Source organism: Rousettus aegyptiacus, unplaced genomic scaffold (assembly GCF_014176215.1).
Source record: "Rousettus aegyptiacus isolate mRouAeg1 unplaced genomic scaffold, mRouAeg1.p scaffold_m13_p_9, whole genome shotgun sequence".
NCBI lineage: Eukaryota > Metazoa > Chordata > Mammalia > Chiroptera > Pteropodidae > Rousettus > Rousettus aegyptiacus.
Window position 1 is genome coordinate 88,116,067 of NW_023416312.1, and position 72,089 is coordinate 88,188,155.

Consider the following 72,089-nt stretch of genomic DNA (forward strand, 5'->3'; position numbering starts at 1 on the left):
GGCCTATCTCATATTATAAATCCCAAGCAATGTGCTATAGTTTTCCTCAGGTAGGGAGTCATGGACCTTATGCCCAGTTACATCATATATTTATGCCCAGGAAGAGGCAGGCAGCAGAGAGAATATGAATCCATGGCCCCAGGATTTGGTATATGCTGGGGTAGAGGAACAGAGAAGATACTCAAAGTCACCCCAGAGGAACTCTCTCTGGAATTGTAATTTCCTATTTACAAGATATCCATAATCAGGAATTGTCCTAGCTCCCCAGCATACATCTTCTTCCTCTCAGGCCTCTTACAGGTAGGTCCTGAGAAATGTTCCCTTTCTCCCAAGATGCAAGATGGGTAGCACAGAGTGGTCTCAATGATGTGTAACTTCCACCCCAAACTAGATTCCCTGCTCAGGAGGGCAATGGAGAAGAGTGCTGAGCGTGAAAGGGAAGCTTTCCATTCTGATGAAGAAACCTTCCAGAGGGATGCTTTGTGGCTCGTGGCGGTGCCAAATTGATGATGCACAATGTTAAGGGGTAGCTGTGAGTTCCATAAGAACAAAGGTTGGTCTGTTCATTCCCATACACCTAGTCCGATGCTTGGCACATAGTAAGAAGGCTCTGAAAGGCTGGTTATAAGAGCATATGCAGTTTTTGAAAATTAATTAACCAAACACTTATGGTTTGTGCATATGTCTGTATGTAGGTTATATGTCAATGACATCTTCCCCAAATATGGGTCTGTCAAGCCCCAATATATATAAACTGCAATGTTGGGTGACATTGGAGATTCTTTTCCTTTACAAAAGATCAAAAAATAAAACCTGAAGTAGGATACTGCAATCAAGTATAGATCCCTTGAGGGTCACCTTGGTTAAGGTACCTGCAGCCAAACCTTAGTCAATCTTTGGACTCCTCCAAAGACCTCTCCAAGTTTCTTTCAGCCCACCTCATCTTCCCTTGCTGAAATGCTTTTTATTTCCACTAAATGCTGTTAAGTATCCTCTCTTGCCTTGCATTGCAGCGTATCGATTTCCAGGAAATATGCGTGGACTCCCTAACTTCACTCTAAGCTCCCCAAAGGCAGGACACTGGTTTATATATTTCTTTTTTTATTGTTAGGGGCAACGTTATTTATTTGTTTGTTTGTTTGTTTAGTATGGTGTCATTGGTTAACAAACCCAGTAAGTTTTAGGTGTATAATTTAACAGTAAGGCATATATTGCATGGTGTGTTCACTGCCTATAGTTAGATTTCTTTCTGTCACCATATATTTGACACCTTTTAACCCATCTACCTCCCCCTTCCTCACTCTAGTAACGACTAGTCTATTGTCAATGTCCAAGAGATTTTTTTGTTTGTTCTGCTCGTTTGTTGCTTTTAGGTTTATATCACACATATAAGTGACATTATGTGATTTTCAATTTTTTAAGTCTGGCTTACTTTGCCTAGCATGATTATCTCAATATCCATTCATGCTGATGCAAATGGCAGTATTTCACCTCTTCTTATGGCTGAGTAATATTCATTGTACATATGTACCACAGCTTCTTTAGCCAATCATCTATCATAGGACACATCGGATGCTTCCACGTCCTGGCCACCATGAATAATGCTGCTATGAATATTGGTGTGCAAATATCTTTTCAGATATGGGTATTCAAATCTTTGGGGTAAATATCCAATAGATAGATTGCTGGATCATACGGTAAATCAATTCTTAGTTTTTTGAGGACTATCCATATTGTTTTCCATAGTGTTTGTACCAATTTGCAGTCCCACCAGCAGTGTGAGAGGGTTCCTTTTTCTCTGCATTCTCTCCAACACTTGTTATTACTTGTCCTGTTGATTATAGCTATTCTAACACGTGTGAGATGGGATCTCATTGTGGTTTTCATTTGCATTTCTCTAATAGCTAGCGATGTCGGCATCTTTTCATATATTTGTTGGCCATTTGTATGTCTTCTTGAGAAAAGCGTCTGTTCAAATTCTCTGCCATTTTTAAGATGGATTGTTTGGGGTTTTTTTGTTCTTGTCATTAAGTTGTATGAGTTCTTTGTATATTTTACATATAAGGCCTTTATCGGAGGCATTGCTTGCAAATATATTTTCCCATTTGATGGTTGTCTCTTCACCTTGTTGGTGGTTTCTTTTGCTGAGCAGAAGCTTTTTAGTTTGATATAGTCCCATTCATTTATTTTGCTTTTACTTCCTTTGCCTTTGAGGTCAAATTCATAAAACCTCTTTAAGTCCAAGGTCCATGAGTTTAGTTCCTATGACTTTTTCTATGCATTTTATTGTTTCAAATCTTATATTCAAGTCTTAATCTATTTTGAGTTAATTTTGGTGTGAAGTGATAGACAGAAGTCTAGTTTCATTCTTTTGCAGATAGCTTTCCAGGTTTCCCAGCATCATTTATTGAAGAGGCTTTCTTTTCTCCACTGTATATTTTTGGCTTTTTTGTTGAAAATTATTTGCCTCCATAAATATGGGTTTACTTCTGGATTCTCAATTCTGTTCCACTGGTCAGTGTGTCTGTTTTGCTGCCAATATCATTCCATTTTGATTATTGTCACTGTGTAGTACAATTTGAAGTCAGGCACAGCGATGCCTCCAGCCTTGTTTTTTTTTTCCTCAGGGTGGCTTTGGCGTTTTAGGGTCTTTTGTGCTTCCATACAAATCTAATGATTTTTTGTTCTATTTCTTTAAAAAATGCCGATGGGATTTGGATGGGGATTACATTAAATCTGTATAATGCTTTAGGAAATATGATCATTTTAACTATGTTGATTCTTCCAATCCAACAATATGAAATATCTTTCCATTTCTTTGTATCTTCTTCAATTTCTTTTAATAGGGTCTTGTAGTTTTCATTATATAGGTCCTTCACTTGTTTCATTAGATTTATTCCTTAGTATTTTATTCTTTTGTTGCAATTGCAAAAGGAATTATTTTTTCCACTTCTTTTTCTGACACTTCATTATTAGAGTATAACAAAGCTATGGATTTTTGAACATTGATTTTGTATCCAGAAATTTTACTGTATCTGATTATTGTTTCTAGTAGTGTTCTTGTGGAGTCTTTAGAGTTTTCTATATAGAGAATTATGTTATCTGCAAATAGTGACAGTTGGACCTCTTTGTTTCCTATTTGGATGCCTTTGATATTTTTCTCTTGCCTGATTGTACTCATTCAGACCTTCAATGTTATATTGAATAAGAGTGGTGATAATGGACAGCCTTGTCTTGTTCCTGATCTTAGAGGGAAGGTTGTTAGTTTTTCACCATTAATATAATGTTGGCTGAGGGTATGTCATAGATGGCATTTAAAATGTTAAGGTACCTTCTATACCAATTTTGATAAGTGTTTTGATCATAAATGGATGCCATATCTGTCAAAAGCTTTTCTGTATCTATTGATATGATCATATGATTCTTATTTTTTAATTTTTTTATGTGATATGTCACATTAATTGATTTGTGTTTGTCGAACCATCTTTGTGCTCCTGGGATGAAGCCCACTTGATCGTGGTGTATAATCTTTTTAATATGTTGCTGTATTCAGTTCATTAGTATCTTATTTAAGATTTTTGCATCTGTTTTCATGAGAGATATTGGTCTGTAGTATTATTTTTTGTGTTATCTTTATCAGGTTTTGGTATCAGGGTAATATTGGCCTTATAAAATGAGTTGGGAAGTATTGCTTCCTCTTTCATTTTTTGGAAGAGTTTGAGGAGAATAGATATTAAATATTCTTTGAATGTTTGGTAGAATTCACTGGTGAAGGCATCTGGTCCTGGCCTTTTACTTTTTTGTAGGTGTTTGTTTCTGTTTCCATAATGCTGATCAGTATATTTAGATTTTCCATTTCTTCTTAATTCAGTCTAGGAAGGTAGTGCTTTTCTAGATACTGGTCCATATCTTCTAGGTTATTAAATTTGGTGTTATATACTTTTTCATAGTATTCTTGTATGATGCTTTGTATTTCTGTGATATCAGTTGTAATTTCCCCTCTTTTGTCACTGATTTTGTTTAATTGTGTCCTTTCTCTTTTTTCTTTAGTGAGTCTAGCCAGAGTTTGTCAATTTTATTGACCTTCTCAAAGAACCAGCCCTTTGTCACATTTATTTTTCTATTGTATTGTATTGTTTGTTTGTTTTTTTTCAATTTCATTTAATTCTGCTTTAATTTTGATTATTTCTTTCCTTCTGCGGACTTTAGGTTTCATTTGTTCTTCCTTTTCTAGTTTTTTAAGATGAAGCATTAGGTAGTTTATTTGTGCTTGTTCTAGTTTTTAGAGATAGACCTGTAATGATAAAAAGTTTCCTCTTGTTACTGCTTTGCCATGTCCTAAAAGTTTTGATATGTTGTGCTGTCATTATCATTCATTTTTATATCTTTTTTAACTTCTCTTTTTTTCTTCTCTGACAGAGTTATTCTACAGTAGCATGTTGTTTAATCTCCATGTATTTGAAGTTCTTTCCATTTTCTTTTTACATTGGATCTCTAGCTTCAAAGCCTTATGATCAAAAAATAAGGTTGGTATGATTTCAACCCTCTTATATTTGTTGAGGCTATCTCTTTGTCCTAGTATGTGGTAGATTCTTGAGAATGTTCCATGTGTACTAGAGAAGAATGTATAAGCAACTGTTTGGGGATGAAGTACTCTGTAAATGTCAATTATGTCTAATTGTTTTAATGGATCATTTATGGATGTTCTTTCTTTATTGATTTTATGTTTGGATGATCTGTTCATATCCAACAGTGAGGTATTTTGGTCTCTCACTATGATAATGTTTTGGTCTGTTTCTCCTTTTAGTTCTGTTAGTAATTGCTTTATATATTTCAGGGCTCCCTGGTTGGGAACATAGATATTAATAAGTGTTATGTCTTCTTGGTGTATCAATCCCTTTATCATTATGAAGTGCCCCTCAGTATCTTTCTTTACATTTTTTATTTTGAAGTCTATTTCATCTGATATTAGTACTGCTTCACTCACTTTTCTCTGAATGCCATATGCTCAAAATATCATTTTATACCCTTTCACTTTGAGTCTGTATATTTCTTTGGAGCTGAGATGTGTCCCCTGGAGGCAGCATATGGTTGAGTTTTATTTTTTTATCCATTCTGCAACTCTGTATCTTTTTATTGGTGAGTTCAGTTCAATTACATTTCGGGTGATTATTGAAATATAAGGTCTTCTTATAGCCATTTTACTTTTTGCTTTCTGGTAGCTCTGTGTTTCCATTGCTTCTTTGTCCTTCTGTTTCTGTTTTTTTTTTTTAATTTTAGTTGGGTTTTGTGGGTTTTCTCTCTGGTCTTTCTTGCTTTATGTTATATACAACAGTTCTGAATTTTTGGTGTTGGTTACCATTCTGAATATGTAGAGTATAGTTATATACTATACATACAGTAGTCCAGTTTCTTCTATGTGTGCCTTATCTCCATTCCTTTTGGAAAATTTGGATCTTTGATTACTCCCTTTTTCTGTCATTGTTGTCTCAATTTTTCCCTATGTATGCTGAACATTCATTACTATCTTGGAGTAGCAAATCTCTTCTTATTGTTTAAGCTTATAATGCCCAGTTCTTAGTAAGGGTTGCATTCCTCTGCTTCTATCTGTCTCCCAGTCCCCTTACTCTTAGTTATGTATTTATTTTTGTCATTTTGTTTTAGATCAGTTGACCCTTTTCAGTATTTACTGTCGTGCAGGCCTCGTAGTGGAGAATTTCCTCAATTTTTGTTTGTCTGGAAAGGTCCTTATTTCTCCATATCTAAAGGAGAATTTTGCCACATACGTTATTCTTGATTGGTAGCTCCTTTCATTGAATGTTTTGAATATTTGATTTCACTCCTTTCTAGCTTGTAAGGTTTGTGTTAAGATTGTCGGCGATAATCTTATAGGTTTTCTTTTAGGTTACTGTCTATTTTCCCGGCTGTCCTGAGAATTTTTTCTTTGTCATTAATTCTTGATAATTTTAATACAATGTCTCTTGGAGAAAGCCTTTTTGGGATAAGATAATTGGGTGTTCTGTTGACTTCTTGAATCCAAGCCTCAGTTCATTCTTGTGGTAGCTCTTATGCACAGATCCCATGCTCAGATGTGCTTGTGTGCAGGTTGCTGTGTTTTCTTGAGTTTTAACTGTTCAGCTTATTGTTGTTTCAAAGGGAGAAATCTGCGACATGTCTTACTCTGCCGTGTTTCTGACTTCACTCTAGTTCTGGAGGCTAGATGTCCAAGATCAAACTGCTATCAGAGTTGGTTTCTGGTGTGAGCTCTTTTCCTGGATTTTGCACCTGCTTTGTTGCTGTGTTCTCTTTACATATTTCTTTGCAAATTTCTATAGCATAGAATAGCACAGGGATTAGCTCAAATACCCAATTTATAGCTGCAGACAAAATAAACTTTTATTCTCAAGCTCTTCTTAATTAGAATGGATCTGATTTTCTTTACTCTTTAGTTTCTAGTCCCACTCAACACATTCTTTGCTTTCTCGTGTAACTAGTGAGTCAATAGTTTTCCAGATTTTACATTGGTATTACATGGTTTCTACCTTGAATTGGGACCTGTGAATTAAATAATTACCCAGGTTTGGTAAGGCTGTCTCCTGAAAGAATTAGTAGATTCTGGACATTTTTAAAATATAACATTTATAACTTAACCATTCATGAGTAGATCTTAAAAGCCTATGACATGTAGTAATTTGTAATTTTGCTGAGGCATAAATTTGAATTGTACATACTTCAAGGTTGATGTGATTGAACCTTTGGCTTAGTAAGAGTATGATGCTTCTTTGGAGAAACATAGAAGTTATGTGGAGGAAATTATATGCTAATTATATAACTGTGGGATTTGTGAATTGGAGGAAAACTGGAGATAAAGATTTTTAGATGTCTTTCCTAAATGTCAAGCGTTCATTGTACTTTCATTTCCCTATTACAATAGTCAGAGATTAAGTCTTCAGATATTAGTTTCTCATGAGTGTTCATTTGATTAAAACTGTCCTAAATGCAAAAATACAGTGGAATCCTTATTGAGTGGTGGGAAGAGATTCAGAAGAAAATGAGTCATTATGAGAAACCGAGCATTGAGAATCTTGGTTTTTAATCCCAATTCTGCACTGAAATCTCTTTTGTAGATGAACTGACCAGCTTTGTGACTTTAGACAGATTGCTCTTGCTCTCCTTCTTTATTCTCATTTCCTTGTCTATAAAGTGAGGAGGGTAGAGCAGATTATCTCCTAGGTACTTCCAGGTACATCATTATAGGAATTTATGACCCAAACTATATTTCTGTTTTCATTTTAAGTTCTGTTTTCAGTGATGACCTCCAAAAGAGATTGATAAGTGTCATTACTGAGTATGCACTGGGCTAAAACCATCAGAACTGAATCTACATTCACAAGTAGCTTTTCACCCCAGAAAAGTGTGTATAGCTCCTAGGACACAATCAAGCTAAATTAAATAAACAAGTAAATGAACAAACACACAACTCATACATTTTTATCAATTTAGAATCTTTTTAAAACTCTCTGAACTTTCTTTTGATTTTGAAAGAGAAACGTTTTGAGAGGATTTAAGGTAGTGTAGAAGGTAGAGGCTGTGCATACCTCATCTAGCAACCACACAAAAATTATAACAAAACTACAAAGCGACCAGTATGCGGAGTCTCCAGGAGACTGGCTGAACAGAAACCCTACAACTAGGTCACCTCAAAAAACAGGTCACTTCAAACTGGTAGGAACGGTAGAGACACAAAATGGCTTGGTCCCACAACCATGTGTAGCAATGAAGAATCAAGAGGCTTATCTTGGCTGCAGAGCCACCTGAAGAGAAAGAGGTTCTGGCCACACACGGGTTCCCAGCCCAGGGCTCCAGTGCTGGGGAAAGTAGTCCTCACTACCTCTGGCTCTGAAAACCAGTGGAGGTAACAGCTGAGTGAGACAGAAAGCTGCAGGAAGTGGAGACGTTTCTCTTAAAGCACCCATTCCTGGCCCTACTCGCTAATGACTCACTCACTCTGAGCTCCAGTACTGGGGCAGCTGCTTGAGGGGCACCAGGAACACATGGGTAGACATTAAGCTCTCAGGCTTCAGGGTAAGGTTTGGAGGGATAGTTTGCTCCTGGAAAGAGGTGTAGGCAGAAGCCATTGTTTCTTTGTTGAGCCCTCTCACCTGTCAGCCTGAGGACACAAGAGCCATCAACCTGGATAACACAAATCACTTCTCCCAGGAGATTCCCTGAGACTTCACCTCTCCCAAATTGTGAGCCCACTCAAGCCACTTCCAGTGATTTATTCCACTGTATAAACGGTCTGTCTTGGCTCCTGCGGTAAACTTTCATAAAAGCTCTCAAAGGCTCACAAAACCCAAAGAAACAGCATCTGGCCTCAGCATGCCCTGTACCTGTTGCTAAGTATCCCCAAACCCTACACCAGTGGCAGTTGACCTTGGTTTCTGTCTTGGCCTCTTGAGGCACAGAGAAGCCCAGTATGGATGACAACCACATGTGGATTGCTTGTTGACTCTTACCAGGTGGCCCTGGAGGTACACAGGCTGCAGATGAATTTGGCCTGCAGCTGGACCACTCCAAAGTCTGTGCCAAGGAGCCCCATAGCACACCTACTACACAAAGCCACTTTGCTAACACCAGGAGACTTAAGAGCCCTATTTAACACATAGAAACAGACACAGGGAGACAGTCAAAGTGAGGAGACAAAAAAGCATATCCTACATGAAATAACAGAACAAAGCTCCAGAAAAACAACTAAATGAAGAGGAGACAATCTACCAGATGCAGAGTTCATAACACTAGTTATAAGGATGTCCAAGAAACTTATGAAAAAAGTAGATGAACTCAGTGAAAACTTTAACAAAGATATTAAAAAAAAGCATAAAAATGAGGCTGAAAAACATAATACGGAGTCAGTCAGAAATGAAGAATACAATATCTGAGGTGAAGAATACATTAGAGGGAATCAACAGAGTGGAGGAAATGGAGGATCAAATCAGCAATATAGATGATGTGGTAGCAGAGGATACCCAATCAGAACATTAACAGGAAAAAAGAATCCCCCCAAATGATGATAGTTTAAGAAGCTTCTGGGACAACATTAAGCATCACAATAGTTGCATCATGGGGGTGCTAGAAATAGAAGAGAGAGAACAAGGTATTGAAAACCTATTTAAAAAAATAATGATGGAAAACTGTCATAATCTGGTGGGGAAAATAGACATACAACTTCAGAAAGTTCACAGAGTCCCAAGAAAGAGGAATCCAAAGAAGCCCACACAAAGACACATCATCATTAAAATGCCAAAATTTTAATACAAAGAGAGAATCTTAAAAGTAGCAAGAGAAGAGCAATTAGTTACCCACAAGGTAACTCATGTAAAACTGGCAGCCAATTTCTCAATAGAAACTTTGCAGGCCAGAAGGATTTAGCACAAAATATTCAAAGTGATGAAAATCCAGGACCTACAACAAAGATTAGTTTACCCAGCAAAGTTATCATTAGGAATCGAAGGACAAACAAAGAGCTTCCCAGACAAGAAAAAGCTAAAGAGTTCATCGCCACCAAAACAGTATTACAGGAAATATTGGAGGAACTTCTTTAAGAAGAAAAAAATATATAGAAAAAGTCTAATAAGAATGGCAATAACTACATATCTATCAATGAGTACTTCAAATGAAAAAGAATTAAATGGTTTATTCAAAAGATGAGGTGGCTGAATGGATAAGGAAACAAGACCCTTACATATGCTCCCTACAAGAGAATCACTTCAGATTAGGACATATACAGACTCAAAGTAATGGGATGGAAAATTATATTTCATAATGTCCATAGGGGATCATGTGCTTAGTGGAATAAGTCAGATAGAGCAAGACAAATGATATGTGATTACAAGTATATGTGGAATCTAAAGCACAAAAAGAACAAACAAAAAAAAACAGAAACAAATTCATAGATACAGAGAACATTTTGAGGATTATCAGATGGGAGGGGTTTGGAGAGAGTCAGTGAAAAAGTGGAAAGGGATTAAGAAGTACAAATTGATAGTTACATAATAGTCATGGAGAGAAAAAGTATAGCACAAGGAATGTAGCTAATAATATTATAATAACTATGTATGGTGTCAGAGGAGCACTAGACTTATTGAAGTGATCACTTTGTGAATTATATAGATGTCTAATCACTATGTTGTATACCTGAAACAAATTTAGCATTGTATGCCAACTATAACTGAAAATTTTTTTTAATTATTAATTAAAAAAAGAGAAATGTTTTTTCACTCTCTGATATTTCTTCTGAATTTTAATGTTTAGTTTATGGAACTAAAAAAGTGGACCAAGAATCTGCCCTTTTTTCCAGGAAGTTCAGCAAATGGAGTGCAGTGATCCAGAAAGGTTGCTGTTTCCAGAGTTGGATGTGAAAGGAAAAAACTGTGTCCAACTTAGAGTCTCAAACTAGGCAAAACTGGAAGAGAGAATAGAATCATCTCTTTCTAGGTGCGGTGGAAATTGAAGCTTAAACAAGAGAACTGACTTCTATTCAACTTTTATTTCAAAAAATTATTGAGTATCTATTATGTGCCAAGTGCTTGGAATACAGCAGTGAACAAGGCAGACAAAAGTCCAACATTATGGAGCTGACATTACAGTGATTGAGAGAGACTAACATTAATAAGTCACACAAATAAATATGACAAGTTTTAGAAAGGAGAGGTACATTGTGCCATAGGAGTTGAGAATGAAGTGCTTGACCTCATCAGGCAAGTCAACAAATGCCTTCCTGAGGGAGTCATTCTATTATGAGAGCTGAACAATGAATAGGAGCTAAACAGATGACAAAGGGACAGCATGTTTGAAAGCTCTGTGGTAAGAAATGAAAGTAGGCCACCGTAGCTAGAGAGGAGAGAATACAGGTAAGAGTAGTATAAGATAAGGCTGCTGCTGTGGGCAGGAGACAGGCTGTTCAGAGTCTTTGTCCTAAGAGTGACAGGAAGTCATTGGAGGGTTTTAAACATGGGAAGGACTTGGTCAGATTTGTATTTTTAAAAGATCACTCTAACTACAATGCAGTTGAGGAGGATGTGTGATGAGAGAAAAGGCTGGGGAGGTAGTTTGGGTCCAACTGTGAAAGGGCTTGAAAAACAAGCTAAAAAATTGAATTTAGTTCTGTGGACAGTGAAGACTCATCTAAAGCTGAAGCCAACAAACTGAGTCCACTCTAGAGGAAAGTTGTAAGAGAGTCCTGTGTGAATTCAAACAGATATTATTAATGTTCAGTAAACACCATGAAGGTGTAAATGAGAAATAGATGCCCTGGTTTTCACTCCCTATTCTTAAGTGGGCAACCGATACAGATAATCACTTAAGGTTCTTGACCTTCATCTAACAATAAATGCTATGCTATTTCCCCAAACATTTAAGTCACTGGAGAATATACCAAAAATGTAATTCTTTCGCATAACTCTGGTGCAAGAAGTATTTATGGAGCCCCTGTTATGAACCTAGTGGCTAAGTTCATAGTATTAATTATTTATCACTGTTTAACAAATTACTTCAAAATTTAGCAACTTAAATCTAAACTCATTTATTGTCTCACAGTTTCTACATGTTAGAAATTCAGGCATGACTTAGCTAGGTACTCTGCTTAAGGCTCTCTCACTGGTTGCACTCAAGGTGTCAGCCAGACCTGGCATCTCATTTGAAAATTTGACTGGGAAAGGATATGCTTCCAAGCTCATGTGGTTGTTGGCAGAATTCAGTTCCTAAACGGCTGTTGATTTTAGGGTCTCACTTCCTTGCTGGCTTTTGTCTGTAGGTCACCCTCAATTCCTGGCCCTGTGTGCACTTCCATCATGGCAGCTTGCTTCATCAAAGAGTGGTAGCCAATGAAGTAAGAAAGACTCATGATGCTTGCTCTTGGGAACTTTACAACCTCCTTGGGGAGGTGAGATCTTTATAGGGGAAACAATTGACAGCAATGTATACGACAGGCTAATTAAATGCCCATATTTATGAAAGTAGGCATAGAATTTTGATGGGGAGGGTTAATGACACAGGAGTGGGAAGGCATTCTAGATAGATATAATATGTGCAGAGATATGGAAGCAGGATAGTGTGATATATTCAGACAACAGAGAGAACTTGCAGTCTGGGTGAGTAAAGGGTTAATTCTGAGGTGTAATAGAAATCAGAAGAGCTAAATGACAGATTCCAATTATGCCTTAGAGATTTGAGAGAGAATAAGTCATTTGAGGGAAGAACCGTCACTTCTCTAATGGATATTCTTGTCAATGGCCAAGGGGGTACCATGTAACTGGGCCTTAAAGACACACAGGTTGATGAGTATGTACTTTGATAAGAATTGTGACTTTTAGCATTTACAGTGTAATTTTATTTATGTGATCATTGCTACTTTCGGGATGTTTCTTTGAACACTTCTCTTTCATAACAACGAAAATGAGCCGTAGCTCTTTTTTTATTACTTTATATTTCTTTTGTTCCCAAATATAAGTTAGAAGACATTTTTTTCTTGTTGTCACATATGATTTTTTGAGGTCAGAAAAATATCTTTCTCACATGTCTTCCCTTAACCTCGAGCAGACACATTCCACTTTCAATACAAAAGCTTGTAAACTAATAAAATAAAAATAATTACTAAACAGTTGAAAATGATGGAGTTGTGCATTTTATTTATAGTTCTCTATGTGGATTAAAAGTGGTCTGAAAAATTATTTGCTTTGTTCCATCCCTTACCACAGTGCCATGTAGCATCTGATAAATGTGCCCAACAGATGACTGACTGACTGCAATGCCAATGATTTTTAAATGTGACAAGGAATCTAACTTAACCTGGTACAATTTTACCCAGTTCCTTGTGCAAAATGAGAAATAAGTCCAGATGCAGATTGCATTTGTGTCATTTAAAGCTGCTCTGGGGGAATCTCCACCTCTTAGATAGAGTCTCTGTAAAACAACATCAAAGTTTATCAAAGATGGGATGTACTGCTCTTTGTTTTTCTATTAGGGTGGAATTATACTAAGCCCAGCAGCAGACATTTTGTGTTACCATGGCAGCTCATATTTCCTGCAGGGTTATGACCCATAATGACTACAGTGGGAAGCCAGGAAAAATAGAGACTCTTTGAAGATTAGTAAATAAATGCATTACTTATGCAAACCGTCTCCGAGATGGCCCCACAGCACGGAGGAGAAACGAAGAAGCTCTTCAGATTGAGGAAAGGGTTATACATAAATACCTGCATTGGAAGAAAAAAAATCACCTTTCATTTGGTTATCTCTTTAAAAATATGTTTGGTCTGATAATGAAAGTAATATAAACTGAACTTCATATTGAGAAAATAGTATTATTGTGCATGAAATACAAGCACCCATTGATGTTTTCCTTTCATTCTCAACAACTAATTTTTCCTCCATCAACTCTTCAGATATAATATGGCTCTTGGAATAATAAGGAACTGCACTGGGGAGAGTGTTTCCAGTGGTGTGGTTTGATTTGTGTTGACCCATTAATGGCCTCTTACCTGGTTTGCCTTGTATTAAGGGCATGAATCTTGGCCAGGCAATGTTTACTTCTTTTTTATTACTTATTTCCTCTACAGTGCTTTTTTTAAGGCTATCTTCTGCACATTCTGTCCAGCCAGAAGATCTTTTTCAGAACTTTACACCATATAGTTGATGTTTTTTAATTGTAGGAATATTATTTTATTCCACACATTACCTCTGTCCCCTTCTTCATAAATTCTGATATACCCTTCCCCCAGCAAAAAAAAATGAGACTCACTGGGAAGACTGACTAGTCTAGGATCAGAAAATAGTCTCCTTAGAGACCCAGTCTTCAAATTTGGTTTTAATGGCGTTGGTGGGTCTAGAATGAATCTATTGATTGAGTAAGCCAATATTTTAAGTACTTGAAATTCCTTCACCAAAAATGCTAAATAAATTGTTAAATGTTACCACTCTAAGAGGTAGAATTCTAACATTAATCACGCATATGAGGTGGATATCCCTCTTTGGGAAAAAAAAAACCCTCAACCATCAACACAAAACAAAATCTCTGTTGCACTTCAGCAATAAAAGTATGAGGTTTCACTTGGAACAGTCTATTACTTGTATGAATAATTTTGTTTACACCAGTTCCTCCTCCATACTATCCTTGTTGGTTTCTAGATAAGGGAAGGAAGTTGAGACTAGACAGGACCATAGTGGGGCAGGGATGTCCTGGAAAATGGGAGAGGTCAACTTATATTGTATCACTATGCTAATTTGCTAAAGGATGATAAGCCTTGAGTTGGCTAGCTTAGCTGCAGCTGATTATGCTGTAGATATCATTATGGGCTATCCATCTGGTAGCTTCTGAAGTAGCCTCCTACTCCTTATATGTAAGGCAGAGAAATAAACACCTCTATTCATCAAGTGAGGGGCCAACAGACCATAACTCTGTTCCTACTTTTAGAGACAGTAAATAAGCATCATAAGTCATGGTGAAAATATTTATGAAAGCTTCCAAATTTAAGACTCGGATTTTATGATAAACTTTTGGAGAGTAATTTTTAGAATTCACTTAGTATTTTCTCCTCTCTTGCCTTCTGGCTTCCCATAAAATAATTCCACACAACTTTATAGACCATGACCTAAGCAGGAGGAGAGAGTATTTATCTCTATCCCTTTGCAAATTCTCTGAGTTGACGAGGTTTAATTGCTCAGCAGCTATGCAGTGGTCAAACACAGGGTTTATAAAGCACTGGGGATTGGCACTAGGGAGAGGTCATAAGGAGAGAGTTATGCCAGTGAGAGTGATGCTGTTGCCTCCACTGTGCCTCTGCTTAGTCTCTCCAGTTCCAGGGAACTTTCCCAGACTCTCTAGTGCAGCTTAAAATCAGAAGTGAAATAGCTGAATTGGGGTTATCCTAGCCTGCAAAAGGAAAAGGAGGAAGGGAAGCCCACCTTTTGAATATCCCACTGTGTTAGCCTATGGTGCCTGGTGTTGGTCTCTCTTACTCCTGTCTGTAACTATGGCATCATATAGACCTGGGAGTAAGGCTTCAACATCATTACTCTCTCAGAATTGAAATATTAGTTAGAGAAGATATCAGGGAAATGAGCAATACCCTGAGCAGCCCACAAATTATAGAGAAAAATCTTTCAAAATAATATATGGATGGACTTGAGAGCAGCCTTCTTTCTCTGGGCCAGAAGTGCTCATAATGGAAAATAGAGTTTAACAATGTTTGTAGCATTCAAGAATTATTTGGCAGGCAATCTCCATGACAAGCCTGCTGGTGTAATCTGATGGCAATTCTAGTGGGAGGGGATTTATGAAAAGAAAAGCAGGGTTGTTGAGAGAAATCAGGACTCAGAAAGTGTAAGAAGATGAGCAAGGTGACAGGATGATTGATGCAGCATGTGGAGCTGCATAGGAACCCCCAAGAGAGGATTCCATTAACTGACCAATAGTGAGTCAGCCAACAATGACTTGAAATCAAGTAGCAGCTGTGAGGAGATCATTTGCCGACTGGCCACCAGGGCCCAGGGAAGAGCCTTTGGAAGTAATTCAGAACAGGGTGCAGTCACTGGGTCTGGGCTGCAGTGGCTAGGGCAGAGACAGGTTTGCTTTGCATAAAATCAAATGTTACTCTTTGACTACATATGTAAAAATTCTGATAGCAGGAATTTTGGAAACTACAGAATATTATAGACAAACTAAAAATAACTCATACTTCTGCCTGGAGGTAACCACTATTCACATTTGAAGTACATACTTTTGTACTTTCCATTCTAAACCCATATGTATATTTTTTAAAATAAATTTTGGATCAGTATGTTTTATAATCTGCTTTAATTTTCCACATAATAACATATTGTGATTTTTCTCTTTACCTCTCTGTAGCCTACTGATTTCTAGAGGCTCAGTCTAAGCTTTACTCATTCATAGCAAATTTCTCTGAACCCTAAAAAAGGTGCAGTCTCTATTTTTTGGGTTCCCATATCACCCTGTTCTAGACATTTCACCACATTCATCCCATTTGATCATTTTTTGTCTCTTCTATGAGAGTACAAATCTATCGTGGTCACTGCTATATCCCTAAGCATCTGGCTGATAATAGGCGCAAACTGAAACAGTGTTTGTTAAATATGTGAATGAAAGCATTTTTGACCTGTTACTCAGTGGATCTATAACTTAGGGCCAACGCGAATGGATTGAGAAATCCCAAGCTTGAGACCTAGGCTGTGGGTTGGAAGAAGCAGCAGCAAGAGCCAAAGTGTTTGACTAATGGATGCTTTCTCTGTGCCATTCTGGTTTCACCTACAAGGTTGTGCACCCACAATTCGCCCCATATAAATATGGTTTAAATTCTAAAAACTCCTTATTTTGTAATCAAGTCACTTTGTTCCTCACTGGCTAATGAACCTGTGATCTGGAGAAGAAGCTCCATAAGCATGATGTTGGGGTGAGGGAAAGGCTACCATGATATAAGGAGTGCCTCAACTTCTCCCTCCTATCCCTTTAGGTGGTGGGATTGATGGGAATAGTAGCAGAGAGTGTAAGAAGAGCAAAAACACCTGGAGAGTCTGGATAAATTTATTTGATGGTCTTTGCTCCAGCAATGAGGCATTGCCAAAAAAAATATTAATTGGATCTTTAAGTCTCAAAATAAAGAGTTGCTAGCCTGAGAAAAATGTCTGGATGATAAGAAGACCTCAGCAGCTCAGGCACTTTATGGAACCCTAGCAAACTGCATAGAAGAGGATTTTAACATATTTTAGGAAAGCAAGGCTGCCTGACTCTCTCAGTGCAAAGCTGCTCTACATTTATGTCAATAATACAGTCACCAGCTAGTTTCTTCTCATCTTTTGATAAAACTGGAGAATAGTAGATTGTTTTGATAATAATTTTATTAAGTAGAGGGTTTTTTTTTTAAGATCCAATAGAGTCTTACAAAGTTAATTTCTGTTATTGATATTATTTTGGCAACAACGAAGTTAAGAGAAAATGATTGTTTTGATTTCCGATGAAGAGAAAGGATAGTACTGTGAAACTCTTAAGTGTTCCATCATCTGATAAGATTCTTCCATGGCATTTAAAGGCCAGCAATCTTTGCAGAAGAAGCAAAGCACATTTAGCCACCAAGCAGTGTATGTTTCTTGTACATTTTTATACCTAATCTTCTTTCTTGTTTTCATGTTTCTCATCAAGTGTAAAACTGCACTGAAATGTTTTGTAAATTTAAAAAAAACCACCACATATAAAGAAATAATGTAAATAGGGGAAAATGTTAACAATTAATGAACCTTAACAGAAATGTATGGGAATATTAAAAAAAATCCATTTACGGGAGAGGAAAAATGGCACAGATGATAGAGGCTTTGTTCATCCTTCTTGTGACCAAATCAAAGTTGTGACAAAAGCATGGAGCAAACAGCAAGAAAAGTCACTTGGGATCCAGAGTAACAGAAGCCCTACAACTGGGGAGAGAAATAAGAAATCACCTTGCAACCATAGAAGGTAGGAGGAAGTGAAGACATGAGGTTGCCTGGTCCCGAGCAGCTGAGAGGGGCAGAGGCTGCAGCCAGTAGCTGCAGACACCTCTTAAAGGGACCGTGTTCAGGAGTTGACTTTCATGGTGACAGACCTGCTTGCTCTGAGCACCAGTGCCAGGTCAGCTGTGCAGGGACCATCAGGGACTTACAGGGGGACAGTGAGTGGTCAGAGCGAGGGCTAGAGGCGAGGCTCTCTCCCAGGCAGAAGTGCTGGTAGTATCCATTGTTCTTCTGTTGAGCTCTCCCCCTTCTCAGTGTGGAGACTCAGTACCACCATAGCCGAGACGTCATCAAATAGTAACAGAGGTTGCTCTGCTCAGAGAATTCCCTGAAACTCCACCTCCCCAAACTCGCAGCCCCACCCAAGCTATGTCTAAGTGTGTCCTTGGAGAGTCCTGTGCAACTTTCTGAGCAATGCAAAGATCCACACTGGTGGCAGCTGACCTCAGTTTCTGGTGTGGCTTTTTGAGGCAACCATAAGCACAGAATCTGTGGATTGCTTGCTAAATCTTAACAGGTGGCCCGGAGGGGCACAGGCTGAGGCTAAACTTGGCCTGTAGCTGAACCCCTCTCAGGACTGGGCCACTGGAAACCTACTACACAAAGCCATGCTAATAAGACTGAGAGACTTAGGAGCTTTGTCTAGTACATAGAAACAAACACAGAAAGGCAGCCAAAATGGGAAGACAAAGAAGCAGAAACCATATAAGAGAACAGAGAAGAGATCCAGGAATAATGGAGTTAAGCAATCTAACAGATACAGAGTTCAAAACACTAGTTATAAAGATGTTCAATGAAATTAATGGAACTGTAGATGAACTCAGTGATAAGTTTAACAGAGACAAAAAACACAAAAATTAAAATGGAAATTATAAAAGGGAACCAGTCAAAAATTAAGAACACAATATCTGAGATGAAGGGTATAGTAGAAAGAATCAACAGTGGATAAAGAAGAGCAAACCACCTATATAGAGAATGGGGAAGCCAAAGACACTCGATAAGAACAGCAAAAAAAAAAAAGGAGCCAAGACTATAATAATAATTTAAGGAGTCTCTGTGACATGATTAAATGTAAAAATATCCATGTCATAGGTGTACCTGAAGGGAAAAAAAAGAAGTTGAAGAGCTTTTTGAATAATGATAGAAAAATTCCCTCATCTGGTGAATGAAATAAACGTACAACCCCAGGAAGCTCAGAGAGTCCCAAGAAAGAGGAACCCAAAGAGGCTCACATGAAGACACATCATCATTAAAATGCCAAAGGTTAAATACAAAGATAGAATCTTTAAAGCATCAAGAGAAAAGCAGTTAGTTACCTACAAGAGAGCATCAATAAGACTTACAGGTGAGTTCTCAAAAGAAAGCATTCAGGACAGAAGGACTTGGCATAAGATATTCAATGCAATGAAATCCTAGGATCTAAAATCAAGATTAGTTTACCCAGAAAGGCTATCATTTAGAGTTGAAGGACAGATAAAGAGCTTCCCAATGAAAAATAGCTAAATAATTTATCAACACCAAGCCAGTATTACAAGAAATGTTGGAAAGACTTCTTTAAGAAGAAAAAAACATGTGTCAAAAATAGGAATAAAGAATAGTAATAATTACATTCCTATCAACAAGTACCTCAAATGGAAAAGAATTAAGTCCTCAAACCAAAAGATAGGGTGGCTGAATGGGTAAGAAAACAAGATTCCTACATATGCTGCCGATCGGAGACTTACTTCAGATTAAAAGACACACACAGACTAAAAGGAAGGGGATAGAAAAAGATATTGCCTTGAGGGACCTAGAGAGTATTGCGCGGAATGAAATGGATTGGATAGAGAAAGACAAATATCACATGATTTCACATATATGTGGAATCTAAAGAAGAAAATAACAAAGACTAAAAGAATGGAAATAACCTCGTAGATACAGAGAATATTTAGAGGTCTACTAGATGAGGGGGTGGGGGTTGGGGAACAGCAAAAAAGGGCAAAGGGATTAAGAAGTATAAATGGATAGTTACAAAATAGACATGGAGATATAAAGTGTAGCATAAGGGAAATAAATGATGTTGGAATAAATATGTAAGGGGGAAGAGGAGTAGTAGACGGAGTAGAGTGATCACTTTGAGAGTTATATAGATCTCTAATCATTATGTTGTACAACTGAAACTAACATATTACTGTATGGAAGTATAATTGAAAAAAACTCAGAATTGCTCCATAGTGTAGTGGATGGCACATTTGCTTTACACGCAGAAGGTCCTGGGTTCGCGCCCCAGGTGGAGCCACAAGCCATACCCCTGGTGCGGCAGGCCCCGGGTGTGCCCGCCCCCCCAGGGTGTGCCAGGCCCCCCAAGTGTTCCAGGGGTGCCAGGCCCCAGGGGCACCAGGTCTCAGGTGCGCCAAGCCCTGGGTGCTCGCCACGAGTGTGTGGGAAGAGATGTCCCACCCTCAGAGATCCAGTTCTTAAAAAGGGGGAGGGATACAGCAACATTCATAGGTAAGCGGTAGAAGTGGGGGAGGGGAATTTAAAAAGGGAAAAAAAGAGAAAAAAAACTTATTAAATGTACAATGTAATACAAGCAACTAATTGTCTATTATATTTCAATAAAGCGAGAAAAAAATCTGTTTAGAATTCTCTCTATGAAGACTAACCTCCTTATGGTCTATTAAACATTACTGAATCTATTACACATTCTACCATGTGTAAGTAATGTGCTAGGAACACAGTAACAGATAAAGGAACTCACAGTTCTTCTCCAAAGACTTCACAGACTTAAATGCCAAAATTCTTCTCCTGGACTTTTATGGTCTTTTGCCTCTGAAAGAGATATGATGCAGTCTTCTCTGGCCATTCTTTCCTCTTTCTCTTCTTCAAGACACAACCTCTGTTCCAGTTCTATTACAAACATACCACATGTAGCCCCACCTTCTTGTAATCACACTTGTCCTCTGAAGGCTCAGCTCAAAGTCTATCTTCCACATGTCCTCTCAGCTCTACTTGCAAAAAACATATCCAAAGTCAGGTCACCTCTATTGCTACCACTCTGAATCAAGCCATCATCACCTCTTCTAGGATTGTTTGTAAGAATCTGCAACCTCTCTGCTTCTGTTCCTGTACACCAAGGTCTGTGAAGTCATTTCATGTCACTCCTCTGTTCAGAACACTCAATCAACTTACCATCTTGCAGAGTCTAAGCCAAAGTCTTTACCATGACCTACAAAGCTCCACATGATCTGGCCCCTCTGTTACTTTTCTGTCCTTATTTTTCACCACTCTTTCCCTCACTCACTCTGCCCTACTCTAGAAGATCCCAACCCTAGTAGATCTAACATCCTCTTTTGACAATAAATATTTTAATGTACCTTTTATTATCCTGAAATAAAATATAAATAATATAAATTGCCTATATGCATACCTTTAAAAGACTAATATAATGCCCCCCAAAATATCATAAAAGAAACACAAGGAAATAATGTGTAATAAAATAGTACATATTTTAATATTTAAACACTGAGACATAGCTATACTTGAAAATATAATGAAGTAGTAAGAAGTTTTGTATTTATAATGAAAATTCATAATGAAAATGACAGCTCCAATACTAACTGATAAAAGTGTGTTGTAGAGGCTATTCTAATATACAGAACTGCATTGCTGTCAGCGATATAATTTTTTTTCCTGAAATTATGAATATTTCTTGATAAAGTTCCAAATAAAATAAAATATGGTCTTTCCTGCCACCAACATCCCTTTTCCAAGTTGAGTCCTCCAAATATTGGAATAATTAAAAAACAAAAAGACAACCAACTGTTCGGGAGAAGATATTCGCTAATTATACATCTGTTAAGGGGTTAATATCCAAAATTTATAAAGAACTTACACAACTCAACAACAAAAGAAAACAAACAATCCAATTAAAAAATGGGCAGAAGACTTGAACAGATACTTATCCAAAGAGGAAATACAAATGGCTAACAAGCACATGAAAAGATGCTCGAGGTTGCTAATCATCAGAGAAATGCAAATTAAAACCATAATGAGATATCATCTTACACCAGTCAGAATGGCTATCGTCAATAAATCAAAAAACAGCAAGTGTTGGTGAGTATTGCGGAGAAAAGGGAACCCTCAGACATTGTTGGTGGGGTTGCAAATTGGTACAGCTGCTGTGGAAAACAGTCTGGAAGTTTCTCAAAAAAATTAAAAATAGATATACCTTTTACTCAGGAATTGTACTTCTGGATATTTATCCAAAGAAAATCAAAACGATAATTTATAAAGATCTGTGCACTCCAATATTCATGGCAGTACAATTTACAATAGCTAAGATATGAAAGCAACCTAAATGCCCATCAACAGATGACTGGATAAGAAATTATTGTTCATATAAACAATGGAATATTACTCAGCTATTAAAAAAATGAGATCCTACCATTTGCAATGACATGGATGGACCTAGAGGTTATGCTGAGTGACACAAGTCAGACAGAGAAAGATAAATATGATATGTTTTCACTTATATGCAGAATCTAAGGAACAAAAAGAACACACTAGTCAAAAACAGACACAAATATGGTAGACAATTTGGTAACGGACAGAAGAGAGGGGGATTGGGGGGCTAGGAGAATGGGATGAAGGGTTAAAAAAGTACAAATTAGTAGTTTATAGTTGGGCATGGGGATGGGGAGCATGGCAGAGGGAATGCAGTTAGCATTAATATGATGGCTAGGTGGAGGGCCAGAGGAGGGAGGGAGCAATTAGGGGGATCATTTTATGAACATTATAGATATCTAACTAATGTGCTGTATATTGAAACTAATTTAAATAAATAAATTTATATTAAAAAAGGCCTCTCACACTTTCAAAATGACCTCTGTGGGGGCACTGACACCCCACTGAGAATGATTGCTTAGCCTATTGCCCCTTCTCTGTGACTATGCAAAGCTTGTCCCCACCACAGGGCCTTTGCACTTGCTGTTCTCTGCCCGGAAGGCTCTTCCCCCAGATATTTGAATGACGCCCTCCCTCTTATCCCAGGTCTCTGCTCAAGTTATACTACTTTAGAGAGCCCTTCCCTGACCATTCTATCTACAATAGTAGCCTTGCCCCACAGACCACTATCTTTGCACTCTTCTTAAATTTTCTTTGTAATACTGTAACTATTACTATTTGACATTACTTTAGATAGCTATTTGATTACATATTTATTACCTGGCTCTCGCACTAGAATCTAGCAACTAGAAGGAAACCTCCAAGATGTAAGTGACTTCTATCTTTTACATGACTCTATTTCCAGAGTCTCGTAACTAGTGCCTAGCTTATAGTAGGCACTCAATAAATATTTGTAGAAAATATGTCTATTGACTCCTCCTCTTGTACACTCCAATGTGCTGTGTGTGGCCTCAGTGAGGTTGGTGACTGTTGTCTTCTCTGTGGCTTTTCTTATTATAAGCAGGTACCAAAGTATCCAAAGGTAGCCCACTTGCTAACCAGCCAGCCAATCACTTGTCTGTGGCATTCTTATATTTATCTTTCTCTTTTGTTCCCATCCAGGGTAAACATTTTTAAATCAGCATTTGAATTATACAGAAAATGAAGCTACTGCGCTGCTCAGAAATGGTGTATTTTCCTGGATAGGCTAAAACATTGTCTCTACTAGTCTTGGTTACTGCTTTGATTTATTTAGTAGCCCAACAAACCAAACAAGGTAGTATACTAGGTATGTAATCCCTGGTGTAGGAGACGGGGTGTCAGCCAGGTGAGAGGATTAGGTCCCAAGGACAGGGGCTTGATGAGGTGAAAGGAGGGCTCCCCAGAGTGGCAAATAATAGAGGAGCCAGAGTGTGAATGCAAACTACATACACAAGAGTGCTCCAAGAAGCAAGGGAAACATAACTTGTCTGTTGGGCAAATGATGAGAGGAAATTAGAAAGAAAGATGAAGGGTCAAGAGTTAGGTCGACAAAGGAATAGAATGGTTGTCAAAGACCAACTTACTGAAACTTCTTCCTGGAAGATTTTGCCTTCAGGCAGTCACCTAGCTTTATCCCTCACTTATTCCAGATTTCTATTTAAATGTCATCTCTCCCATCAACCAGATCATCCCTGAGCACCTTAAATAAAATAAGACTCCTTCACCATAACCCTATATTCCTCTTAACCTACCTCTTCTTTTTTATAACATTGTTACAACCTGATGTCATATATTTATAGTGCTATTTGTTTATTTTCTGCCTGCCACCCCTCCTCCAACTAGGACGTCGAAACAGAGGTCCTCACACAATACTCACTTATTAAATATTTGTCGAATGAATGAAAGAATGTACCGAGGCATGACTGACCAGGGTACTATTTGATCTGGGTACTCTCAATAGACTCCTGCTTGGTATCCTGTGTGGAAAGTAGGATAACCTAATTCCTCTATCCCAGTGAACTGTAAGAGGGTCCAGAGAATAACAGGACAATAAACATGCTTGAGAAAAGATGACCTCTTACTTTAATCATAAAGGTCATTAGTAGAAATATTAATTTCAATTGATTACTTTTCTTAAACATATTCTTTTGTTTTCTTCCTCTCTTCTCTCTTTCATGCTATGGTAGGTTGAAAAACCACAGAAGAAACAGTCACACAAAGTGGTCCCTTGCTCCCAAATATTTGTGTGACTTAGATCAGCTGTTGGGTGATCAGAAATTCTGCTGGGTTGAAGAGAGTCTAGACCAAATTTTTCTGGACATATAGTGTCTGTTTATTAGGCATTCATTCAGATACCAGGAGAGTTTATTAATGAATCCAGGTTTTCTCTCTGATTCCAGGATGGACTAACAATTAGGCTTCCCAATCACTAAGTAATTATTGTAAGAGCTACCCCATTTATTGAATAATTGCTGTATACCATGTACTGTGCTATGTTCTAAAAATAATGCTATGAAGTAAATATTATTATCTTCCCCATCTTACAGAGGGGAAAACTGAGGCTCAGACAGGTTATTTCATTTGTCCAAGATCACAGAGTTGGTGGTAAGTTGCAGACACCATGATTTTTCACTACACCTTGCAGTAAGTGGGAGGGCTAGGAGTTAATTAAGAGATAGTCCTACCACCACACCCTCTCTGCCAGACCAGGTCTAGAGTGGAGACTGAGATTCGACCTGACACCTCTGAAGAGATACTCTGCATGGCCAAATCAACAAAATGTCAGCAAATTTTGTACACATTCAACTTTAGCCAGGGATGTCCACAGGCTCAAAAACAAATACCACTGACCCCCCACTCCACTATTATCTTTCCAACCTCTCTGCTTTGGTATAACAAGGAAACAAAGAGCTAAGAGGACTGGTTTCTCTGCGTGAGTACTTTCTGAATAACTATAGTCTGCTCCTAAGTTTTTCTATGAAATGGGTTTTAGTTGTTTTTAAATGTAACTTTCTGCTGCACATTAATCATGTTTATGTATAAGTATCAACTGTTCCCCACTCAGCTAAAGCTACTAAAGATCAGGAACCAAATATTAATTACCTTGTACTCTCCTCAGTAACCTTTGGTCTTCAAGCCAGACTAATCTCCAATGCCACATGGAGTTTTATACATCCCACTGGACACTCTCCAGTCTCTATGGGAAGAACAGTTTCACTCTTCATTAGGTCTTTATTTGGGCAGTGTCCAGTTTGCTTACTAGCTGTGATTAGGAAACTGTTCCAGATTTCCAAAGCAGAGCTGTATTTATGTTCTCACCATAGGCCTGAGACCAGTCTTGCCTGAACAGGCTCCAATCTAATAGCACTGGAACAGACACAAGGGGCAGCTGACATCTGCTGCCCTTACACACACATACCCCTCCCTCAATTCTGGGCTTCTTTTTCACCCACTTGAAAATTACTAACATCATTGACATTCTGAAGTTCATCCTCATTCACTCCTATTGACATCAAGTGCTAAACTCAGCTTGTTAATTTGAGAAGCTGCCAATCCCAACCCAAATGACTCTGCTCTAGCTCACTTCACACAGTTTGAATATAGTCCCTGTGGAAAATTGAGCATCAAAATTCTGCTCCCTCAAAGGAATTAAAAAGGACTTAAATAAATGGAAATAATACTATGTTCACGGATTGGAAAACTTAATATTGTTAAGATGGCAATACTATCTAAAGTGATCTACAGATTCAGATTCAATTCAATTCTTATCCAAATCTCAACAATCTTCCCTGAGGAAATGAAAATGCTAATCTAAAAATTCATGTGGAATTACCAGGAACCTTGAAGAGACAAAACAATTATGAAAAATAACTAAATTGGAGGACTTCCTAATTTTAAAACATGCTACAAAGGTATAGTAATCAAGCTTGTATGAGATTGGCATTTCATAGACATATAAATCAATGGAATAAAACCGAGGGTCCAAAAATAAACCCGCACATAAATGGTCAACTTATTTTTCTTACAAGGGTACCAGGGCTCTTCAGTGGGGGAAAGAATTGTTTCTACAACAAGCGATACCGGGACAAATGGATATCCATTTGCAAAAGAATGAAGTTGCACACCTATCTCATACCATATACAAAAGTCAAATCAAAACAAATCAAAGATACAAATGTAGATATTAAAACTATAAAACTCTTTGAAGAAAATATAGGAGTAAATCTTCATGACCTTGAATTTAACAATGGATTCCTAGATGTGACACTAAAAGCATAAGCAACAAAAGAAAAAAATAGATACATTGGACTGCATCAAAATGAAAAGCTGATGTGTATCAAAGGGCACAATCAAGAAGGTGAAAAGATAGCCTACAGAATGGGAAAAATATTTGCAAACCTTGTATTTGATAAGTTTAGTATCCAGAATATATGAAGAACAATCTAATATTTAAAAAGGCAAATGAATTGCATGGATATTTATCCAAAAAAGGTGTACAAATGACCAAGAAGCACACAAAATGATATTCGATGTCATTAATCACTAAGCAAATGCAAATAAAAACCACAATGATACCACTTTACAACCACTACGGTGGCTATTGCTATTTGTTTGTTTGTTTGTTTGTTTTAAGGAAAATAACAAATGTTGGCAAGACCCTAAAGTAATCTAAACCTTTGTACATTCATGGTGGGGATTTAAGATGGTATAGCCACTGTAAAAATCAGTTTGGTGGTTCCTCAAAAAGTTAAACACAGAATTACTATATAACGTTGCAATTCCACTCCTAGGTATATACCTCAAAGTATTGAAAATGTATACTCAAACAAATACCTGTATACAAATGTTCATAACAACATTATTCACAATAGCCAAGAGGTGAAAACAACTTAAATGTTCATCAACTGATAAACAGATAAACAAGATGTCTTGTATCCATGTAATGGAATATTATTCAACCAATAAAAGGAATGAAGTTTTGATACATGCCACAACACAGATGGACCTAGAAAACATTACAATAAAAGGAAGAAGCTAGACACAAAAGGTCACATGGTGTATGATTCTATTTAAATGGCATATCCAGAATAGGGAAATCCATAGAGACAGAAAGCCGATTAATGTTTGCCAGGGGCTGGGAGCAGGCAGGGGAAGGGACATGGAATATGAGTGCTTAATGCATATAGGGTTTCCTTTTGAGAGGATGGAATGTTTTAGGACTAAATGTAGGTGATGATTGCACAACATTGTAAATGTACTAAATGCCATTGAATCATATGCTTTAAAATGGTTAATTCTATGTGATGTCAATTTTAACTTAATAAAAAAAATTCTTCTCCCATCTTATGTGGCACTGTCACCATGAGGGCCTTTCTCCAAGTACTGAAGAGTCTTGTAGTCCAGCAGGAATCACACACAGTAGCTCTGCTTCCTGGACTTTCATATTTTCTAAATAGACTCAACATATTCTCTATGATCTCAGTTTCTAGCTGGCGCAAATCTTTCATTGAGGGATGAAATTCAATCACCACTGCTTGTGTGTAAATGATGATGCTGAATCACAAAAATGGGGATATGTCACACTCATGGTGCACACGTATACCCTCCAGACTCATGCATTTCATGTACCTCCAAGGACACAGCAAATCCCCCAACCCATTCTTTTCAGAACAGCTTTCGAGACTTGAGTTTGCCTTTATCAGAAGAGTCACTTTCAAGTTTATGGGCTTAGGTGTGTTCTCCTTTGGAAGCAAGGAAGAGCACATTCTATCCTAAACCATAAGGTATTCGCTGAGCCTTTTTACATCAATGGAATCAGAAATTTTTAAACAATCCTAATATGTTGAAGGTGAGAAATCAGATCTCATCTTCAGTGAAGTATGTTTATTACATAGTAAACAGCACTCAAGGAGATGGCAGCTAATATAGTAGTTGTAGGAACATGTGTACCATTAAAATTGTAATTAAGCCAACTCCCTGAGCACCAATAATGAAACCCAATGAAGTCATTTGTGGGAGGATTGGGTTACAATTTCACATGTCAAAAGGGATCTGTGGCAGCATCTGTAATGACAACCATAGCACCAGTGTTGGCCATGGCTCTTGGAGCAGGAAGAGCAAGGAAACTCAGGGACAGTGGAACTTGTTTCTGCTTAGGATTTGGCAATAGACACAGTAGCATAGATACAAATGATAGGAAATTCTCAGAGAAAGGGAAAGAAAATATGTTTGGAGATCCCAAAAGTAATTTCCAAGGAACACAAAAACAAATGGCAATGTTCAATGTATTTTACCGTAACCAAACTTTTGTTGAATGTTTACAATGTGCAAGCACTCTTCTGAGAAATGATCTGGTGTATGGTAGGTGTTGGTATTATCTCAGATTTACAGATAAGGAAACTGAGGCTCTGAAAAAGACTAAGTTATCTGCCAATGGTTACAGAGTTTATAAATTATAGACCCAGGAATCAAATTTAGGAGTGCTGACCCCAGGGCAGATAGGTGGAGACATATCAGCTGCTAAAGTCTTCTTATCCTTAAGATGTTGGTTACACTGGCTGAAACTCCCATTTCCTCTCCCCAAGACATCTGAAAGTTTCTATGGGGTTAAAAATTGTAGTGTAACCTCTGTATGTGGATTTCTCCCACTCTCAGTTCCTGTTCTTCAAATTATGGTCATTTGAAGTTTTTTTGACTGCCTCCCAGTATTAACCAAAACTTAGAATTAAAACCCTTTCTTTGATTTCAAAAACAAAACTATACCTCAAATATTAACAACAACAAAAGCTATGACTCACACAGCCTGTATTGTACAACATACTTTATTGAAGATTCGGAGAAGTGGAAGAAGTTGTTGGAGCATAGCAAACACCTCAAAACTGAAAAGGCTCTTCAAAGTCCTTGTCTACTCCTTCAAGTAGCTCAGCTGGCCTCTCTCAGTTCTCTCTTCTCTCTCTCTCTCAAAAAGAAAATAACCAAATTATTTATGTTTTCTAATGCAAAGCAATTCAGTTTTCTCTAGCCCTTAACCCTGAAGTTTAGCATTGGGCTTTCTTTTCTTTTCTTTCTTTCTTTTTTTTTTTGAATAAGCAAGGGTCCGAAGCTTAGAAATGACCTCCTAAAATGACCTAATTAAGTTTTCCAGACAAGTTAGCATCTACCTCCCTGTTTTTATGGGATGAATAATGATATTTTTTCTCATTATACATGTAAAATACTTTACGCAAATATTATCCATACTGAGCACACAGTAAAATAATAGCTGTTGTTATAATAATTTTAATATTTTGGACTGATTTTGGCATAAATTAATAAATGCATTATACATTTATATTAGTATGAGTCAAAAGAGATTATCTCTATAACAGCCCTTAGAGATCTAGGATTTCTCTAAACGTGTTGCTTAGAACACTGTTTTCACAGGCTTTTTATAGGTCATCCAAGAAATAAAGTTTTCTTCCTTAATTATACTAGAGTCATGCTGCATACTATATCCCACTGTTGGAATTGTGAAATTCACATAAACCCATTGAAGACTCTGAGAAGTCCTGAAGTAATCTATTTAACTTTGTTGAGCCTTGTATTCTCCAGCTATATTTGACCGCAAGATACTTTGTACTCACCAAACAGGTTTTGAAATTAGCATGTCATGAAATTTACTTTGGGATATGTTAATCTGACTCTAACCTAGCTAGCTATTGGTTTACAAATGATTAAAGTGAGATGCAAAGATGGGAAGAACCTGAACCAAAAGTCCCCAGAAGGCTAGTGGTTTCTGAGTCTGGGGCAGCAAGTGGAATGGAGCTTGTGAAGAGTGTCTCAGAAAAGATCTAAGTACACCCGCAGTCTTCTCATACTATTCACTTAATTTAGTTTCATAAAACCTGAAGGCCTTTGTTCAAAGATTCTACCAGAAGAGTTATGTCTACATTCCCTGTCTACCTTTCTTTATCTCCTCCAATCCACATTGAGGCTTCAAATACCATCGTTTAACTGAAGCTGCTCTTACTAAAGTCACTAATGGCCTTCCTGTTAGCAAATCTAGAGGTCATTTCTTTGTCCTCATCTTAAACAACTCCTTGGCAGCATGAGGCATAGTTGACCATTCTATTTCTTGAAATACTCTCCTTTCCTGGTTTCACATAACAGTATTCTGGTTTTCTCCCCCTCGCCAGGTTAATTGTTGTTGCTCTTTACTGTCATTGTTGTTTGTTTCTGACATTTTTTGTTTTCTTTTTTATCAGTTATATTAAGATATAATTGACATATAACACTGCATTAGTTTAAGGTGTACAACATAATGATCTGATGTATGCATAAATTGCAAAATGTTTACCAAAATAAGTTTAGTCAACATACGTCACCTCACATAACTAAAGAATTTTTTTAATTAATTAATTTATTTATTTTTATGGAGACATTGGTTAATGAAATCCAGTAAATTTCAGTTATACATTTCAACAGTAAGGCACATATATATTTATAATGTGTGTTGACCTCCCATAGTTAGATTTCTTTCTGTCACCACATATTTGACCTCCTTTACCCTATCTCCCGCTCCTCCCCTTCGCCCTACCTCTGGTAACCTCCAGTCTTTTGGCCATGTCCACAAGTCTCGGTTTGTTTGTCCTGTTCATTTGTTGCTTTTAGGTTTATATCCCATATATAAGTGATATTGCATGGTTTTCAACTTTATCCATCTGGTTTATTTCATTTAGCATGATTATCTCAAGGTCTATCCATGGCTGTTGCAAATGGCAGTATTTCATCTCTTCTTATAGCTGAGTAATATTCCATTGTATATATGTACCACAGCTTCTTTAGCCAATCATCTATCGTACGACACTTCGGTTGCTTCCATGTTCTGGCCACTATGAATGATGCTGCTATGAACATTAGTGTGCAAATATCTTTTCAGACATGGATTTTCAAGTCTTTGGGGTACCCAGTAGAGGGATTGCTAGATCATATGGTAGATCAATTCTTAGATTTTTGAGGAACCTCCATACAGTTTTCCATGGTGACTGTACCAATTTGCAGTCCCACCAACAGTGTATAAGGGTTCCTTTTTCTCTGCATCCTCTCCAACATTTCTTATTACTTGTCTTATTGATAAAAACTATTCTAAGAGGTGTGAGATGGTATCTCATTGTGGTTTTGATTTGCATTTCCCTAATAGCCAGTGATGTTGAGCATCTTTTCACATATTTGTTGGCTATTTGTGTGTCCTCTGGGGAGAAGTGTCCAAGTCCTCTGCCCATTTTTTTTTTACTAGATCGTTTGGAATTTTTTTGTTGTTGTTATTCAGTTGTATGGGTTCTTTGTATATTTTAGATATTAGGCCCTTATCGAAGGCATTGCTTGCAAATATATTTTCCCATTTGGATGGCTGTCTCTTTATTTTGTTGATGGTCTTTTTTGCTGTGCAGAAGCTTTTTAGTTTGATGTAGTCTCATTCATTTATTTTAACTTTCACTTCCCTTGCTTTTGTGGACAAATTAATAAAATCTTCTTTAAGTCCAAGGTCCTTGAGTTTTGTTCCTATGTTTTCTTCTATACATTTTATTGATTCTGGTCTTTTATTTGGTCCTTAATCCATTTTGAGTTCATTTTGATGTGTGGTGATAAATGACAGTCTAATTTCATACTTTTGCAGGTGGCTTTCCAGTTTTCCCAGCATCATTTATTGAAGAGGCTTTCTTTTCTCCACTGTATGATTTTGGCTTTTATGTCAGAAATTATTTGCCCATATAAATATGAGTTTACTTCTAGACTCTTGATTCTATTTCACTGGTCCGTGTATATGTTTTGCTGCCAATATCGTGCCATTTTGATTTTGTCACTTTGTAGTATAATTTGAAGTTGGGCAGAGTGATGCCTCCAGGCTCATTCTTTTTTTCTCAGGATGGCTTTGGCAATTTGGGGCCTTTTGTGTTTTCATACAAAATTGATGAGTTTTGTTATATTTCTTTAAACAATGCTGGTGAGATTTTGATGGGGATTGCATTAAATTTGTATAATGCTTTAGGTAATAAGGTCATTTTTACCTTTGTTGATTCTTCCAATCCAAGAACATGGAATATCTTTCTATTTCTTTGTATCTTCTTCAATTTCTTTTAATAGGGTCTTATAGTTTTCATTATATAGGTCCTTCATTTGTTTCATTAGATTTATTCCTAGATATTTTATTCTTTTTGTTGCAATTGAAACAGGAATTATTTTTTCACTTCTTTTTCTGACACTTCATTATTAGAATATAGCAATGCTATGGATTTTTGAACATTAATTTTGTATCCAGAAACTTTACTGTACTTGCTTATGGTTTATAGTAGTGTTCTTGCGGAGTTTGTAGGTTTTTCTATATAGAGAATCATATCATCAGCAAATAGTGACAGTTTGACTTCTTTGTTTCCTATTTGGATGCCTTTTATATCTTTCTATTTCCTGATTGCACCTTCAGTGTTTTATTGACTAACAGTGTTGGTAGTGGACAGCCTTGTCTTGTTCCTCATCTTAGAGGAAAGTTTTTTAGTTTTTCACCATTAAGTATAATGTTGGCTGAGGGTTTGTCACATATAGTGTTTAGTGACTTTTCTGTGTAAAATCTGTAAAGTCTGTATTCTTTGTCATGTGTGGACACTGAAGTCTCTTTTTGTCAGCTAATGATTAAAGATATATTTCTTTTTTTATTATGTTTTTAAACTTTTCTTTAATTTTTCAATTACAGTTGACATACAATATTATATTAGCTTCAGGTGTGCAACATACTGATTAAACATTTACATAACTTACAAAGTGATCACCACATTAAATCTAGTGCCCATTTGACACCATAATAGTTATTACAATATTATTGATTATACTCCCTATGCTTAATTTATATTCACATGACTATTTTGTAATTACAAATTTGTTTCTTAATTTCTTCTATTTTTTCACCCATCACCCACCTTACCTCCTATCTTGCAACTGTCAAAATAGCCTCTGTATCTACATTTGTTTCTGTTTTTTTTTTAATTTTATTTTTTTTAATTTCACATGTATGTGAAATCACATGGAATCTGTCTTTCTCTGTCTGACTTATTTCACTTAGCACAATACCCTCTAGGTCCATCCATGTTGATGTAGGTGGCAAGATTTTATTCTTTTTTAATGGCATTGTATAACTTCTTCCTTATCCATTCATCCATTGATGGACACCCAGGTTGCCTCCATATCTTGGCTACTGTAAATAAAGCTGCCATGAACATATGAATTCTCATGTCCCTTCAAAGTGTGTTTTGGGCTTCTTCAGATAAATACCCAGAAGTGGGATATCTGGGTCATTCTTTGCATCTTGTTATAGGCTTTGTTTTAAAGTCTACTTTGTCTAGTATAAATATTGCTACCCCAGCTTTTTTCATTTGTTTCCATTTTCATGAAATATGTTTTTCCATCTCTGCTTTCCAATTGGGTGTGTCTTTGGCTCTGAAGCGAGTCTCTTGTAGCAGTATATGTAGGAGTCTGTTTTCTTATCCATTCAGCCGCCTTGTCTTTTGATTGGAGCATTTAGCCCATTTACATTTAAAGTAATTGTTGATAGATATACAAAAATATTACTATTTTATTATTCATATATTTTCTTTTTTCTTCTTAAAAAAGTCCCTCTTTTAACACTGGTTTGGTGTTGATGAATTCCTTTAGCTTTTTCTTGTCCAGGAAGCTCTTTATCTGTCTTTTGATTCTAAACCATAGCTTTGCTGTGTAGAGTAATGTTGGTTATAAATTCTTGCTTGTCATAATTTTGAATATTTCATGCCAATCCATTATGGCCTGGAAAGTTTCTATTGAGAAATCAGTTGACAATCTTATGGGAGCTTCCTTTTAGGTAACTAATCGCTTTTCTTTTGCTACTTTTAAGATTATCTTTTCATCTTTAACCTTTGGCATTTTAACAATGATGTTTCTTGATGTGGACCTCTTTGGGTTTATCTTGTTTGATACTCTCTGCACTTTCTGGGCTTATAAGTCTAAGGTTTTTATCACTATTTATTCAACCTAGCTGTCAATTCCCTGCTGTCTCTCTCTTCTCCTTCTGGTATCCCTATGATGCAAATGTTGGTATGCTTGATATTGTCCCAGAGGCCCCTTAAACTAGCCTCATTTTTTTTTGGATTCTTTTTTATCATTGCTGTTCTGATTGTTTTCTGCTATGGTATCTTCTAAATCACTGATTTAATCTCTTGCTTTCTCTAGTCTACTGTTGATTCCTTCTAAGGTAGTCTCCATTTAATTTATGGTATTCTTCATTTCTGACTGGTTCTTTTTTATGTTTTCTAGCTCCATTTTTATGTTTCCTATCTCTTTGTTAGAATTCTTACTGAGTTCATCTACTCTTTTCCTAAGTTCATTGAGCATCCTTATAACTAACCATTGTTTTAAAATTTGCATTTTGTAGATTGTTTGTCTCCATTTTGTTTAGTTCTTTTTCTGGAGCTTTGTTCTGTTATTTAATTTGGGAAATATTTCTTTGTCTCCCAATTTTTCCTGGCTTCCTGTGTTTGTTTTTATGTATTACGTAGAGCTGCAATGTCTCCCAGTTTTAGTAGAATGACATTGTGTAGTAGATGTCTTGTGGGTCCTGGTGGTGTAGTCTCCCTGGTCACCTGAGCCATCTGATCCAGGTGTGCCCCTTTTTGTGGGTTGTGTGTGCCCTTCTATTGCAGTAGAGTCTTGGTTTCTGTTTGTACATCAATGAGAAGAATCGGTCCTTGGGCTGATTGGTTGTGAGGTCTGTCAAGTGAGGGGCTAACCCTATGGAGGAAGATGATGCACTTTAGCAAGTCTCTGGTGCCTTCCCTTGCTGCCTTTTGGGTATATCCTCCTCAGATATGGTCCGGGGCGGTGCTCCAGCTCTGTCTGAAACCCATCACAGTGTGTGACAGCCCCCAGTCCTCCTGAGAGGGGCCCCACCACAAGCCAAGATCAGCCCAGCCTGTGTTCTTCCCAGTGCCACCTGGCATGAACCACCAAGCAATACAAAGATGATCACCACCTATGCTGTGCTTGGAGGTTCCTCAAGAGGCCGAACCATGAACTGAGGCCAGCTGCTACCAGTGCCAGACTTGGGGCTGCTCAGCAAGAGGTATGAGGTGCACCGAGGCCAGATGCTGCTTGTCTGGGGCTTGTGAACCTTTTTAGGAAAGTCTGCAGCATGAGCCAAGGCAGGTTATTTATATGAAAATAAAACATTGGAAACAGTTTGGGTGGGCCCTTTAATTTGGGTGGGGCAGCGTCTCAGGGAATCACGGAGTGGAGGGTTAGCACCAACAGAATTAGCCAGATCAATGGAGAGTCAGAAATGGCATCCACAGTCTGGGTGAGGGGAGAGCTCAACAAAGGAACAATGGGTTCTGCCAGCACTATTTGAGAGAAAGCTATCCATCCAGCCTTCACCCTGAAGCCAGACAATTAAGTTGTTCCTCATATGTCTCTGTTGTCTTTGAAGCTACTGCTCCAGTGCTAGAGCTTCAGAGTGAGTGAGTCTGTCAACAAATAAGTTCATGTGTGAGCCCTTTAAGAGGAATGCCTGAGACTCCAGTCATCGTCCATTTTACTCAGCCATGATCTCTGCCAGTTTTCACAGCCAGAAGTTATAGGGATTTTTATTCCTAGCTCTGGAACCCTGGGCTGGGGAGCCTGTTGTGGGGTTGGAACCCTTCATTCCTCAGGGGTCACTTCTGCGCCATGATATCCCTCCTGATTTTTAACTGCCACATGTGGGCATGGAGCCAGCCTTTTTTGCATCTCCACTCCTCCTACCAGTCTCCACGTGGTTTCTTCTGTAAATCCTTAGTTATCGGACTTCCATTCAGCTAGATTTCAGGTGATTCTCAGTGATGATCTGTAGTTTTGTTGCAATTTTGCTGTGGCCATGGAGGAGGCCAGGACAGCATTTATCTACTCCACCATCTTGACTAGAGACTTCACCAGTCTCCCAGTCTTTGTTAGGAGCCTATGAGTACATGTTAGGGCACTGCTTCAACACTCCAGCAGGCAGTTGACAACTGTGCTTTAATCTTCATGTCCTGCTTGCATATGGCTTTAAGGTCATCCAGAGGTGAGAGCAGAGGTGAGAGATTAGGACCTTCTCAGGTGTGTCTGAGTATCTGTATGACCTTGTGCATGTGCATAGATAAATACGCACACGCGCGCGCGCACACACACACACACACACACATATCTTTCTAGATTCCGAGGAATACATGCTTTATGGTCATCTCACTTCCAAGCTTTTTCTTTTAAGCTTTTTGGTTAGTCTGTTATTTGCCCCAAGCCTCATACAATTGCTGCTAATTATTTTTAAACCACCCCCCCCGCCCTGCCAACCCTGGGGAAAAAGCTGTTGGCACTAGACAAACTTGAGTCCAGCTCGTGCTCTCTTTAATATATATCCTGAATCTTCTCACTTTTCACCACTCCACTGTTATCACCTTAATCTAAGCCACCATCATCTCTCACCTGATTTATTGTCATAACCTTGTAACTGTTCTCCATGGTGCCATTCTTGCATGCCAATAAATCATCCTCCACACCGCAGATCTTTTAAGAATGCTCTTAAAATGAGATTATTCCACTGTTTAATATGCTTTAGTGGCTTTCTTATTGTTCTTTGGAGAAAATTCAAACTCTTTTCATAGTGTTCCAGGCCCCACATGATCTAGCCTCTGCCTGCCTCGCTAACATCAACTCATACTTTTTCCTTGTTCTATCTTAAGATAACAACCCTCTCCATTTCTCTCAAATCCTTGAACTCACCAAGCTCTTTCCCACTACAGGACCTTCACACTACAGTTGCAATATCCCAGTTTCCCCAGGACTTTCTGGTTTTAGTACTGAAAGTTCCATGTTTCAGGAACTCCTCCATTCTGGGAAGACAAAGACAATTAGTCTCCCTACTTTATACACAAAGTTATCTCTAATAAGAATAATGTTTTTCCCATTTTTCACCTAGATAAATCATCTTTACTCCTTAATCTCAGTTTAAATAGTCCTGCTTTAGAGAGGAATACCCTGACCACACAATTGAAGTGAGGATTCCCTGTTTTTATCTCTTATAAATTTCTATTTCCCTTAACACAACTTATAATGATTTACAATTGTGTATTTTTTTTACTTTTTTCATGTCTTTTCTACTATACTGTAAACTCTATGAGGATAGGAACTGCTTTTGTGTATTTCACCCAATGTATTGCAAGCATCCAGCATAATACTTAGCACAGCATAGAAATTCCGTAAATACTTGTTAAATGAATGGATGAATGGATGGTACACCACCAAAGGTTGACCTGCCATTCTCTATTTAATGTTAAAACATTTGTATTCAGTCGAGGTTTTTCTCTGCGGCCTATCTATACTACTCAGATGGGGTTAATGCACTCTTATTAAATAGTGACATTGTGTGACTCCTTCCTACTTTTTAAATTCCCCAAACTCAAAGAAGTCATCAAGTCCAGTAGCAAACTGTTCATGGCACAACCCTGACTTGAGAAAGAATAGGGATAGCCTATATAGTGCCTCCATGCGAACTGGGGAAAAATATGCCCTAGATTTAGGCACAATCCTGAGGGAAAATAGGTTAGAAAATGAGGCATAGGCTGAATTTCAGGCCTGTTTTCATGTTTTTCTTTAGCCACGTAGCCTTCTTTGTACAGGTCACAGATTTCACAGTTATAAGCTACCACCTTCATTCTGAGGGGAAATTTGTAAGCAAAGTGAGAAGAAAAGTGAAGGAAAAGAGGAACAGAGCCCCAGAAGATGCATAGCCTACCTCTGGTGGAACCTGAGGTTCTTTTGAAAGTAGTTTTAAAAAGCCTTTTGAAGAGAAAGAACAAAGAAAGATTGGCTTAGTCATCTTAACTCATGTCAGTGATTAAGCGCTAAAAACACATGTTCTGGAATTCCACAAACCTAGGTTTGCACTCTGGCTCTGCCTTTTACTAGCTATGTGACCTTGGAGAAATGCCTCCATTTTTCTCATCTGTGAAATGGCTCATAAAGTCACTGTGAACATTAAATAAGATCATGTATATGATATATGATTATTAGAATACTTTATACATAGCAACTCTAAAATAAAGATATTACTGTTATTTATACACAATATTATTTATATTATCTAAAGTATAATATATAAAATAATAGAGTCCTAACAGGAAATCAGAATGAGTTTCAGTGGGAGCTTTGAGTTGCAGCTCCTTCCCCTAGCAGCCAGCCTTGAGTTTGCAGCTCAGGTTTTTATTAAAAGAGAGAATTGAAAAGCTTCCCAGATGGTACAGCTGTCCTAGTCCCTAGCCAGCATAGTGATGGTGTGGGTTGACAATCAAGGTGACTCACTTGTCCCACTAGAGGCCTCATCCCCTGTGGAATAGCATGAGTGGGGTGGTGGTGTTGAACAAGATAAAAATAAAATTCCCAAGAGCTATGCCCATGCCAAATACCCAAGCATTGAAGAAGTGGCTGGCTACAAGCTTGTCTTCAGGAAGAAGGCACATAGGCATCAGAGATGACTTAGCTCTCGTAAAGTGGTCCAGCCTTCTAAGGCGGCTCTTTCCAGGGGAAGGCATAACCCAGAGCCCTGTAGTACCCTAGATGGTGTCTAGGTGGCAGACTAGGTGGGCAGTAGGAATGTGTTGGGCCTATGGAAGGTCAAGGACATGGAGAAGAGAGAGTCAGACCAGTGCTTGAGCAACTCTGTGTGGCACTACTTTGTGTCCCTTACATGAAGACATCTAACCCCAGGTAAAATGGCCCAAGTGAACAGCCATGAAGGCAGCCTTGAAAGGGAAAGATAGGATGGGAGAATAGCTTGGGGCACCAAGTACCAGAACTTTCAAGTTTTGACTGGGAAGCCATATCTTTTACCCAAGGTTACACAGGTAGTGGAAATCTCCATACCCAACTTTGGTATATAATACTATGGATAATGACAATAATAATAATGACAGTGACAACAATAATAATAACGGTTGCTGAATATCGATGCCTGGACTTGCACTAAGTGCCTACACAGACTACCTTGTTCTGTCCTCCCAACAACCTAGTGACATAGGAACCATTATCATCTTTATTTTACAGATGAGAAAACTGAGGTTAAAGAGGTGAGAAAGCTTAGCCCAGGGCAGGCAATGGAACCTGCATTTGAATCAAAGTCTTTCTGACACTAAAGTGCCTAACTCCAAATCAGAACACATGGCCTGGCATTCTACAAACATGAAGTTCACCACACATCTCCAGGAGGAAATTGCAGGGCCTTTGGCCACCCTCCCCCGGCACAGCCTGGGCCCTGAGTTCTGAGAGGCACGGTTTTTTTTCTACTTGTTCAGCTCTATCATTTATCATCATGTAACTTACTAGCCAAATAATCTTGAACAAGGGCTTAGCAAGTATTTAGCACATGGCAAGCACTCTATAATGTTAGCTAACATTATTATTATTAGCCTTCATTAGCCTGTTTCACTTGGATAAAATTGGGATATTAGGACCCATACTACCTATGACACAAGCTTATTGTGAAGTCAAATGAGATTATGGATAGAAAAGACTTTGTAAACTAAAAAGTCAGTGTAAATATACATTCATTTGTTCCTTCAATGAACTTGTCCTAAATGTTTATTATAGGCTGGGATAGACACAAAGCTAATGTAAACAAAAGCTCTACTTTTGTACCTTCACATTCCTTATGAAGATCTTAATAATTATTTCTTTATTTGTCCCAGGGCATGGATTTTCATGCAATTACACAGATGAAATTAAATAATTTGTGCCAATCACAGTAATACAGAATTAATAAGTGTGAGATTCGGAGGAAGTTACTTAACCTCTTTGTGATAAGTTGAATAATGGCCCCCAAAATATCTAAGTCCTAATCCCTGGGCCTGCAATTTTACCTTATATGGAAAAGGAGACTTTACCAATGTGATTAAGGATCTTAAAATGAGGAGATTATCCTGGATTATCTAAGTGGGCCCTAAATGCAATCACATGTATCCTTGTCTTAGAGGGGCAGATTAGATATAGACAAAAGAGAAGACAATTTGATCATGGAGTGATCACAGATTAGAGTGATGTGGCCACAAGCCAAAAATTTCCAGCAGCCACAAAATCTGGAAGTAGCAAGGAATGGGTTCTCTGCTAGAGCCTTCTGAGGGAATGTGGCTGTGCTGACATCTTGATTTTCACACAATAATACTGATTTTGAACTTCTGCCTCCAGGACAATGAGAAAATAATTTTCTCTTGTTCTTAAGCAAAGTTTGTGGCAATTTATTATAATTGTCATAGGAAAAAAATATACTCTCCGTATCTCTGTTTCCTTGCTTGGAAAATAGGGCTAAGAACAATACCCATTTTACAAGGTCATTGTAAGGATTCAGTGAGTTAAAATTCATGCAAAAGTAAAAAATTAAAAATAAAATAAAATACATGCAAAGGACTTTCAAGCAGTGTTTGCCATATTCTAATCACTATGTAACTTTTGCTATTGTTTTCATTACAATTGTTGTTGTTGTTATCATTAGTGGAGTATTTACTATATTCCAGGGCCTATACTTAGGTCTTTAGATACATTTCTTCATGCAAGTGAAAGTGTTCGACCTGAAACTCAAATTTTGGGGATCCAGAACCTATGCATTTAATTTCTTACATTTCATTATAATTATTATTACTGCATAAAAATTTTTAAGCAAAGTTTATCTCCAGCCTTCATAACACCTCTATTTTACATCTTTCCCTAAACCTACTATCCCAGAACACAGGGCTTCTTAGGTAGGAACTCTACCTTAGTAAGACAGGTGCTCTATGCTGAGTAAGTCCAGAAATCCAGCCTACCCTCAGCTCTGGGCTCCATGCTAGAAATTCTGGAGAAGGGTAGAATGCAATGAAGTGCTATCCCCTACTGGGATTGAAGGCCATCACCACTTTTTTTGTTTCTCCTCTGAGCATCTGGCACATATTAGCATACCATAAATGTTTGGTGAATTATTGAATCTCTTTGGGATGGTTGGAAGACAAAATTCCATTACCCAAACACACTTTGAAGCCCACAAATGTTACCTGAGTGCATCCATCATGGTACCGGCAAGAAAGAGATAATGTACCATAGGGGTAACGAGGAGAATCTAAGGAAGAGGATACTTACAAAGGTGTTTTTGGCCGGGTCAAGGGAACCCACAAAGGAGACAACAAGGGATGGTGAAAGACCCTGGGTCTCGCCACAGCAGGGAGCTATTACCACCTCTAGACTGAAGGAGCAAGGGGAGGAAGTAGATACAGAACCCACTAAGAACCGTAGCTATGCAAGAAGGTCTGCACAGAAGAAGATGTAGTTTTTTGTGAAGGAATTCAGGTTCTGTCAACATGTGGCCCAGTGTCTTAGTCTATTCATGCTACTATAAAAAATATCATAAACTGGGTGGCTTATAAACAAATTTATTTCTCACAGTTCTGGAGGCTGGGAAGCCCAAGATCAAGGCACTGGCAGATTCAATGTCTGGTGAGGGCCTGCTTTCTTGTTCACGGACAGTGCTTTTTTTGCTGTGCCCTTTTAAGAAAGGGGCAAGGGAGCTCTCTGAGATCTCTCTTTTAAGGACACTAATCTCATTCATAAGGGTTCTGCTGTTATGACCTAATTACTTCACAAAGACCATATTTCCTATTACCATCACACTAGTGGTTAGGTTTCAACTTATGAATATTTTTTGTGGGAGGGGGCACAAACATTCAGTCTATAGTACCCAGAAAGTAAGGGAGCCAAGGGAAAAAAAACCATTTTCTCTCTTTCCATCCTTCAATCTTCTACCAGTGCTTCTCATTGATCAAACCCAACTGGAATCCAGGGTACTAGAAAGCCCAGGTGATGCTGTCCACCTGGGTCTGCCTCTTGGGGCACAGAGCAGGATGGAGAATGGAGGAGAGAGGATCTGGAGGAACAAATGAAGAATATCCAGCATGCCTATTGTCCTAAGGTCATCCAGCAACACCAGTACTAAGTTGAAAACAGGACTTTTAGTGATTTGGGCTCATTCCCTGAGGCTTCATGCTTTTAAATAACCTAGCCTGGTGATGCATTTAGTGTTTGGCCAGGCACTTGTTATCCTCATTTGTTCTTAGAACTTCTGACAGTTTTTTTCCCCATTGCTGATGGATAGGAAAAGTAAAATCTGTCTAGAATTGCTCAATTCTTTTAATTGATTTTTTGGTGACTTCTCATTTTTAATTATGCTTTCCACAGGCAACAAATGAGTTAATACAGAGGATAAATGAATACAATCTCTGTAGTGCTCCTACAGGCTATACTTACATGGTTGTGCAAAATTAGAACTAAACTATATAGATTTTTCCGAAAATTTTGGTTGATGCCAAATTAGAATTAGAAATTGTTTTTTTTTCACCCTGGATGATTCAACTTAATTGTCTGAAGATACGTTGGCAAAGGACAGAATAATACCAACTTGTCTGGTGCAGGTATTGCAGGCATCAGAGCCTTTATTCCCAGGGCTGGAAAAGTATGACCACTCTATCTCTGGGCCTTCAAGGTCACAACTCACCAATATATATTTATCACATATAGGTCAGAAAGATTGGCCACTGGAAGCCTGGGCTCTGGAGTCAGACAGATCTAAATTGGTTCCCAGCTCTGCTACTTCCTTGTTATGTGGGCTTGGCCAAGTCTTTTAATCTCTGTGAGTCTCAATTTTCCTCTGACAAAGTGGAGATACAATGCGCCTACTTTTCAGAGTTGCTGTGAGGGTGAAATGAGATCATGCTGTAAAGCCCTTAGTGTGCTGCCTGGAAAATGGTCAGTCCATAAATGATACAACTGTTAGTGGGAGTGCTGGGTTTAGGAACCTCTTTCTCTTCCCCATTGCTGCTGGCACCCAGCTAGCATGTGCTACATCCCTTTTCCCGGCCCTGTATTCCAATTTCCATACCCACCTTTGGCTCCCTTGTATTCAATAGCCATCTAAGCATGCACCTGACATCATCTCTCATCACCTGACTGATCTTAAACAGAGGACTTGATCTCATTGAGTCTGATTTCTCTTCTATAATCATGGAGGAATAGTAGCCTCATAGGATTGTGAAGATTCCAGTTCACCCAGGCCAAAGTTATGGTTAGTTGTGGTTGTATGTGCAACCTGAAAGATCCTGAGGCTCCCTATCCTACAGGCCAAAATGAGGCCACAGAGCCACATTTCACTGGCCTGTTACCCCCACTGCAATGACCATGGGCCCCTAGCCCTAACCTCACCCTGCCTCAATGGCCTGGAAAATTACTCTGAGGCCACTCACTTCCAATCTTCTTAGTGAGGTTTGCACATGAGAGGGCCATCAGTGCAGGTGTCAGCTCCCATGTGAAAATAGCACTGACTGTAGTCCTTGCTGTACCCAAGCCAGACTATGTTTTTCTTGGAAAGGAAAAAAATGTCCCTACCACAAATGCACTTCTACAAGGGGGCTCAGATCTAGCATGTGAAGCTAGATTGGTGGATGCTTATGGTCCTGTTGCTGTTTCTATTCTGTGCCACATCCCATCTTTGCTGAAGAACCCTGTAGTACCAGGCCCTGTGCTGCATGCATCACACACATTACCTCATTTAATCCTCATAAATCCCCTCACTCAACCCTTTCCAGTCATACTGGCTTTCTTGCTGTTCCCACACCTGACAGCATCTTCTCACCTTAAAGCCTTTGCACTTGCAGTGCCCTCTGCCTGAAATGTTTTCCCCAGATATCCACATGTCATGCCCCTTTACCTACTTCAGATCATCTTTTAAATAAGTCCTTCCCTAACTGCACTTTTTAAAAGTGTAATTCCCTCACCCCAACCACAACACTCTAATCTCCTCTCGTGAATGCATAGCATTTATCACTATGTAGCATGTTGCATATTTACTTACGTTAATTGTTGTCTACCTGTCTCCATGAGGTATAAGATTCTCGTCTGTTTTCTACTGTATTCCCAGAACCTAGCACTATGCCTCATACCTAGTAGACACGCAATAAATATATGCTGATTACATGAAGGATCCCATGAGATAGCTGCTGTTTAGGATCCCCACTTTATAGTCAGAAGCACAAAGAATTAATATTAACTTGCCTTACACCACACCATTGCAATCCAAACACAGGGAAGTCTTATTTTATAGCTTTCACATGAAACCACTATACTATACTTTCTTTGAACACAGAGGGGTTCTTGGTGAGCTAAAAGTAAACTCTCAAACTGGACCTGACTGCAGAACTGGAAGCACCTTCACCATTTACCTGGCCCCAGCTCCCAATTCTGAGAAGTATACGGGGAGCAACAAGCAGGGTGTAAAAGCCAGGGGACAGTGCTTTTGGCCTCTGAGCTAGAGACATGTGAGTAGGCTCCAACCTTGACCATCTAGCATCCCACTAGCCTTCCAGGCAGACATTTTCCAGAAACAAGAGAAGGCCCAAGTTTCTACTCTCCCCTACCATAGCCACTATTCATTGAACATCTACTTTGTGCATACTACAGTGTGAAACATTTAACATATTTTATTCAATTTGATTATTTCAGCAATCCTGAAAGTTAGGGAATATTTTTGTTAGCACTTGCATCTGTAACTTCATGTCTTACATTATTAAATAGCAATAAAACACAGCTATTGGGAAGAATATGCTCAAAACAATTACTGTAATTGTGGCTCCAGAGACATTAAATAATTTTAGTGCCTCTGATATAAATATGGAAAACATCAATTGGAAAAGTTGCTTAAACTTTGTGATAGGCAAAAATTCTAGCATGGCCCCGTAATTGCCACACTTTCATATCTATTCCCTTATATAAACCCTTCCCCTTGAATGTGGGTGGAGCCATTTCTTGCTTTTAACCAATAGAATATGACAAAGGTGGTAGAATTTTGCAGATACAAGTAAGGTCTCTAGTCAGTTAACTTTGAGTGAATCAAAAAGATTGTCCTGGGTGGGCTTAACCTAATCAGGTGAGCTCTTTAAAAGAGGTTTCAGGACTTCCCTGAAAAATGAGACTCAAAGAAGTCAGACTTTCTCTCCTGCTTGCCTTGAAGAAGCTGCCACGAGTTCTACTGCAGCAAGAAAATCAATTCTGTCAACAACCACATGAGTTTGGAAGAGAACCTTGAGCCTCAGATGAGATCCCAGCCTCTGCCAATATGCTGACTGCAGCCTTGTGAAACCCTGAGCAGAGGACCCAGCTAAGCTGTCTTCAGATTCCTGACCCACGAAAACTGTGCAATAATACATGGGTGTTGTTTTAAGCCACTAAGTATGTGATGATTTGTTATGCAGAAATTGGAAACAAATATAAAGTTCAAAAGCCTTACTCATCTCCTCTAAAAAAATGATAATGCTAACTAGTCACACTTCAAGAAGAGGTTGAAAAGATTCAGTAGTAAGTTCTTTAGTTATTTCAGCATTATTTGGGTAGCAGTAAGACCCTGGGCTCTGGAGTGAGATAGATTTGAGTTCTGGGAAAACCCCTGACACTTACTAGTTGTTTCACTTTAGATAAGTCATTAGGTCTCTCTGTACCTCTGTTCTTCCACCAATGATGCCATTTTCCACATCTGTGTTTCTATGCCATTTAACAATTGGAGACCTGAAATTACAAAGAGTTTGACTTTCTTGCACTGACAAATAGGGTCTTATTGGGGTTAATCCACATACTGAATTCTCCAGTTTAGGGTATCAATGGGGAAAGGTTTTGTAAAATGAATGTTAGGGCCACTCTTGTTTTAGACTAGGTAGAAATGGTGAGGGTTGAAATTAGTCTAAATTCATTTTAGGGCCTTTTTAGTATCTCAGTTATTAGGCTTCTGGAATCTAGTCTAGAGTTTGCTGGCCGTTCTTGTTCTCTATTCTATTAGCCAAAGGCAAATAAATAAATCATCAAATGTTAGAGAAGGGAAGTGGCCTGTTCAAAGACCCTACTAACATCAGATTCAGGACCAGAACTCAAGTTCTCTTGTCTTCCATACCCTGCTCCTTGAACTATATCATCCTGTTCTTCCTAGAATTTCTCCTAATTCACTGTAAGTCCCCTCGAAAATAATTTCTACAATTGATTTCTTTGTTTTTCCCAAGGTCTTTATTTTTTAACCTGATTACATCTTGTCTGGCTGATAGAAAGTAATTCCAGCAAGTGCTTAACTCTATTGGTCGTCTACTCCAATGCATACTGCCAGCACCCACTCATAAATTCTACAATGCAGTTCATTTCCATGGCTTTTCACTTCCTGCTTGCCCAATGATGCATGCCTCACAAGAATTACAGATGGAAAGTAAAAGTAGGAAAAAAAGACAGTAAAAAATACACTCACATGGAAGTAAAAAAAAAAGTGAAGATAAAGTTTCATGGATTCCTAGAAGGGCAGTGTTGTTCTTCCTGACGAAATCCTACTCATCTTTCAAGACCCAGCTTACTTGACACCTCATCTAGGACTCATTCTCTGTCCCACATCAGGCAGCGTTTATCTCTTTCTTCTTCCTTGTGTTCAAATTGCATTTTGACTAGAAATATTTTTTGGTATTTATCAAGTGTTACCTTGTATTAAAATTATTCTCCCAAGCACAGAGGCAGTACACTCTCTGTGAGTGCACAGAGCAAATTTTATTTATCTTTGCATTGGCCACCCCTAGTGCAGTGCCTGGCACAGAGGAGGTACTCAATCTGTATTTGTTTAGTTGGATCTAAAATCGTTGTTGTTTTTTTTTAATTTGAAATTTGCTGCAGCACATTTTTGATAAAATTCTTTTGGTGGTTAATGAAACTTCACATTTCCAAAGTTAAATCTGGGATTGGGGCTAGACGTGATGCATGGGCATCTTCCCATTACAGACTTGCATCAGCATCTCACATCCAAAAATGTGGGTTAATGAATGCACTTTTGTTTTTAGACTACAATATTTTCTACCCCATAAGGGGACAGCTCACAGGTTGGTATATCAGTCAGGGTTCAGGGCAAGAAACAGAAACCACTCAAGATATACTAATCAGAAATTAATACAGAGAATTCATACTGAAAAATTATTTGAAGCATTTGAGATCTTGCTCACTAGTATGTGTTGTCAGTTTGGATCAAATAAACTCAAATTTTTTCTACAGGTTTTGACATTTCTTACATCGACATTTACTTGGTGCAGTTGGCAGGATTCTGACATAACTTACCCGGTACTGCCCTGTGGACCCTAACATGGTGATAAGTACCAGAAGGGACCCATTGAGCCCCATAAGCTCTCCACTTCAGATCAGGTGAATTTGGGTGAGGTTCTCTTGGAATTCTGGGCCTCCTTCCTTTAAGTAGTAGACTATCTCTTTATTTAAGCTGTTCTTAAGAAATCCTCAAGGTGGATAAAGGTTGAAATTTTCTAGGGAAAGGAAAAAAAAATGGATTGCTGCTTTTAATTTTGGCTTTTTATTGACTGGCTTACTGAACTTTTATTGGTAAAATGAGACACTGAACTCTTTAGCTCCAAAGAGAAAGGACACTTGCTTCCAAGCTCAAATTTCCAATAGGGTGAAGACAATTGTTTCAACCCCCAAATATGAAGTGGCAGAGATGGGCATCGGTAGAAGTCCAGGGCAGTAGTGCAGCTGATCCCAGAGAAGCCAGGAATTCTGGTAAGACAGGCAAGGCACTCTGAGAGAGGGGCATGAGAGAGCTTTGCCATAGAAAATGTTGTGGTTCTGGTTCTGGTGCCATATGGTAAGCTCTCACTGGTCCTTGCCTGGGTATCTTTAGGTGACTAAGAATCTTTGTGGGATTGCCAGAGGAAAATTTTTTCTAGGGCATAAAGGAGTCCTATAGGGATATTCATCACATTTCGCTCATCCGGAGACATACATGTAAGAACTGGTTTTTCCTAAAACTCTGTTCAGACTCTACAGATCTCAAAATTAACATGGGAAATTTTGCCTCAGCCTTCCATTTGTACTAAGATGGCTGAGATGAGGATCCTTTGGTACTTCTAAATTTTTGCATGCAAAATTTAAAAAAAAAACTATAAAATTAGGCAGAATGAATGGAAATCATATTTTATTGGTCTCCTGAAGCTCTAAAAACAGAATTTAGATAGATGGATCAACCTATGATATCATTTAGGTGTCAACCCAATTCTTTGAGGTAATAAAAATGTCTGTACTTATCAAGGACAGATCTAAACTATAAATGCCTCAAGGGAAAAATTTGAATCCAACTGTTCTTTTATAAACTAGTGAGTTTCTTTCTCATGGCTAAAGGTCTCTGTGACTGTCTGCGTGTGTGTGTGTGTGTGTGTGTGTGTGTGTGTGTGTGTGTGTGTGTGGAGAGAGAGAGGGAGAGAGAGAGAGAGAGAGAGTAAATGTGAGATAGATTTCCACTTCCAAATAGTATTGTTTAAATTAATTTTAAGGTAAGAGCTTGTAAGAATTGGGTAGTCTAAAATTCTCAGAAACAGAGAAACTTGTCTATGGCCATGCTACCCTGAACAAGCCCGATCCTGTCTGATCTTGGAAGCTAAGGAGAGTAAGGCCTGGTTAGTACTTGGATGGGAGACCACCTAGGAGGACCAGGTACTGTAGACATAAAGAATTAAAAAAATAAGAGATTGTAAGCTGACAAGGTCCTTGCAATCTGTGAGGTCAACCAAGGGTTGCCTCACCTAAAAAAATAAATAAAAATTAAAAGAATGAGGGTACTTAAAAAAGAAATAGAGAACCTAACTCAAATGCTTTGCAAGTTCGTGTCATCTAAGAATAATCACTAGTAAATAAAAGCTAGGTTAAGTTTATTGGTTTAAGTAAAACAGACATGTCTGTATTTTGCCTGGCTTTTACAAAAATAAGTCAATATTAATAATTGAATTTTATGTATACAAAAATGTTTCTAGAGATTATAAAATGTTCAAGCTAAAGAATGCTAATTATTTACTTTTTAATTTTCACTAGTTTGAAGTGTAAAGGTTAAAATCTCAATGAATGTAATAAAACGGCTAGGGTATATTGTATGGGTAAACAATTGTTGTAAATTAAAGGAATAGTCAGGGCAATGGGAAACCCAAGACAGCTGCTTGGTTCTTCCTTGCTCCCTGCCTCTCCATTTTTTTTTCTTTTGGTTTTTGCATCATTTTATGCATCACAGTACATTTAAGCTGGTCTTATAAGGAACTTATGACATTATTGAAAGAATACAACTTACACTGTTGCCAAGGTCTGACAAAGTCATTTCAAGAAAATCCCAAGTTGGTAACTGCTTTCTTTCACAGCAAGCTCCAAGGAGACAAAGACTCTAAAGATTGTTGACTGCCATCTGGAGATTTTGTGGGATGTTTTTTGAAGTGACATCAAATAAAAAACACTCTCCAACCTCATTGAAAGGGACCTCATCAGGTATCTAACCACGTGTGGACATCTACTTCTATCTATGGACATCAAAGATCCTTTGAAAACAAAAAGCCACTGACAGCAGAGGTAGACAGCTATACTAAGACATCAACAAGGCCTGTATAATATGTATTGATAACGAACTCAGAATCCATTTTGTTTGATTGCCTTTCCTTGTCCCTTAATAGTATTAGTCATAATAATAGTTATACTAGTTCTTTGGGTTTAAAAAAATTCAAGTAATTGTCAAAACAGGAAATGTCCAAACCTGTAAAGAATCTTTTAAGAGTTTATTTGAACCAAACTGATGACATGTGCTGGGGAGCAAGATCTCAATGCTCTACAGAATAACACTTTTGCAGTTTCTTTTATGCATTTGAAATTAAGGAGAGAATTTAAGGAAGATTACATGGAGGTGGGGATTTATGGCTTATTTCAAAGACGCAGTTAACCTAGGTGCATAGAAACAATGGACAGGGCTTGCTTAAGGCAAAGATAAACCTTTTACTGAAAATCTATATGCCTGGGGCATGACTACCCACCAGGACCTGCCCATACATAGCATGATCAGATCACCCTGTGAAGTTACCTTCCATAGAACATCCCCCTTTTTTGTCCCATCCTCATGTTCAAGAACAGAATATTCATAGAAATATGGACCATAAAGCCATTCTGATGAGGTCTCAGACACAAAGGAAAAATATTATTAGAAACTGGAGCAAAGATGATCTTTGTTATAATGTGTCAAAGCTGAACTGTATTCCTCTATTAGTGTTTTGTCCAGGGCACATCTTTTGAGCAATGCAGTTGGATCTTGGGCAAAATATGGGAGAAAAGACTTATTTTTTTTTCTTTCAATGCTTACAGAAAATGTGATAAGACAGAATCAATATAAATATAATATTGTGTTGACTAGGTGTAAGTGAATCAGGAAACTTGACTAAAATTAACTGACAAAGTTTTATTCCAGAGTTTTAAATGATTTGTAAATTGAGAAACACTACCAGGTAACACCCAGAATGTTACAAAGTGGGAAAATTGAGAGTTTTTATGATAAAAAAAACAACACATCTTTGAGAAGAATTATTCCCGCATTGTTAACTTCTGGAATGACCCAAGATGGTAATCTTCCACATATCTGGAGATCTGTGTTAAGTTCACCGAAGGAGGAACACACAAAACTGAAGGGGTTAAACAAAGTTTATTGTAGCAGAGTGACAGCTGGGCTGAACCAAAGATGGCATCAGCCCTAAATGTAAAGGGGCCCGAAAGTTAGATGGGACTTGAGGTGGGCTTTTCGGTGGGAATATTTGGGGTGAGTAAATTGGCGGGGAATGGAGTAGAGTCCAGTGGATGGGAGGTGAGAATGTAGCATTGCTAACCCAGAAGCAAGGTCCTGTTCCCACACAAAGGTAAAGGAAAAGTCTGTTTCCCACACTACAGTGGTAGGGATAGAGCCCTCTTGGACCTAACAGTCGAGCCTTTTTTGTTTTATGGAATAAGGATGGCAACTCAGTCTTCTGTAGCTACTTTCTGCTGAATAACTGGTGGAATCTGTTGAAAAGGGGTTTGATCATGGATAGTCAACTGGTGTGTGGCATTGACTGGTAGGTTCTGTCGGCCAGAGAGCTTAATAGTGTGGCACGGAGTAAAGTAGCATGACTTCTGCTATGGACTAGTTGGTAAACATGTGAAAATGGTCCTGGAGGAGGGAAGAAATCTGGTGCAGTATGCAGGGCCCGAAGGCCAAAATGAAAAAAAAATAAAGGTTAGAGGCCCTAGCTGGTTTTTAGCCATGTGTCCCAAGATTTTGATTAGCACACTCTTATCTTACTGGCTTTGTCCTTTAGCTTTTTAGCTACTGTTGTGGTGTGATCAAATCCAAGACCCACGGAGCCAATCGAGATGAATTGTGAGTCTTTATTAGCCGGCCGGCAACTGACTCTCTACCACGCAGGGTTAGAAGAGATCAGCCCCGAGCTCCCAGAAGAGGCAGTTTATGTAGCCACCAGCACATCCCTGAGCAGATCACCACACCCTGGTTAAGAGTTGGCCATTAGCATATCCTTGATCAGATTACCTTGGTTAACAGCATCTCCTTGATCAGATTACCACACCCTGGTTAACAGTATCAGAAGTAAATATTTAATACTGGCTTACTGGAAAATTATCCACCCATAAAATTCCCCACTGGTTTTCTAGGGGAATTCAAATCATTGAACAGTAGGTCTAGGCCTCATCTAAAGCCATACAAAAACGCCATCATTTTAGGATGGAGAGAATCAAGACGGTCCAGACTGGACCCTTGACAGTCTTATTTTAGTGGGTCCTCTGTCCAACGCAGAGTCCATTGTTCTGATGTCTGTGGTGGATGCACAGCCTTGATTCTGGTACGGTAAAACCAATGACGGCATCCAGCTACCTTGGCTGCTGTGGGTGTTGTGAGGATGACAGGAAAAGGTCCGTTCCAGCAGGGCTCAAGAGAAGCAGGCTGTACCTTTCTCACCCAGATCCAATCACCTGGAGCATGGTTGTGTGGCTGGAGTGGATGCTGAGCAGCTGTTCTGGTGGCAAAGACCAGTTGGTGGGTTTCCTGTCATGTAAGAGAGAGCTTGCAAAGCATGAGGCGTGAAGCCCTTATAATAAGGTGTGTACCGTGCCCTTAAAAGGGCAAAGGGGAGGAGACTAACCTGGTTTTTGCCAGTTTCCAGCTTGAACTTAGTTAAGGTTTCTTTCAAGGTCCTATTCATCCTTTCTACCTGTCCTGAACTTTGAGGCCTATAAATGCAATGCAATTTCCAATTGATCCCTAACGCCTTTGCTAGAGATTGGGTGGTCTGGGCAATGAACGCCAGGCTGTTGTCGGACCCCAGTGTTATGGGCAGGCCAAATCGAGGCACTATTTCTGAGACTAATTTCTTTGCTACTACCTGAGTGTCTCCTACTTGGTGGGGAGGGCTTCAGTCCATCCTGAAAACGTGTCAATGAACACAAGCAAATATTTGAATCCGAAAGTTCCCGGGCTGACCTCAGTGAAATCTAACTCCCAATGTTCCCCTGGTGCTTGTCCACGAAGTCTTGTCCCTTGTATTTCCTTGAAGGGCTCTGGATTCACTTGTGTGCACCGGGCTGATATCTGCTTGGCCATTCGTTGCAGCCCCAGAATGTAATAGTCTCTTTTTAACAGTTCGGTTAACTTGGTTCCTCCCAAGTGAGTGCTCTGGTAAACCTGGGTTATAAGGTCTCAGCTCAAGGCCTCAGGTACTACAATGTGGCTGTCTGGGAGCGTAACCCACCCAGCAGATTCTTATTTGCCTCCCAGCTTGTTGCATAGTTCAATTTCCCCTGCAGTGCAGGTAAGGGTGTTTGTTAGCACTCTGGGTGGTAGGGTTGGCAGAATGTCAATTGGCCCCACTGGTTTTTGGGCAGCCTCCTTTGCTGTCTCAGAGCTTGAGTTCTGGTGCCCTGGGCAATGGATGAGCGCCACGTTCTTTGGCAGCCAAATTGTCTCAAGAAGGGCCAGTATTTCCTCTTTATTAAAGCCCCATGTATGTGTGTCATGGAAAAGACATGCCTGCTGTCCGTGTAGATGTTAACAGTCTTGTTTGTACCCCACCACAGAGCTTGAGTCACTGCTACTAGTTCAGCCCTCTGAGCTGAAGTGCCATGGCTTAGGGCTTGTGCCCAGATGACAGTCTCAGTGGTAACCATTGCAGCCCCAGCATACCTGACTCTTTCTGAGACGAAGATACTCTCATCCGTAAATAGAGTAGTATCTGGATTTGGCCAAGGGCTGTCTGTAAGGTCTGGTCTGGTGTAGGTGATGTTCTCTAGGACCTCAAGGCAGTCATGCAAGGGTTGGCATCGTCGGGTAGTAGAGTAGCTGGGTTGAGTGCGGTAGTTTTCAGGAATTGTATGTGAGGTGGGTTGAGAAGCATGACCTGATACTGGGTGATCCGAGTGTTGAAAATCCACCAGTCCATTGGGCTCCGAAGCATTGACTAAACTGCTTTTGGGGCGATAATCTGAAGGCTCTGCCTTAGTGTCAAATTTAGGACTTTCTTAGAGAGGATTGCAGTGGCAGCAATTGCCCTCAAACAGTTGGGCCATCCTGCTGCCACATAGTCCAATCTTTTGGAGAGGTATGCAACTGGTTGCTTCCAGGGCACTAGGGTCTGTGTCAGGACCCCTTTAAAGTTATCCTGGGCTCCTGGGGGCTCATAATGTAAGAGCCCTGACCTGCCCATTCTACATCTTCCAAAAGGACGAGGGGGGGCCTTCTTTTGGGGGGCTTGTCCTTTTTCAGGGCACTCATTCTTCCAATGTCCCTTTTTCTTGCAATATGTGTATTGGTCCTTCTCTAACCTGACTCTTCTGGGTCCATTATTTACCCTGGGTGCCTATTTTAGGCCTCTGCCTTTACCTGGCATTACCTTTGGTTGGGCTCTTTGCATGATTGCAAGAGAACCTTGGTCATCTTCTTAGTCTGCGCTATATCTACCTTATCTCTATTGTTGAATACTTGTTGGGCTATCTCGACCAGCTCAGACAGGTTCTTTCCTTCAAACCATTTCATCCTCTGCAATTTCTTTCTAATATCTGGGGCCGACTGACTGACAAAGGCTAAATTCACAGCCCTCCTATTATTAGGGTCCTCTGGGTCAATAGGGGTATATAACCGGTACGACTCGAAGAGTCATTCCAGGAACACCGCCAGGGACTCATCCTTAGTTTGGATGACCTCACTTAGCTTAGATAAGTTAGTGGGTCATCAGCCGGCAGACCGGAGGCCCTGGAGCAGAAGCTGGAGATACCATTGGAGAGCCTCCCTCCCTTGGTCAGTGTTGGGGTCCCAAGGCGGATGGGTGTTTGAGAGAACATGTTGGATGCGGGTCAGGTCAGTGGAAGGCTGCCCGTTGGGCTCTAATACTGCCTTTGCAGCCTCCCTCTGGATCCGCTCCCGCTCCTCTGAGGTAAACAGGACCTGGAGGAGTTGCTTACAGTCGTCCAAGGTTGGCTGGTGGGTAAAGAAAATAGTCTCTAGGAGAGAGGTTAATCCCTGGGGTTTCTCTGAGAATGAGGGGTTCTGGTGTTTCCAATTGTATAGATCGCTGGTGGAGAAAGAGACATAGACCATGAATGGCCTCTGAGTTTCTCCCCCAACTAGGGGAGCCAGTTGCCAGAGTGGGGTCAGGACTGCTGTCCGGTTCAACGAGTCAGGGACAGTATCAGAGTATTGTGGGGGTTGGTACACAACCTCAGTGCAGGTGTGGGGAGGACTCAGGAGGGGTTCTGCCTCCCTGTTAGATGGAGATAGGACCAGGTCATAAGGGGCGTAAGAGGGAGGATTAGTTGATCTCAGGGTCCTCAGGGGGCGCCTGTAAGACAGGGTAAAGAGGGTTAGGTCTTTGTCTGGATGGTTTCTCTTTTTGCTTCTTTGGTGTAGAGAAAAAGACAGACTTGGGAGTCGTCTTTGATTCTTTTCCACTGCGGCAGTCCTTCAAATACTTGGGGACATCAGAAACAATATCGATCCACACATCGTGGCCAGGATTTCCATAGATAATATTCCACACCTGAAAGGTTGTTTGCAGGTCGAGTGACCCCTCTGATGGCCACCCTGTTCCAAATGTGGACCAATCTAACTGGCAGAACCTCTGGAGGTCAAAGGGAGTGACACAGGCTCCATAGGCATGGACTTGTTTCCTGAAATCCTTAAAATGATTAAGGAGGCACTGAATGGGGGTAGGACAATTCAAGGAAGAAGCTTGACTCATGTTAATAAAAACAGGCAAGACCCCCACAAAAGCCAAATAAGCCAGGGCTAGGATCAGCTTCTGACCTAGCGTCCAATCAGATGGGGCCACGGAGGCCAGATCTAAGGAAAGAATTAAAATACCACACATTGATATATGGAGTACGCTTATGAAAGCCAAGGCAATAAGAAGGTAACAGTGCATTTTGACCAGTCCGTACAGACAAACACAATACAGACACACAAGAACAGTAACAGACTAAGGTAGACCAGTCCGGACAGACAGACACAATACAGACAGACAAAACAGATTACAAGTAACACAAAACACTAGCGTATCGGGCAGGTACTAGGTCAGGATCTGATGTCTCAGACCTGACCGCACTAGGGAAGTTGTGCTGTGTTCAGCCTTCCACTAGTTCCCCGACAGATACCCAGAAATCTGGATATCTATAGTGCAGTCTGACTCACCGGTGAAGCTGCTCCAGATGGCTCATGCCCAATTGTTACAGAATTGTACCTTTTGTCCACCTGCCCTCCTGGGCGAGTCCGCCTGGCATCTTGGGCTGAGGAACGTCTCTCAGCAGACGTCCCCTAGATGGGGCAGGTCCTCACCCAAGGTGGCCAGGGTCGTGGGTCTTAGAAGATCTTCCCCCTTGGAGATATCTCACTGGGGCTTCCAAATGTTGTGGTGCGATCAAATCCAAGATCCACAGAGCCAATCGGGATGAATTGTGAGCCTTCATTAGCTGGCCGGTGACCGACTCTCCATGACGCAGGGTTAGAAGAGATCAGCCCCGAGCTCCCAGAAGAGGCAGTTTATGTAGCCACTGGCACATCCCTGAGCAGATCACCACCCCTGGTTAACAGTTGGCTGTTAGCATATCCTTGATCAGATTACCCTGGTTAACAGCATCTCCTTGATCAGATTACCACACCCTGGTTAACAGAATCAGAAGTAAATATTTAATACTGGCTTACTGGAAAATTGTCCACCCATAACAGCTACATCTCTTACTAGTCCTGATTGGTCAACATAAAAACAACATTCTTCTTCTATAAAAAAGCAGAGACTTCATTTTTCTGCTATCAGTAAATCTAACCCTTGCCTGTTTTGTAAAGCGACAGCTCCTAGGGAGTCAATTTGATCTTGTAATTGAACTCTACTTTTTCAGTATCATCTAAGCTTTCTTGGAGATCATTGTTCAATGCTTCAAAATAGGATGGAGCAGTGGCAAGTCCTCCTATGCCTGTGCATAGTCTAGTAGTGACCCCCAGTGTAACTAACAGTGGGATGACCTGAATAGCCCTTTTATGTTTTATATAGTGTATAATGCGAATTGGTAAAGACTGGTTATTGGGGGATTTATCTATATTTGGAGAGAGATAGAGTACAAGTTCTAGTCAAGTTAGTGGGAAGGCAGAGATAAGTGTAGTTCCGCATAGAAAGAAGAACCCTTTGTCAGGTAGACAAGTGGAAATATGTGTGGAAAAAAAGTAAGAGGATAAATTGTTCCAGTGCGTCCTTTCTGAGGCTCAGAACTCCAGGCCATAAGAGTTGTAGCTACAGTAGCTCCAATTAAGGGGCATAGATGGGTAGGGGTATTGGTAGGTTTGCAATTAAAGTGCTTGAGAACTGCAGAGACAGTTGTAATCCAAGGAAAGGAGGAGAGATGTGGAACAGTTGTAAGAGGTTGCAAGGACTGTAGGGTAACCTGTGAAGTGGATGGGTTGTAGAAAGAGGCCATTAGCCTCTGGAGAATCTTGATAGTCTATCCATTGAGTCCAGTGTCTACTGAGTAGTTGAATTGTGACTGATTGCATAGATTGGAGGGTAGGTGTCCTACAGATATGTTGCTACTGGTTCTTGTGAAACAAGGGGGAGCCTTGAGAATCAAAGTGGTATGAAGGGTAGTGGGCCTTATTACTGATATGGAGGAATGTGCTACCTTTGCAACGGATTGGGTATAGATGTGGAAAAGATTATAAACTTGATTAGCCTATGCTGTGGAGTAGCTTCCAAGGAGAGTATGCTATTTCAAGGGAAATGAAGCTCTTTTCTTTTCAATATGAAAAGGTCCTTTGTAGGTGGTCCCTTTTGGTGAGGGGAATGGGGAGATCAGAGTATGCTTAGGAAGAGAGGTAAAGGCAGAGCCACTAGTCCTTGGCTAATGTAGGGTTGGAATTATTGAGGAGTGGATGGGTAGATTGAGAGCACACTCAAGATGAGTGAGAAAGCTCTGTAGGGAAGCATAAGAGGAAGCATGTGATCAGTGAGAGATATAAGTAAGTACAATTAATAGGGCGGAAATGGGGGCTGTTCTTGACCTATATAATGAGGAACCTTGTCCCATGAATCTACTAGGTGAGTGATATTGGTCCACGAGAAATATAAGTGTCCCTATAAAAGTGAATCCCATATAAAAAGTTAAAATCTCAAGACAGAGAGGAAGGGGAGACTGTGCTAAGGCTGAAAGAATTTGTTAGGGTAGTGGTGCTGTCTGTTCTGGAAGAAGGGGAGAATATGAACTTGAACAGAAGGGACAGAGACAGTAAAGTTTACTCATTTGTCCTATTCTTCAGGAATATGAATTAGCAAAAGCTTTGTAGGTCCAATGGAATAGCTGTGGTATTTTTGGGTGTCTGGTTATACTTTATCCCTTGGTAAACTATTGGAGATTTATTTTAGCCTGGAAAGATGGAACAGTTTGGGTGTCCAGTAATCTTTGCAGCAGTTGGGGTGGTTAAAAGTACCTGGCAAGGGCCTTGCCATCTTGGTTTGAGATCATCTGAGTTTAGATTCTTAAGTAGGACCCAATCACCAGGGCTTACAAGAGTAGGTGGAAGATCTCCTGTGAACGGTTTTGGCAAGACTTGGTCTGCATGTTCTCAGAGTTATCCTGGGCTCTGAAGGAGTGATAGGCATGGGTACCACAGGGCCTGGACACTCTAGGTCTTCAGTGGTGAGGCCTGGAAGGCTAGGTAGGTTGAGGTCCAGTTGTTTCTACTTTTTGGAAGGAAAAGATGTGAACCTCTTTTGAGGAGTTAGGTTACAGTTGACTTTCTAGTGACATTTTTTTGCCACAGTGTGGAGAGAACCTAAAGAAGGATAAGGATTAGGGCAACCTTTGACCCAGTGCCCGTTCTTGCCATACTTAAAGCAGGGGCCCAGAGGGGCTTGAGGGTTCTGCCCTTAGGGGTTTGCTTATTTCTGTGGGAGCCCTGGATAGCTACTGTCAGTCAGCATCTGGCATTTAGCCCGATTCTTTTTAAGTTGTTCATTTTTTGTTTCTTCATCTCTATTATTGAAAACTTTAAAGGCAGCACTTAAGAGTTTCATTTGTGGGGTTTGAGGACCATCTTCCAGCTTCTGTAATTTGCATTTGATGTCAACAGCCAAATGAGAAAAGAAATGAGTATGTAGGAAGAGGCCTTCCTCTGAGGAAGGGTCTAGTTTAGTGTATTTTTGGAGGGCATCTGTTAGGTGAGACAGAAAAAGGACAGAATTTTTATCTGGACCTTGATGAGAATATCATAGTTAACTTCCGTGTGTGTTGCTTTTTGAAGCCCTGCTATGAGGCAAGTTACCATATGATTTCGGCATCTGCAGCCTGGGGAATCTATCTGATAGTTCCAATTGGGATCTTGTCTGGGAATGGCTACTGCCCCCACCAGCTATTAATTATCTTGCTGGTGGAGGATATCAGCCTGACCCGGAGAGGCTAGCCAGACTTTTTCTTTTTCTTTGGGGTGGGAGGAAGAGTGGAGGAAAGGATAATGTAGAGGTCATGTCAGGTAAGATTATAAGATTGAATTAGGTATTCAAATTCCTCGACATAAATGGTGGGATCAGTGAAGAAGGACCCTAACTTTTTCTCAATTTAAGAGAGATTGGTCAGACAGAAAGGGACATGAATGTGGCCTATATCCTCAGCTTCTACAACTTCCCTTAAAAGGAAAGCAGTAGCAGCCTCCTGGGAGTGAGTCTGATAATGCATGCGAGGGAGGAGGAGAGTTCTGAGGGATCTGAGCTGGACTTATCTGGAGTTGAGGGGTTAAAGGAAGAAAGAATGAGGGAGTTGGAAGCTAAAGGATTAAGGGAGGAAGGAGTGGGAGATTTGTGAGCCAAGGAGTTTAGGGGAGAGGGACAAAGGGAGTTGTCTGGGAGGTCAGCTGAAAGAGGAGCACATGGGTGTGGGGGTCTAGGGCGTGGTGGTCTGTGGTCAGTGGGATCAAAAAAGGAAGTGTCAGTTTCAGAGTTAAGGGAAGTAAACTTTTCGAAGTGAAGAAGTAAAGTCTGAAAAGTAGAGCAGAGTTTACAGAGAGAGGATCTGGAGCAGAGAGTAAAGAAGGCCTGGACGTAGGGAACTTCAGACCACTTTCCATTGCAGTGACAGAAGTTGTCAAGGTCTCTTAATGTGTTATAATCAAAGGTGCCATTCTCAGGCCATTGAGATCCATTATCCTAGTTATATTATGGCCAAGCAGTGTTACAATATAAAATGAGATGGTAAGGTCTGATATCACCCTTGAGGCTGAGATTGTCTAGGTCTATTAATAGACAACCAAGAAGGGTAGTTTTGGAAGGAGTAGAGAGTTTGTTCCCCATGATGAAGAGAATGAGAACAGCAGGAAAAGTAAGGAGGGCGAGTGACAAACCACAAGGGAGTGAGCTGCTCTTTAGGTTGGTGTCACCACCCAAAGAATTCATCTAATAGAGTAGAGGGTCCTTTCTGAGCCAGAAATACTCGGGGCCCAAAGGCGAGGAGTCCTCTGACCTAGCGCTAGAATTTCTCAGAGAACAAGAGAGACAGAAGACCTGAGATGAGGTAGATAACCACTCACCTGAAAATTAAGTGACCGATGAGGACTGGCAGGTCAGCAATGAAAAGGTGAAACTCCCAGCCTGGTGTCCTCCCTGGCTGGGTTCCAGGAGAATTTGGGAGGTTAAGGTTAAACCCCTTAGAGCCCAAGGGAAAGGTAGGATCCGGATGTTAGCCTGAGTGAGCTGCCACAGCCCACTGCTTTCCAGGTTGCAAACCAATAATCTTAGGGCTCAGAGGAGTGGCCACTGATCTAGCATGGTACCCTCCCGAGTTTCAGCACCAGATGTTAAGTTCACTGAAGTAGTAACGCACAAGGCTGAAGGGGTTAAGCAAGAATTATTATAGCAGAGTGACAGACTGGCTGAGCAGAAGATGGCGTCAGCCCCGAATGTGAAGGGACTTTAAACTTATATGGGTCTTGAGGTTGGCTTCTTCAGTAGGAATATTTGGGGTGGGTAAATTGGTGGGGAAGGGAGGAGAGTCCATTCAGTGAATGGGAGGTGAACATGTAGCTTTGCCAACTGGAACACAAGATCGGGTTTCCACACAAAGGGTAAGGGAGGAGTGTGGTTCCTGTGCTATGGGGGGGGGTAGAGATAGGGCCCTAACAGTCTTGATATATCAACATTTATTCCTAAGTTATTCACATGAACATTTTTCCTAAGTCATTCAGAGGATTATTCTTCAGAGGGTTATGTATATAGGATTTACGTATATCTTCAGGCATTGATGAACAATTGAAAAGTTCAAAAGTTTAATTTCTCAGGCTTGTTAAAGTAAAATAAATCTATTATTCATGTTTTAGCCCATTCTAGTTTAAGTAATTATGTTAGCTTGGCTATGGTGACTCCATCTTGTTTCATTACACTTCTCTCAATTGTTAATCAAAGGAGAATCAGGATTTAAAATATGGAAAGTTCTCAGATGCTTGCTTCCTATTACACATTGAGAAAGGTAGACAAATGTGATAAGGTGATTAGAATGTTTGTAAAACAGACCATCAGAATGGATGTACCATCTTAACAGAAGCCGGGAGCAACTCATCAACACAAGAGAAGGTTAGTCAGCCATCTAAACAGAAGTCAGGTCCTATTGTCCAACACCATGAAAGGAAGGTCCTGAAGGCAATTTGGAGATCACCTGGGCTGCCTCCCCCAAGCTTATGGTTTAAGGATATAGGGCCTTTAAGATGTCCATACTCATAAGGGTAGAGCCCTCATTAACGTGATTAGCACACTTTCAAAGCAACCAGAAAAAGACGTTTTGCCCTTCCATCATGTGAACAGACAAGAGAGAAGTGTCATCTATGGAAAAAAAAAGCAAACCATCATAAGACATCAAAGCTGCAGGTAACTTGATTTTAGATTTTCTAGCCTACAGACCTGTGAGAAATACATTTGTTGTTTATAAGCTAAACAACAGAAACCAAGCTGCTAGAGAGGCTGGAAAATACAGTTTCTAGCTTTACATACTCTGCAGTATAGGAAGGTACATCAGAAGGAGAGTGGGGTGGAGACTAAATGAGCTAAAACACAATATTCCCACAATCCGATTCTGGGATAGTCTGCCAGCATGGCATGGCTGTGGCATTTAGAAGCTCCCTGCCCTATGGTCACATAGATCCATTGTCCTAAAGATGTCAATATACTGAATATGTCAATCGTTGTCTGCCCTTCCCATAGCAGGGGAAGCTTCAGGAGAAACTTCCTGTGCCATAGCTTTGTTGAATGGTCAGCGGATTATATGATCTGGCTTCCTTGCTGTACTGTATGTGACCAGGATGGGCCACAGGCCCCATCATGTCTCATATATGTAGAGAGAAACTAAGTGACTTGGATGGCCTGGTTTGAAAATTCCCTTAGGAATTTAGTCTGGGAAACTGAAAAGCTGCCAGGGAAACTGAACTGGAAAGTCATCAGGGAGACTCAGGGCCAGAGTGGCCATTGTAGCCATGTACAAGGTAGAATTGTTATGAAATCAGATTGGTAAAAAGATGAATGGAACACAAAGGGAGGATAAAATAGGCATGTGCAAGGAAAGAGACTACAGCCCCTGAGTGATCCCTAGAGAAAGTAGCTGTCCCTGTTCTTGGCATCTCTTGAGGCTAGTTCCAATTCAAGCATGTAATACTCTCTCCATTTGCTTTGAGGATGACTTAAATGGGTTAATTGTACAGCAAAAGAGTCCAGACTAAAACCAGCACACAATGGGAAAGTAGATGAGAGACTTACCTCTTTCTCTGGACCATGTGACAAAAACAATGCTATGTTCGCCACTCTATTTCCTCTTCCTTTACCAGGAATGTGAGCTGAAGTGATGTGTCATTCCTAGCCCAAGGTACTTTAAAATGAGGTGATCCCTCCTCTTGCTCTTTTCCTCATCCAGGCAGGATCTCTAAGTCACTTATTGGAGGAAAGCTGCCAAGGAGATCTGCTTAACTTCCATAAGACGTTACCATTTTTATGTTTTAAAATACTGATTAAGGGGTGGAGGGAATGTGTCTATTACAGTAGCTGGTATCAATTGCCTTGATTAAGGCACAATGGCATCCCGGACTACAAGCCCACAGTGCTGCTCACTATGCAACACAGGAGAGGCTGCTGATATGTTTGCATTGCTCTAAGATTGCTATTGTTCATTTATGCTTGAGACCTGTATTTTCTATCAGCTTCCAGGAGTATCCTTCGTCTGATTTGGAGGTGGGAAGAATTAATACCAGCAATAGAAAAATAAGTTTTCAGTGGCATACCTCCAAAACATTCCCTTATACCTTTGTGAAATATAGGTGAGGCACATGGAACCTTTACAGTGCTTTGTATGCCTAAGGAATATTTCTCCCTTTCAGCAGCCAAAAAACAGAGAATTGTCAATGCAGCTTTTATCCAGCAGGCTGAAGGAGACATTTGGCGCAAACTGCAAAAACTGGAAGGCTTCACTGGGATGCACGTCAGTCAACTCCTTGAAGCCGTGACTGAGGGGGCTGCTGAGAAGATGACCAAAAGATGAAGAAGAAAGTCAATCTACTTGTTGCTGTGCTGGTAGAGCGGTCCAGGACCCCCAGAAGAGGTGCCCCATTAGATCAGAGACAAAGCCAGCTGGGAAGTCACTGGGAAACCCCCTGCCATGAAAAGGAGACTGGGAAGAAACCAATGTGCATACTGCCGCTAGTGGGGCCACTGGAAAAACAAGTGTCCCCAATGACTGGGTGGGCCATCAGTGGCTCCCAGCCCCCAAAGACATAGCCAAGTCATACAAGGGAACTATCAGCTTACTTGCCCATTATCAGGTTCTTCTCATAAGGATGACTTTATTGGCCTTGCTGCCCTGCAATAGTTCAAAGATGTCTAGGCCAGATCGGGCTCCATTCTGCTAGGCCCCCAGGAGCCTATGGTCCAAATGATAGTCAGGGGCCAATCTATTGACTTTATGGTTGACATCAGAGCTGAACACTCAGTTGTAACTTGGCTTGTGGGACCCCTTTCTCAAAGACAAGCTGCTATTATGGGAGCAACCAGGGAACGAGTCTGTCACCCCTTTCCGAAGCCCTGTCGGTGCAACCTAGGAGGACAAGAAGTCGTCCACGAATTCCTATATCTGCCCTACTGCCCTGTAGTAATGATGGGATGAGACATTTAAAGTAAACTATAGGCTCAGATTACCTTTGACACACACGGCCAAGAAGCCTTAACCTTGGGGAGGCCAGAAGTGAGAATCGTGTCACTCATGTTTCCCCAAGGAAAAAAGTGGCACCTCTATAGTCTCATAGGAGAGTCCTAACAGGAACTCAAGCTCTCCTTCAAGGTGCCTGAAGTGTGAGCTGAAGACAACCTTCTAGAACTGGCCCGACACATTCCTCCAGTGGTGGCAGAGTTAAAACCAGGAGCTGAGCCAGCCCACCAGAGGGAGTATTTAATCCCCCATAAGGCACAAGTGGGGCTCCAAAACATTTAAAAAGACTTCTGAAGTATGGAATTCTCTTTCCCTGCTGATCATCCTGGAATTTACCTCTCCTGCCAGTTCAGAAGCCAGGGACCGATGAATACCAGCCAGTCCAAGATTTACAAGCAGTCAACCAGGTGATTACCACCCTGCATCCTTTTGCCCCCAAGCCATATACCCTCCTAGACCTCATCCCCACTGAGGCAGCCTATTTAACCTGTCTAGACCTCAAGGAGGATATCTTTTGCATTTGCCTGGCTCTTCAGAGTCAGCCAATCTTTGCTTTCTAATGGGAAAGCCCTGAAAGCAGAGACAAAGGCCAGTTGACATGGATATGACTGCCTCAGGGGTTCAAAAACTCCCCAACCATCTTTGGGACATCTCTAGACTCAGATTTAAAGGCTTTCCCGGAAGATCAACACAGCTGTACATTACTCCAGTATATAGATGACCTCATCTTAGCAGGAACGACCAATGAGGAATGCATGGAAGGAATGCATGTACTCCTAAATTTCCTCTGGGAAGTGGGCTACAAAGGAAGGCTCAAATCTGCCAAGAAAGAGTTAAATACCTCGACTTCCATCTGTCACAGGGACAATGTCAACTTGGCCCAGAAAGGAAACAAATGATCTGCTCAATTCCGATCTTTACCACCCAGTGACAGACCTGTGAATTCCTCGGAGAGGCTAGCTTCTGCAGAATCTGGATACCTAATTTCTCCATCCTGGCCAAACCCCTCTATGAAGCCACAATGTAGGGAGAACAGGAGCATTTGCTCTGGGAATCTACATAACAGAAGATCTTTGAAGAAATCAAATGTGCACTTGCTAATGTCCCCAAATTAGGACTCCCGACCTAACCAAATCTTTCTTTCTGTATGTACACGAGCGCACAGGTGTTGCAGTAGGGGTCTTAGTCCAACTGATAGGATCTTGGCACAGTCCCATGGCTTATCTCTCCAAACAGCTTGACTCTGTTGACTGGGGCTCACCATTCTGCTTGTGAGCACTCACAGCCATGGCCCTTGTGTCAGAGGTGACAAACTGACTATGGGGCAAGAACTGACAGTTCAAGTACCACATTCAGTAATAACATTACTGGAGTACAAGAGACAATATTGACTCACCAATACCCAGTTGGTCAGATAACAAGGGATGCTGTGTGAGAATCTACACATCTGCTAGAGGTAGTACGAACCTTGAACTCAGCCACCTTGCTACTTGTTGGGCCCAGCCAGCCAGACCACGATTGCATTGAAGTCATGGAAGAAATGTTTTCCAGCTGACTCAACTAGACAGACCAGCCCCTCAAGGACCCTGATGTAGAATACTACACTGATGCTAGCAGCTTTGCGAGGGGAGGAGAACACCTTGCAGGATATGCTGTGCTGACCCTACATTCTATCACTGAGGCAAAACCTCTGCCTAGGGGCACCTCAGCACAGAAGGAAGAGCTCATTGCCTTGAACCGTGCCCTTTAGCTTGCAGCAGGAGTGTGTGCTAACATATACACAGACTCTAAGTATGCTTTTACCACCCTCCATGTGCATGGAGCCCTGTACAAAGAGAAGGATCTAATGAATTCTGGAGGAAAAGACATGAAATATGGAAAGGATATTCTAGAACTCTTAGATGCTGTGCAGGCCCCCGAGAAAGTAGCAGTCATGCACTGCAGAGGACATCAAAAAGGGGATGCCATAATGGCCCGGGGCATCCAAAAGACAGACCATGTTGCCAAACTGGCAGCAGCCAAGGAAACAGCCAGTCCTGTGACTCTAACTGCTTCCCTGTTTCCTAGTCCCTTAGCCAAGTTGGACCCCAAGTACTCACTTCAAGAAGAAGCCTGATTTAAGACTGAAGAGGGAAGCCTCCTCGTTGGTGAAAGTTCAAGGATGGATGAATTGCAGTCCTTGGGACCCTAGCCCCAGAATTTGTCAAGCAGTTTCACAAAAGGACTCACCTTGATCTCACTGTCCTAGAAACCACTCTGGGTCTGTACTTCTATGTCTCCCAGCTCACTAGCATCTCCCAAGCAGTGCGTGAATGGTGTGAAGTCTGTGCCTGCAAAAACCCCAGGCAAGGGCTGTGTGCCTTACTGGGAGTCCAAAGTGTCATTGGCACCCCCTTTGTGAAACTTCAAGTAGACTTCGCTGAAATGCCTCGATCACGGGGCCTCAAGCATCTCTTGGTCTTCGTATGCACCTATTTTGGTTGGGTAGAGGCTTATCCCACCCGGATTGAAAAGGCCCAAGAAGTAGCCAGACTGCTTCTCTGAGAAATTGTTCCACAATTTGGCCTAGCACTTACCATTGGCTCAGATAACAGGCCAGCCTTCGTAGCAAAAATAGTGTGGCTACTAGCCAAGAATTTAAATATTAATTGATAATTACAGGTGGAACACATAAACAGAACCCTTAAGACTCAGAAAACTATGTCAAGAGACACATCTACAATGGGATGAAGTCTTCCTCATGACACTATTAAGAATCAGGTTGGCCTCAACCAAGAAGACTAGGTTCTCTCCCTGCCTGATCTTGTATGGGCGGCCACCACCACTTATCAAAGGCCTATGAGGAGACCTCAAGGAAATAGGTTAATTGACTCTCAGACAACAGCTTCAGCCCTAGGGACCATCTTCCAGACTCTCAAACCAATGGGTAAGGGAAAGGCTCCCTGTCAGTTTAACCACTGATTTTTTTTTTCCTTTAAGCCAGGAGACTCTGGGTGAAAGAGTGGAACATTCAGCCCCTAAAACCACTGTGGAGAGGCCTGTTTACTGTCATTTTGTCTACTCCCACTGCAGTTCAGGTTGCTGAAATAATGCCCTGGATATATCAGGGCAGACTTAAACCCACAGCTACAGAGTGGGAGTGTGTTCCGGACTCCTCCAAGCCCCTCAAAACAACCCTCTGTAAGAAAACACCGACTGCACCAACAGACCAAGGGTAAGACGTTGGCCCTGCTTTGGTCATACCAGAAGCTGACCAATCTACGCACAGCAGAAGCCTGAAGTTGATGTCTCGTCAGAATGGGACCCTAGTAGCCTCTTTAGAGGCTGGTTCTCCACTTTCAGTGGCTTTAAGACCTTAGTTGGGATAGTACTCCTCCTCCTCAGGGCCTGTCTCCTCCTCCCGTACCTATTGCTTCTTGTTATCAGGTCAACTACTTTCCCCATAGAGGCTATAGTAGAAAGAAAAACTGCAGCAAAAGTCTTCATGCTATGGAGGCACCAGCCTCTAAAACAAAAATTAGAAGAAGGAGATGATGCTCTCTGACCCAGTCCTGGGTCATAGCATCAAAGAGGGAAATGTGGCAGCCTGACCCGATCTGACCATTTTCTACTTGAACAAATTAGTTCCTGACTGCACTCCCCCCTCCCCAGGACTCTTCAGCTGATGAGGCAGTCCAGAAAACTGTTTAAATGATTAAGCCGGTTTCCTTATAGTTTGGCAGCCAGTCAATGTTCTCCTTACATTCTCCTTCCTTATATGAAATATCTATAGCTATGTAGGAATGCAGAAGTACAAGATTGTATAAAACTGCCTGCCATGTTACAATTGGGGCTCAGCCTTTGGATAAAAATCCACTGAGCCAGTGCCAGCATCAATAAACGCTGCTTCCTGCTTTTTGCCTCAGTGTCCCATCTCTCTGTACGAGAATCCCACAACGCAGTCACTAATTCATTCACTCAATAATTTATTCCCAGGGAATATTTCTCCTGTAGTTCAATAAAGCAAGAATTACTTTTTAAAGGGAATGTTTTTCTCCGACTTTTCTAGTCAGTCAACTTTCATCTATTGAGTGCTTTCCATTGTGTGAAACCCTGCATAGAGCACAGTGAAGGGCATGGTGATATATAAGGCACACTCCCTATTCTCAGAGGACAATGTTAAGTGGTGATTAGTTAGAGAAAGCTTCTCAGAAGTGATGTTATTAGTTTCCTATTGCTGCTTAACAAATTACCAGAAACATAGTGACTTGAAACCACACCCATTTGTTAGCTTGCGCTCTTTAGGGCATAACTCAACTGGCTCCTCTGCTCAGTGTCAAGAGGCTGAATTTAAGGTGTTGGCAGGGCTGAATTCTCATCTGGAAAGCCCAGGAAAAATCTGCTTTCAAGCTAATTCAGATCATCGGCTGAATTCAGTTCACTGAAGTTGAAGGACCAAAATCCCTATTTCCTTGCTAAGTGTCAGCCAGGGGTCACATTCAGTTCCTAGGGCTGCCTGCATTCTTAGCCATGTTGTCCCTTACATCTTCAATACAGTAAGTGTGTCAAAATCCTTCTCAAGTTTCAAATCTCTGACTCCCTCCTCTGCAACCAGCTGTAGAAAACTCTGCTTTTAAAGGGTTTGCCTGATTAGATCAGTTCCATCCAGGATAATCTTTTGTCATATAATGTAACAAAAGCAGGAATGGTATCTCTTTATATTCACAAATTCTAATCACCTTTAAAGGGATCATGGAGAGTATGTACACAGGGGGAAGAAATCTTAAGGACCATTTTGGGATCTTGTCTACCACAGGTGGATGTCAAGGTAGGTCTTGAGAATGCCAAGTTGTACATGCTACAGTACCATGGTGGAGAGATCTGGAAGGTGCAGTTTTCCTATTCCTGGTTTCCCATACTTGCTTCCCTCATTGTTTTCTGACAATGGCTCTCCGTTCTTTGGATTACTGAATACCAAAGAAGATCAGCTGGACAAGTTAATGTCTATATCGGACTTTTGGGAGTGACTTTCTGTAAGACAGATTTGAGGAGTGCTTCTCTCCATAAATGCCCAGAGGGCAGGCACTGCATTTTCTTTATTCACCCCCACCCACAAACCAAGCCACAACAACAAACTTTCCCTGGCCCTCATACATTGCTTTCAAACTTTACAACCAGGCTTGGAAGAATCATCTGTGTTTCCCTTCTCTGTCTCCTTGTTTATAAATGACTCCTCCATCCCCTGCAATCCAGCTGTGGCCCACACCATTCCATTTGGTTTGGCCCAACTAGACTGATCTGGATTTAAATACTGGCTTAGTCATTCACATGATGTGTGACCTTGACCAAATTACATAACTCCCTTATCCTCAGTTTTCTTTTCTGTAAAAAAATGGATGATATACATACTACGGTGTCTTGGTGAAGCTTAGTGATAATGATATCAATCATGAACATAAGGGTGTTGTTACTTTTTCATGACTCTAAGCTTCTTGATGGCAAAAAAACAGATTTTAAAGAGGAATAGGACATTCTGATGCAACTTTTCTTGACATTGTCACTTTGATTAAAAGAAAGCAACAAAATGTCCCCATATCTAAATGAGTCTATGAAAACATCCTTACTGAGAGAGGGGGAAAAGTAACAATAGATGATAGAGGCTCTGTTCATCCCTCTGGCGACCAAATCAAAGTTGTGACAGAAACAAGGAAGAAATAGTAAGGACAAATCACCTGGGATCTAGTTGAACAAGCCATACAACTAGGAAGAAATCTAAGAAATCACCCTGGAATGGCAGAAGGTAGGATGGGGTGAAGATACAAGGCTGCCCGATTCTGAATGGCTGAGCAGGACAGAGGCTATGACAGCAGTGGCAGCCGGTAGCTGCAGATACCTCTTAAAGGTGTTGTGTCCAAGAGCGGACTTTCATGGTGATGGACCTGCTCACTCTGAATACCAGTGCCTGTATGGCTGTGCATAGACTTAAAGGGGGGCACTAAGTTGTTGGAGTGAGGGCCAAGTGAGACTTGCTCTATACAGAAGTGCTGGCGGCATCCTCTGTTCCTCTGTTGAACCCTCTCTCCCCACACCTCCATTCAAGGACTCAGCACTGCCATAGAGGAGATTTCATAAAACTGGATAACAAAGGTCTCTCCGCCCGGGGGATTCCTTGAAACTCTACCTCTCCCGACTCATGGCCCCACCCAATTCACATCCAGGTGTGTCCTTGGAGAGTCCTGTACAACTTGCTGAGCAGCACCTAGACTCACTGGTGGCAGCTGTCCTTCGTATCTGGTGTGGACTTTTCAGGCAACTATTAGCACAGCATCTGTGGATTGCTTGCTGAATCTTAACAGGTGTCCCTATAGAGGGACAGTCTGAGGCTAAATTTGGCCTGCAGCTAAACTCCTCTCAGGACTGTGCCACTGGACACCTGCAATACAAAGCCACACTAATAAGACTGAAAGACAGGAGTTTTGCTGAGTACATAGAAACAGACACAGAAAGGCAGCTAAAATGGGAATACAAAGAAGCAGAAACCATATGAGAGAATAGAACAGGATCCAGAAATAATAGAGTCAAACAATCTAACAAATGCAGAGTTCAAAAGACTAGTTATAAAGATGCTCAATGAACTTATGGGAATTGTAGATGAATTCAGTGAGAACTTCAACAAGGATAAAAAAACATAAAAATTGAAATGGAAATTATAAAAAAGAACCAGTTAAAAATGAACATATATCTGAGATGAGAAATATATTAAATGGAATAAACAAAGTAAATAAAGAAGAGAATCAAAAGACCTATATAGAGGATGGGAAAGCCAAAGACACTCAATCATAATGGCAAGATAAAAGAAGCCAAGACTATAATTATAATTTAAGGAGCCTATGGGACATTATTAAAGGTAAAAATAACCATGTCATAGTGTTTCAGGAAGTGACATCTGATGGAGGAATTTGGATGCTCAGACAACTTTGTTAGAGGAAGGAGAATTTATTAGCCAGTGGAACACATGGGGTTTAACAGCACCAAAGCACGAGTTCCCCTTGGTTAGATTTCTTACAGTTTATATACCTCTGCAGTGTCTCTACATGGGGTATGTGATTCCTTTGTCTGAGGTTCTACTTGCACCACATAACTCAGATTGGGGAGGGGAAGTTTTGGGTGGAGGCTGCAAGACAGAAAGAATTCCCAGACCACTGGTCCTATCTATTTACAGATCGTTTGTCTTCTAGATGTTGCAAGAGTTTCCAGAAAGCCATTTAGAGATCGATAAGGTGTGGTTAATCTATAACAAGCTGAGTCAGTCATTTCTGTAAGCCCTTCCCTTTGCATTTTTCAGATGCCTCCTCTCCTCTCTTATCCCCCCCTTTACCCATTGTAAAGGTTGAAAAGCCAGGTAACCAAGCAGTTCCCCTGTTTTCAGAGGTAAAAGGAAGAAGGATGGCCTTATCATGCCAATTACACAGCTCCCTTCTGAATTTCTGGGGAGGTGGATGTAGGCCTTGTTTCTACAAATCTAGTAAAGCCCACGTGGGGTGATCCAGTCTCGGACCCTTTCTCAGATAGGATGACCTCAATGTCTTTGCAGGCAGACCTAGAAACTCTTTAACTAATTTTCCTGCCAACTCTTATCTAAGAACCATGAACCTCCTTCTTATTAGTAGGGATGTTGAGAGACAGGAGGTCTCTTTTTCTATATCTACTTCCTTCTGAGAAGGGTTGTAGTCCCTGCCTACCAGGGTTTCATGGAGCTCTTTCCCTTTCTTCCTTAATTAGGGTTGAGTCTTGGGTTTCCTGATGAAGTGCTGCCTCAGTCCCTAGACAAGGAAAAGAAGACACAAGCTAGTTATTTAAATTATATATTCATTAATTTCTATTATTGATTTGCCTATTAAGTGACTAAAGAGAAACAGGCTTGGTTACTATATTTCTTAAAGAGTAAAAAGACCTTTGGCCTAAAGTTCCCTTCCCTCTCAAACTCTAAGGACCCTATCTTGCCTAACACCATTTCTGCTAACAATGAGCCAATGACCCTTATCAATAGCCAGAGGATCCGAGTCACCAGTGTCGGGCAATTATTGGGATTTGAGGAAAAGAGCCTTTTTTCCAAAGAAAGGAGGGAAGAAAACTTAACTAGGTTTACTAAAAAAGATTAAGAACTCTGCAAGAGATGTCCCTTATCATTTCCTGCTAAAAGATTAAAAATTTTATAAGTGATATCCCATATCGTTTCCTCCCTCTTTTGATTGGTCTCATATCTATGAGACAAGCTTAAGATGAAATTTATCTCTTCGTCGCTGTAAGAAAATTCTTCCCTTTGGTTTTGGTTTTGTCTTAGACATCCTACTGACAACATACCTAAAGGTGGGAGCGCATTGGATGAAGCAACAAGCGTTAACTTCTACAAAGATAAAATGAAAATAAGAAATGTATCCTTTAAATTCTTTATATCTATGGTTATGTCTAAGTAACAAGTTTTCTAT

The 72,089-nt window shown here is 40.1% G+C and overlaps 1 pseudogene; it reads left to right on the forward strand.

Annotated features, from left to right (window-relative positions):
* The first annotated feature begins 48,454 nt into the window (after positions 1 to 48,454).
* LOC118608352 lies at positions 48,455 to 48,573 on the forward strand (annotated as a pseudogene).
* The last annotated feature ends 23,516 nt before the right edge of the window (positions 48,574 to 72,089 follow it).